At 43.6% G+C, this 72,089-nt stretch overlaps 4 pseudogenes; 2 read left to right on the top strand and 2 right to left on the bottom strand.

Moving 5' to 3' along the window:
* Positions 1-9,781: 9,781 nt before the first annotated feature.
* LOC142288265 (U2 spliceosomal RNA) lies at positions 9,782-9,988 on the bottom strand (annotated as a pseudogene).
* Positions 9,989-25,877: 15,889 nt separating this feature from the next.
* On the top strand, positions 25,878-26,085 carry LOC142288278 (U2 spliceosomal RNA; annotated as a pseudogene).
* Positions 26,086-38,416: 12,331 nt separating this feature from the next.
* LOC142288269 (U2 spliceosomal RNA) lies at positions 38,417-38,622 on the bottom strand (annotated as a pseudogene).
* A 12,289-nt stretch (positions 38,623-50,911) lies between these two features.
* Positions 50,912-51,118, top strand: LOC142288267 (U2 spliceosomal RNA; annotated as a pseudogene).
* The last annotated feature ends 20,971 nt before the right edge of the window (positions 51,119-72,089 follow it).

The following is a 72,089-nucleotide window of genomic DNA, read 5'->3' as shown; positions in this document are numbered from 1 at the left end:
TGTGCTCAACCTCGTGGTTCAGCGGTTTCTAAAGTCATACCCAGAGCTGTCTGATCTGCTGGTAAAAGTTCGCCGCCTGTCTGCACATTTTCGAAAGTCACCTACTGCTTCAGCCGGCCTTGCCGGCTTTCAGCGCAGTTTGCATCTTCCGGCTCACAGACTGGTGTGTGATGTCCCCACGCGTTGGAATTCAACTCTGCACATGTTGGTCAGGATATGTGAGCAGAAGAGGGCAGTTGTTGAGTACCTGCATCACCTAAGCCGTCGGGAAATGGGTCAAACTCCACACATAACACCTGAGGAGTGGAGATGGATGTCCGACCTATGTACCATCCTCCAAAACTTTGAGGACTCCACCAAGATGGTGAGTGGTGATGACGCCATTATTAGCGTCACCATACCGCTACTCTGCCTTCTAAAACGGTCTCTGCTCAAAACCAAACATGATGCATTGCAGGCGGAGCGCGATGAGTTGCAGCAAGAAACAGTAGTGGGTGTGGGTGATAACACACAGCCCAGCCTCGTCTCATCACAACGTGCAGTGGAGGACTATGATGAGGAGGAGGATGAAGACATGGAGCAAATCTCCGGCCAAATTGAGGATATGACATGCACACCAGTCATATCCTCGGTTCAGCGTGGCTGGCCAGAGGACAGGGTAGATGAGGAGGAGGAGGAGGAGGAGGAGGAGGACAGCATGTTCAGTCAACGTGTTGGTCAGGCTACTGAAGTCCTGGCTGTTAAGAGTCTGGCGCACATGGCTGACTTTATGGTAAGCTGCCTGTCTCGTGACCCTCGCGTTAAGAACATCTTGGCCGACAATCATTACTGGTTGGTAACACTGTTAGACCCACGCTACAAGGAGAACTTTATGTCTCTTATTCCCGAGGCGGAGAGGTCAACCAAAATGCAGCAGTTCTGGAAGGCCATAGTCACGGAAGTAGGCAAAGCATTCCCCTCACAAAACGCTAGCGGCATAGGTAAGGAATCAGTGGACAACCAAGGCGTACAGCCGAGAGAGGCACAAGTCCAATCCGCCAGAGGTAGGGGAACAGTCTTTAAGATGTGGGACAGTTTTCTCAGCCCCTCACGTACCACAGCCCCTGAGGTGCGGGGTAGTGCCACAAGAAATCCTAAGTTTGCCCAGATGCTCAAGGAGTACCTTGCAGATCGAACAACTGTACTCCGACATTCCTCTGTGCCTTACAATTATTGGGTATCCAAGGTGGACACGTGGCATGAATTGGCTCTCTACGCCTTGGAAGTCCTGGCCTGCCCTGCCGCTAGCGTTTTGTCAGAGCGTGTTTTTAGTGCCGCAGGTGGAATCATTACAGATAAACGCACCCGCCTGTCAACTGAAAATGCTGACAGGCTGACTCTGATCAAGACGAACAAGGGTTGGATTGGGCCAGACTTCACCACACCACCAGCAAATGAGAGCGGAATTTAAAGTTTGTAACGGGAATTTGCCATGTACCTCCAGTCACCCATGGGTACACACTTCTGGACTTTGGATAATCGCTGGACTGCTCCTCCTTCTCCTCATGCGCCACCATGATGACCGTTACAAGAGTTAGGCCTTTGTTTCAGGTATACCCCCAGTGGTAAATTTTTTCGCCCATTCTTTGCAGAATGGACATTACAACGACAGGAGACCCGCTCCTTTGCAATGGGAACAATGTTTTGAGGCCCTCATGCACGTCTCTATGCAGGGACAACGTGGAGCCTCCCAATTTTTGGCTGCCCTGCCAAAGGGCTATACTATAATACACCCACTTCCTGACAATGGACACTTAATGTTTTGAGGCCCTCATGCACGTCTCTATCCAGGGACAACGTGGAGCCTCCCAATTTTTGGCTGCCCTGCCAAAGGGCTATACTACAAAAGACCCACTTCCTGACAATGGACACTTAATGTTTTGAGGCCCTCATGCACGTCTCTATCCAGGGACAACGTGGAGCCTCCCAATTTTTGGCTGCCCTGCCTAAGGGCTATACTATAATACACCCACTTCCTGACAATGGACACTTAATGTTTTGAGGCCCTCATGCACGTCTCTATCCAGGGACAACGTGGAGCCTCCCAATTTTTGGCTGCCCTGCCAAAGGGCTATACTACAAAAGACCCACTTCCTGACAATGGACACTTAATGTTTTGAGGCCCTCATGCACGTCTCTATCCAGGGACAACGTGGAGCCTCCCAATTTTTGGCTGCCCTGCCTAAGGGCTATACTATAAAACACCCACTTCCTGACAATGGACACTTAATGTTTTGAGGCCCTCATGCACGTCTCTATCCAGGGACAACGTGGAGCCTCCCAATTTTTGGCTGCCCTGCCAAAGGGCTATACTATAATACACCCACTTCCTGACAATGGACACTTAATGTTTTGAGGCCCTCATGCACGTCTCTATCCAGGGACAACGTGGAGCCTCCCAATTTTTGGCTGCCCTGCCAAAGGGCTATACTACAAAAGACCCACTTCCTTCCAATGGGCACTTCAGGTTTACAGGCCCTCATGCACGTCTCTATCCAGGGACAACGTGGAGCCTCCCAATTTTTGGCTGCCCTGCCTAAGGGCTATACTATAATACACCCACTTCCTGACAATGGACACTTAATGTTTTGAGGCCCTCATGCATGTCTCTATCCAGGGACAACGTGGAGCCTCCCAATTTTTGGCTGCCCTGCCAAAGGGCTATACTACAAAAGACCCACTTCCTTCCAATGGGCACTTCAGGTTTACAGGCCCTCATGCACGTCTCTATCCAGGGACAACGTGGAGCCTCCCAATTTTTGGCTGCCCTGCCAAAGGGCTATACTACAAAAGACCCACTTCCTTCCAATGGGCACTTCAGGTTTACAGGCCCTCATGCACGTCTCTATCCAGGGACAACGTGGAGCCTCCCAATTTTTGGCTGCCCTGCCTAAGGGCTATACTATAATACACCCACTTCCTGACACTGGACACTTAATGTTTTGAGGCCCTCATGCACGTCTCTATCCAGGGACAACGTGGAGCCTCCCAATTTTTGGCTGCCCTGCCTAAGGGCTATACTACAATAGACCCACTTCCTTACAATGGGCACTTCAGGTTTACAGGCCATCATGCACGTCTGTATGCAGGGGCATTGGTGAACCTCACAATTTTGGACTGCCCTGGCAAAGGAAAATACTACAAAGACTCAGTTCCTCAAAATGGGCACATTAGACTCAGAGGCCTTTATGTACGTCTCTTCTCAGGGACATCGGAGTGCCACACAATGTTTTACGTAAAATCTTTCATGTATTGATCTCAAAAAGTAACATACATTAGCTCTATCTCACTATTGGGTATGTGCCCTTAACATTTCCGCTATGAAAAATCATTTTGGTGTCATTTTGGAAGGTTTTCTGGTGAGTCCGTAAAAATGGCGTAAAACGCGGACAAAATTATTCACAGCTGTGACTTTTGAGTGATAAATGCTTCAAGGGGTCTTCCCCATGCTGTTGCCATGTCATTTGAGCACTCTTCGGAGACTTTTGTGCCATTTTTAGGGTTTCTACATGCTGCCGGTGGTCATTTCACAAAAATACTCGTGTCTCCCATAGGATAACATTGGGCTCGGTGCTCGGGCCGAGTACACGAGTATCTTGGGAGGCTCGGCCCGAGCTTCGAGCACCCGAGCTTTTTAGTACTCGCTCATCACTACTAATAAACCTAAAAAATAAAAATAAATTGAATAAAAATCATGAATGTTGTGTTATAACAGGAAATTCGGTGTAAGAATGAATATCCGGGATGAGAGTTCAGCGAATGAGTTATAGAAATTGTTACAAAAAGGAGTGTGTACGGTTTATGCGTAAATTTTCAGAATGCGTACATGAAAATTATATGTATGTGAGAATGTCCCCCATGCTTTGTAAAAAGTTATTTATGAAAATGTAAATAAAATATATAAAAATGCCTAATTATTTATAATTTATGAGAAAGATATATATGTATGGAAGAATGTTATAAGGTGTCCAAGAACCATAAAGAAAAAGGGTGCATATATAATGTTAGAGGTCTAGAGTTCCACCAGGCTATATCACCCCTAAAGAAATAGAAAGAAGACCTTACTACCTGTGTACCCCAAAAAAAGCTATATTTCTTAGCCAGGATTATGGTGGAGATATGCACAAGTGAAATAAGAATATAAAGTAATACAATAAGATTATAAAACCAATATGTGTGCATTCATGCACCACCCGGTACGCTACCCTTGCCAAATTGCTCACTCTAGATCCCCACACGATCCATGAAGCCGTTCCCCCGGTCACACCGCCTGCTGCCGGTTCCCACTCATCCCTGGGGGAGTTAGGCGAGTGGTATCGAGAGCTACATGTCGGCACTGATGATAACCCCATACACCACAAGGAAGGGGTATACCGGGTGGTACAGGAGTATGAGCGGGTTTTTAGCAAGCACCCTCTAGATTTTGGGCAGATTAAAGGGGTTCAACACCACATCCCTACCGGTACACACTCCCCTATTAAAGAGAGATACAGGCCTATTCCCCCTGCGCACTACCAATGCGCCAAAGACATGTTGAGGAACATGAAGGAGGCAGGGGTTATTAGGGACAGCTGTAGTCCCTGGGCCGCTCCGTTGGTGCTGGTTAAGAAGAAGGATGGCACCATGCGGATGTGTGTGGATTACCGGAAGATTAACCAGATAACGCATAAGGATGCTTACCCTCTGCCCCGCATCAAAGAGTCCCTGGCCTCGCTGAGAACCGCTAACTACTTCTCCACCCTTGACCTCACCAGCGGGTACTGGCAGGTGGCCGTGGCACCGGAAGACCGAGAGAAGACTGCCTATGGAACCGTTTTGCTGTACTTGGATGATGTGATTGTGTACTCACAGACGTATGAAGCCCACCTGGAGCACCTAGCCGAGGTGTTCGCGTCCCTTGCCAAGTATGGGATGAAGTTGAAGCCCTCAAAGTGTCATCTGCTGAAACCCAGAGTGCAGTACCTAGGACATGTGGTTGGTGCGGAAGGTGTCGCCCCCAACCCCGAGAAGATCACCGCCATCCAAGACTGGCCGAGACCGACCACAGTGAGGGAAGTGAGGCAGTTTCTGGGCCTGGTGGGATATTACCGTCGCTTCATTAAGGGGTACACAAAGATGGCTGCCCCCATGCAAGACCTCCTCGTAGGACAGACCAAGGGTGGTAGATCCCTAGTAGCCCCATTGGTGTGGGAAGAAAAGCATGAGGAATCCTTCCGCCAGCTGAGAACAGCCCTGACCGGAGAGGAAATCCTAGCGTACCCTGACTACAGCCGCCCATTCATCCTCTACACCGACGCCAGCAATGTGGGCTTGGGGGCTGTTCTATCCCAGGTCCAAGACAGAAGGGAAAAGGTAATAGCTTATGCTAGCCGAAAACTCCGACCGACTGAGAGGAACCCTGAGAACTACATCTCCTTCATGCTTGAGCTCTTGGCACTGGTGTGGGCTATCACCGAGCGGTTCCGCCATTACCTGGCAGCAGCCAAGTTCACCGCGTACACAGACAATAACCTGCTGACCCATCTAGATACGGCCAAGCTGGGCGCGTTGGAGCAGCGGTGGGTGACCAGGTTAGCCAACTACGATTTCACCATCAAGTACCGGGCCGGCCGTACCAACGTCAATGCCAATGCACTCTCCCGGATGCCCCACCTGTCGGAAGAGGGGCCAGAGGATGATGACCTCGAAGAGATCGAGTTGCCTGCATTTCACCGGCCATTCACTGAGAAGGTGCACGTCTACCAACAACGGGTGAACCTGGATCCGCTGCCCCGACAGGACTGGCAGGAAGCTCAGGACCAGGCACCTGCTGTCCGCCTGGTCAAGACTCTAGTGGAACAGGGTTCTGCTGGGATAGACCCTGCTGCCCCTGCCGAAGCCCAACGTCTGTGGCAAGAACGGACCCGGCTATACCTACACCAGGGGAAGTTGTATCGCGAGCTGATTAATCCAAAGACTCACGAGAAGATCCGCCAGCTGGTGATTCCCCAGGCTAACGTGCCCACCGTCCTGCAAGCATACCATGATGGTGCAGTGCACTTCGGGTGGAAGAAGCTAGAGATGTTGTTAAGAGAGCGGTTCTATTGGAGTGGAATGCGGGAATCTGTGGAGGCCTGGTGCCGAGAATGTGGCCCTTGCGCATTGAGAAGGAAGGACGAGGCCAGCCAGAAGGCACCCCTACACCCGATCATTACACACCAACCGCTGGAGCTGGTTGCCCTTGACCATGTAAAGCTCACCCCCAGCCGAAGTGGGTACACCTACGCTCTGACCATCGTAGACCACTACTCGAGGTTCCTGGTGGTTGTCCCAGTTAAGGACTTAACCGGCCGCACCGCTGCTAAGGCTTTCCAGGCTTATTTCTGTTGACCGCATTGGTACCCGGAGAGGGTGCTTACCGACCAGGGTCCGGCCTTTGAAGCAGAGGTATTCCAGGAATTCTGCCAGTTGTACGGCTGCAAGAAAATCCGGACCACGCCTTACCACGCCCAAACCAATGGCATTTGTGAAAAGATGAACCACTTGGTCCTGGGCCTCCTCAAGACGTTACCACTGGAAGAGCGGAACCTGTGGCTGGAGAAGCTACCTGACCTGGTCGATATGTACAACAACATCCCTTCCAGCTCTACGAAATGCACTCCAGCATACCTGATGAGAGCTCGTCCCGGCCGGCTACCAGTGGATCTGGAAATGGGCTTGGAAGCTTCAGAAGCACTCCTGTCGACAGCTGAATGGGACACTCGGCGGAGGACACAGTACCGACAGGTCCAGGAGTATGTTGAAAAGAACTTGTGCCGGAGTCGGGGACAACAGGAGCAGTGCTTCAACAAGAAGGCGCCTGCCGGTTCCTTCCGACCTGGGGATGTAGTGCTGAAGCGGAAAAGAAGGGCCCACAAGCTGGATGATCAATGGGAAAAAACCCCGTATGTAGTCCAGCCCACAGGATGGGAGAATGGGAAGGCCTACCAGATCAGCCGTGACCAGGGGGGGACTTTGGCCACGGTTTCCCGAGACCACCTGAAGAAGTGCCCACCAGCATTGAGAGTAGCGGATGAGGCTCCAGTTCCCAGTCCAGTGGAGAAGGAAAAAGAGGTAATCCACACCATGATGGGTGATTTTCCAGCAGACTGGCCTACACAGAACGGTGCGGTGATCCTTCCAGTGATACTGTTCCCACAACCCGTGGATGAAGAAATGATGGAAACGGTTAACCGCGAGCCAGTGCCCAGGGATGTACCTGTACCCAGCTCCCCTACGCCTCCGCCTGCCCCACATGATAGCAGGGAGGAGGAACTGACTGTTCCCTCTGCCCCACTGCCTGTCACCACTGACACCGGACCCCGAAGGTCCACTCGCCCCAACCTAGGTAGACCCCCACTTAGGTACAGGGAAACTACTCTTTAAAAGGGGGGGGGCTTTATGTGTTGAGTGTACCAGTTTGAAAGTTTTAAATGATAAGTAAAGATGATCAACCAAAGAAGTTTACCTGATTGAACCGTGATTAAACCGGCCGTTGCCGGCAACTGTTGTCCCCGTAGGGACTGTGCAACCATTGCGTAAGGAACTGCTTACGGACAAGCCCGAGAACTTGCAGGGCAACCACAAACTTAGTGCAATGTAAATAAAAATGTTTGTTGGCTTGACACCGTTACCGCCTCCGGAGAGGCTGATTTGGGAGGATGGGCCTGGAGGAAAGGGATGGCCTAGGCCCGCCACTACCGTAACCGGTGGCGATCCTCCGGGGGTTCAGGGGTCCCCTTGGACGTGGGCCCCCTGAAAGAGACAGAACCCGCTCGGGCAACTTGGTGCTGGACTGGGGTCAAGGGGTGCTGCCCGCTTCTTAGGGGCAGCATCAGGGCCAGGTTGTTTGGGTGGGAGAAGAGCGGAAGCTGTACCGTTGTAAAATGTTTATGATGCTTTTACATGTTTTACCGTTTTATTCTTTTTCAGTTGTGAAAATAAAACCGGTGATGGACGGGCAGCCCGCGGACGGTCTGCATTTTACTATAGGGGAATGTGGCGCCCTGGACAAGCCAGGTCGTCACAGGTACTACACCAACACACTCTACACTCCGGCTAGGCACACCGAAGCTAAACACAAATCCTAGTTGCCTTCCTCCAGGGGCTGATGTCCACACCAGGGGGTGGGCCAGGCGGTTGATCCCACCCACCGAGGAGTTCACAGTCCTGGAGGCGGGAAAAGGAGTCAGATTAGAGATCAGTTTTGGAGTTAGAGAAGTGAAGAGGAGAGGAGACTGACCGTGTCCGGGTGTGTGGCCCGGGCACTCAGCAAGGTTGGCAGACGGTGGTGACCTTCTGCAGGAGAGGCTGATTGGAGTGAACTGTACGGACCGGGGATGGGCGGTGGCCCGCCGGTACCAGATCGGGGAGTGAAGAGAAGCCAGCACCATCCGGCAGGGCCTACGGACCCCGACCAGGCTAGGAGTCGCCGTAAAACCGGTCAAATCCGTTAGCGACAGGAACCTCCAGGGTTTCCCAGCAGTCAAGACCCGATTGAAGGCAACAGCTCACACCGTAGAGGGAAGCACAGTCACCGCCAAGGCTACAGTTCCCAGGGCCAGAGCCTGCGGGCAAAAGGGGCTCCCTCAGCATCCATCCAAGCTGGGGAGCGGGTTACCGGTGGGAAGCCCGCTAGATTTTGGGGGAATAAAAGGGGTCCAACACCACATCCCCACAGGTGCACACCCACCCATCAAAGAGAGCTATAAGCCAATACCACCTTCACATTGCCAGTGTACCAAGGACATGTTGAGCAACATGAAGGCGGCTGGGGTTATCCGTGACAGTTGTAGCCTTTGGGCAGCTCTGTTGATCCTGTTAAAAAAGAAGGACGGCACCACTCCCCGTATTGAGGAATCGCTAGCTGCATTGAGAACTGCAAATTATTTTTCTACCCTTGATCTCACTAGTCACTATTGGCAAGTGTCCGTTGCTGAGGCAGACCGGGAGAAGACCGCCTTCGCCACCCCTATGGGTCTCTGCGAGTTCAAAAGCATGCCCTTCGAGCTGTGCAATGCGCCAGGAACCTTCCAGAGGCTGATGGAATGCTGCTTGGGACAAGATTTTAGGGTGTATAAAAAGGGAGATTAGATCCCGTGATCCCAACGTATTGTTACACCTCTATAAATCACTTGTAAGGCTACATCTGGAATATGGGAACCAGTTTTGGGCTCCACATTTTAAAAAGGACATTCAGAAGTTAGAGTCAGTTCAAAGGTGGGCAACTAGACTACTACAAGGAATGGAAGGCCTCCCATATGATGACAAGTTGAAAAAGTTATTAAGTGATTATTGGCTGCAATGGGGCTTTCTGGCTGGTGCCAGCCTCTCTTCTTAGCACACAGGAACCACAATCCCTACACCATGCTTCAATGGATTCTCTCATCCCAGCCCAGTAAAACTACATATTTTACACAGTCATAAGCAGCCAAAAGGGATCTATTCTATTCAATTGCAAATGATCTAGATAAGACTGAGAATAAGATACTGCACGGGACATAGCAGAGTTGGTCAAGTTGAGTGGAGATGAGTTTGCTATTTGGCACAGCTTTTTGCATCAATAAAGCAAGTAAAAGGTGTGAAAGATAAAAAAAAGGGTGAAAGTGTGAAAAGTGAATTGGCCAAATTGAGGTGCATATAAAGTTTTTGCTTTCTTTCAATTCACTAATGGGGCTCATTTGAATCAGGTGAATTGAGTTCTGCTTTTGGAAACTGGGTTAAGAAGGGGTGCACCGGTCCTGGAGGTACTGCAATACCAGGTCAATGCGTGGAGTGGACAGAGCAAGATTTTTTCCATCTCCTTGTTCTAAAAATCCATTTAATATATGGTCCCCAGAGAGGGGACGTATCAGATATTAAACTGATAAGAACAGATTTAATTTTTTTTTTTTTCTGTTTATCAGTAGGACTTCAAAATAACAAAGGTGATCGCCTCCCGTTGCCTGGGAACCGTCCAGGCACAAGAGGGCTATGTGTCACCAGAAGGCGCACACACTTCCTCAAGGCCGGCAGACGTGCAATCCCAGGCATCTTCCAGTACCGACCAAGGTAGCGTCCTCCGAAACTACACTTGATCTTAGCCAAAAGGCCGAGAAGCTATAACCCGAATTGGTTACGGCCTTGAGTGGCACCCTGGCCTATACCGGACACATCTTAGGGAGAGGGAGACAAACCCACGCCTACAGAAGACATTTTGTCACCCAAGCCAACCCTTGAAAAGGCTGTTTTGCAGAGCAAAAACAAGAAGAATGGTGCTTTTTGCAGCCGCCGCCCACTGCAATGAATCTGAATAACTCCTCCTTTTGGACACAAGCACCTCCCCTCCCCCTTGCAGTCTTTCCAATTCATGATACAAAAAGACGGACGGACAGGACAGGACAGGACAGGCTGCCTGACTTTCCGTCACTGCCACCCTTTGCCATCCTTGCCCGTAGAAAGCCCTTTCATCATCCCCAAACCCTAATCTTTTCCCTTCCCTTCCCAGATGCGTCTCACTCTCTTTCATTAGGAAGTGAGCGCAGCCTTTTCTCCGTTCTGCACATGCGCGACGTTAAACACAAATGCGCAGGCGTGCGTTCCATTACCCTCACTGCATTCCACTCCCATACAGGAAGTGGGCGCAGCTATTACTACGGTCGCACATAAAAGAACCCACGGCCACCACTGCACATATCTGACTCCACCACAGGACACCCACTTCTACACCAACGCAGGTAAGACAGGATCGGCACCTCTATGCTCCCGTTACAATCAGGCTCAGTCACCATGTGATAACGCTCTCAACTCTTTAGTTGCAGGCTCCCCTTGCTTCACCTCCACTGGCTGTGCTGCCATTTCCTCTCCCACCTGGAAGGTATACTTTATTCCACTATTTTCCTGTTTCTCTCTTCCCCCTTTTCCCATAACCTACTTTTATCTGCATTTGTGGGGTATCTATATGCTATTTACATCATAGTTTTATTCATTAATATGGAAGGGAAGAGTGCCCATGAGAGTGTTGAACTGCGGAGAGCAAGAGATTAAGCTGCTCCGATTTGCCACCATTGATAAGCTGTTCTCAGTAGATACACATGCTATCCAAACAGCAGCATCCACCATTGCTTCAGCCCACCCATTCAGTGACAGCTCACCAAGTCAGCCAGAGGAGTGGTGTAAGGAATTACACGTAGGCACTGACTCCACACCTTCACATCACAAGAAGGGGGTCTACAGGCTAGTGCAAGAATACGAGCAAGTCTTCAGCAAACATCCGCTAGACTTTTGAAGAATAAAAGGGGTCAAACACTACATCCCCACAAGTGCACACCCACCCATCAAAGAGAGATATAAGCCAAAACTACCTGCACATTACCAGTGTACCAAGGACATGTTGAGCAACATGAAGGAGGCTGGGGTTATCCGTGACAGTTGTAGCCTCTGGGCAGCTCCGTTGGTCCTGTTAAAGAAGAAGGACAGCACCACTCCCCTGTATTGAGGAATAGCTAGCTGCATTGAGAACTGCAAATTATTTTTCTACCCTTGATCTCACTAGTCGCTATTGGCAAGTGTCCGTTGCTGAGGCAGACCGGGAGAAGACCGCCTTTGCCACCCCGATGGGTCTCTGCGAGTTCAAAAGCATGCCCTTCGAGCTGTGCAATTTGCCAGGAACCTTCCAGAGGCTGATGGAATGCTGCTTGGGACACCGAAACTTTGAAACGGTACTGCTATACCTTTATGATGTTATTGTTTATTCTAAAGCAAACAAGATTTTAGGGTGTATAAAAAGGGAGATTAGATCCGGTGAGCCCAACGTATTGTTACCCCTCTATAAATCACTTGTAAGGCCACATCTGGAATATGGGGTAAAGTCCTGAGCAGGTTGATAACCATTGGTTTGAGCATGGTAGGGTGTAGTGCGCATCTTCCTGCATCGGTAAAAGCTGCAGAAGTCCTTGAAGATTTCCGCTTCAAAGGCTGTGCCTTGATCTGTGAGGACTCTCTCTGAGTAGCCATGAGGTCTGCATAAGTGTGCTTGGAAGACCTTCGCTGCAGTATGGGCCATTAGATCTTTGACTTGTACCACAACCATAAATCTCGAGTAGTTGTCTACCATCGTAAGTGCATACGTGAGCTCGCCTCGATATTCTGCAACAAAACTCCCTTTTTCGATTTCAGTTTCAGCAAACACTCCTCTTCCTGTAGAAAATATTTATCATTACCTAAGACAGTCATTCTAATGCATGACAATATTAAGGCAATTTAGTTAAAACTTGTTTTAACTCACCTTTAAGGGGATTGATGTATTTCATGGTCAATCCAGGTTTGTCAGTGATGGCACTGACATAATGTATGGCGTCTTTTTCGGGCGTTATCCTTTGCCTTTTCATTGTGAAAATCCAGTTGCCTATATCAAAGCAAATTCTACTACTTGTAAAGTATGCAGAAAATGAAATGTAGAACATATAACATCAACTGCTTAGGAACGCATCATAGGTTAGTACTTAAAAGGATATTGTCATGTTCTAGTCATAATGCAAGCTGGACATTTTTCATGTTACCCTGTAATCGCCGGCCTGTTCTAATGCTCACAAGCCAAGATATAGGCTCAGCTGCTAAGGCTTCCCTCTGCCTTCTGAATGAAACTTGAATATGTCTGGGTCACTGTGTATATAGCAGGTGCTCAGAAAAAATAACAGTCAATTCAATAGAAATAGCTCTGGCACACTATAGTGATCAATAACGTAAGAAAAGAACTCTTGGAATGCTGAAAATTCTTTATTTGTGCAAAAGGATAATTCATCCAACGTTTCGACCTTGTTTTTAGGTCTTTATCAAGGATAAAGTTATCTAAGATCATAAAGGGTTACAAAACCATATAAACACGTAATTAGTACATAGTACAACATAACAGTACAATATATTGCTACTTGAGAGTACAATGGGTCAAATGACCATGATGCACATACAAAAAATTTTTCCAAAGCCATAGTGAAAACATTTGTACTGAGGAAAGAAAATTTCCACATGACCTATCTGGAGAAACATTCTGGATCAAACAACCAAAAATAGTCAAGCAGGTAAATACACACCTATATGGATAACAGGATGATATGTGTTCAATTGTATAGCGTCATTGCCATTAAGGTACAAATGGAAAACTTGCAATCCTATATAGTGAAGGAAATGAACACATATCATATCAAAGAACACAGGAACATGGGTGTGAGAAAAACCTCAATGTTTATACTTTGTTCTTTATAATGGTGTGAACATGTATATGTCTCAGTACCTTATGCACTTGAGAATTCTAGTGAGTAGATCATGAAAGCCTATTTCAGAACTGGAATCGGTAAATAATTGTAGGTGGAATCTAAATGAAAAGATGGTACAAGTGTTATCATGACACGTGGGCTATAACACAATGGACCGTGTGACAAAGAAGAAAGGAGAGAAAGAAGAGGAAGAAAATGCAACTACCTGTAACATTATGTGATAGTCACTGGTAAGTATCACTTGACAATTCAAATGAAAAAGGATTCCTTTATTAAAGGGTTCTCAGTCGCCTCAGGATCATGAAATACTAGGGTAAATGATATGAGAATGGGTAAGAAGCACCACTAAAGGAAATATGAGATGCAGGACATATATCTATAAACCCCTGAACTACATGATAGAAATAAAAAGAAGAAAAAAGAAAAAAAAGAAGAAAGAAGAAGAACACATAGAATGCGGAAAGAGAATGGGTACAACTACCTGAGTTACTGCAGGGAGGCCCCTGGTTGGTATTGTGAGGGTTAGTGGAATTCCTTCACTGAAGGGTTCTCAGTTGCCTCAGGTTCGTGAAAAATGCTATAGACAAATAATGCCCGGAGAAAAGGGGTTCATATACAGCGAATAATGGTAATACAAGGTACATGTGTCACATGTAATAGTATATATATATATATATATATTGTACTAAGCTCTACACCAGAAATAGAAAGTAGTCCCTCTGCCTTCTGTCTAGGTGCCCTGAGTTATGTCCTGTAAACTGTCACAGGGACCCAGACACACATGTGTAGTAGGGGAATATCCCTGCTGAGATGCCAGTGCTAGAGCACTCGTTTGCTGTGGAGTTGAACGCTATGTGAGCAGTTCTTACCTTCAATGAGCAGAAGTCTCTTTTTTCAGATTTCAATATCTCTGTGGGTATCTGGCAGAAATATGGAATACTCTTTACTGCTAAGACCCTGTACACCACTCCCACTAAAGGGGGCTTTACACGCTGCGACATCGCTAATGCGGAGTCGTTGGGGTCACGGAATTTGTGACGCACATCCGGCCGCATTAGCAATGTTGCTGCGTGTGACACCGATGAGCGATTTTGCATCGCTGCAAAAACGTGCAAAATCGCTCATCGGTGACATGGGTCTCCATTCTCGATTATCGTTACTGCAGCAGTAACGATGTAGTTCGTCGCTCCTGCGGCAGCACACATCGCTCCGTGTGACACCGCAGAAACGAGGAACCTCTCCTTACCTGCCTCCCAGCCGCTATGAGGAAGGAAGGAGGTGGGCGGGATGTTCCGGCCACTCATCTCCGCCCCTCCGCTGCTATTGGGCGGTCGCTCAGTGACGTCGCTGTGACGCCGCACGGACCGCCCCCTTAGAAAGGAGGCGGTTCGCCGGTCACAGCGACGTCGCCGGGCAGGTAAGTATGTGTGACGGGTCTGGTCGGTGTTGTGCAGCATGGGCAGCGATTTGCCCGTGTCGCGCAACAGATGGGGGCGGGTATCCACACTAGCGATATCGGGACCGATATCGCAGTGTGTAAAGTAGCCTTTAATAAACTGTGTAAAGGATTTTAAGTAAAAATCCACAATAAACCAGCGCTAGATGGGTTTTTATAATTTTATTAATAGACCACAAATAAAAAATTTGTTGCTATCCTTGTTTCAAGACAGAGTATTTGATAATATACAATACACTGATTATTACTAAAACCAAGGACCACATAAAACAAGGACCACATAAAATAAAAAATGAAAGTAATGAGAATAAAATTCTTTTGTATAACCAATTAACTTCGAGGTGATACAATATTCACATTGATTTAGTTTTACCAGTCTAATGTAATGCCCCGGCCGGTGGCATATATTTTGTTTGGTTAATAATTTAGACTTATACAATGAAAGATGTACTATACCACCCCTGGCTAACTTACAAGTTTTAAGTTGTACAATATTTATGTACAAGTTTGCGACGTTATATTCATATATAGGAAGGCAAACAATATTGGCAATTTAGTGGCACCCACCATACGTAATCTTACAGCACCTAATAAGGGAGGATTATTTGGCCTGAAAGGTTTTTTTTCCATGCAAAAGCTGTATAGTATGTAAGAATACAAAAAATATTTCACGGAAATCCTTCTTACAGGGGCAGTCAGAAGTCATGATTAGAGAATTTATTACATGTCAATCAAAGGGAGTAGTATATTGAATTCAATGTCCCTGTCAGAAAAAATACATTGAGAGAACTATTAGACCCCTATGGAAAAGGGTGGGTGAGCACATTAGAAGTGTTAAAAATAAATGTACTAAGCACCCCCTATCCAGACATTATGTGTTAAAACATGGAGGGTCCTTTAAAGGATCCCAAGTATGGGGCGTACAAAAAATAACTAAGGATTGGAGAGGTGGCGATTTCATTAAAAAAATGTCACGAGCAGAAAGCCAATGGATTTTTGAATTGAACACCTTAAAACCATATGGACTCAATAATGATATAGAACTGTTTCCTTTTAATTAATTTATATTTTTATAGGTAGAGGAGTAATAGGTACTGATAATAATACGGAAAGAAGGAAAAAAAAAAAAAAAAAAAAAAAGCGATTGTCATGGAGATATATGTGTATATATGCATAATATATATTAAAATTGGTGCTTCACTTGCCCAAGGTTGATGTAGATATAAGGGGCTTTTCATATTATAGCAAATTTATATTACACCTTTATGATGTCCTTTTGTTAAATTTATTGTTGAAAAAAAGCATATGCATATATACACATTGTCTTCCCAGTATATGATGATACAAGCAAGGCTATATATAGGTCTTTTTAGAAAAACCTTTAGAAAAACCTTTGCACATAATTATATTATATGGCTATTATGAACGGTCTTTCACAAATTGATATATGTAGTGGTCATTGAATGTTGGTTGAATTTAAACATTGTTTAATTTTATGCAAATTATAACCAATTAAATATATGCATAAATAGTGCTCTAGGCAACAGCTGAGTTATCCTTGAGGAAGGGGGCCGTTACACGCCCCCGAAACGCGCGTCGGATCAGGACTCTGTTTTTGCCTACCTCACCTGTGCGGTGATAACCTGCCAAGTAATCTCTCCCTCGTGTGGAATCAACCGGCTTCCACTGGACACGGTACGGATTGCCTGCTGGAGAGGTTGAGAGGTTACCGCTGACATTTCCTTTGTCTGCAACCAGGATACATTGGTACCTCCAGCGGTTCTGCATTGCTCGTTTGGAAGCGGATCGGAGCCTTGTGTGGTGCTAACCTGCCAAGCAACTTCCTCCTGTGTGGAATCAGTCAGCTGACACTGGATACGGTCTGGACTGCCCGCTGGAGAGGCTGAGTAGTTACCGCTGATCTTATTGTTGTCCGCAGCCAACATCTTGGTGCTTTCAGTGGCTTCGTACTGCTTGATTTCGAAAGTACATTTGGGAGAGTACGGGACCGGCTGGTTTGTGGCCTTGTGAAGTGTTATAAAGGCTCTGTAAAGAGGGATGTCGGTAACCATACATCTCCCCCAGAGCCAGCACTAGTCGCGGCCACTGGCCTCAAAACGTCCGCTCTGGAAGTCTAACAGGTCAATCCTGTACATAGCGGTTCCAGCCTAATCAACGGAGAAATCCGGGGTGTTTTTTGCGGTCAAGTTGTTGTGAGGTTTATTCCCCCTGGCCCTGGGGGCGAATATAACGTCGCAAACTTATATTGTACAACTTAAAACTTGTAAGTTAGCCAGGGGTGGTATAGTACATCTTTCATTGTATAAGTCTAAATTATTAACCAAACAAAATATATGCCACCGGCCGGGGCATTACATTAGACTGGTAAAACTAAATCAATGTGAATATTGTATCACCTCGAAGTTAATTGGTTATACAAAAGAATTTTATTCTCATTACTTTCATTTTTTACTTTATGTGGTCCTTGTTTTATGTGGTCCTTGGTTTTAGTAATAATCAGTGTATTGTATATTATCAAATACTCTGTCTTGAAACAAGGATAGCAAAAAATGTTTTATTTGTGGTCTATTAATAAAATTATAAAAACCCATCTAGCGCTCGTTTATTGTGGATTTTTACTTAAAATCCTTTACACAGTTTATTAAAGGCTACTTTACACACTGCGATATCGGTCCCGATATCGCTAGTGTGGATACCCGCCCCCATCTGTTGCGCGACACGGGCAAATCGCTGCCCATGCTGCACAACACCGACCAGACCCGTCACACATACTTACCTGCCCGGCGACGTCGCTGTGACCGGCGAACCGCCTCCTTTCTAAGGGGGCGGTCCGTGCGGCGTCACAGCGACGTCACTGAGCGACCCGCCCAATAGCAGCGGAGGGGCGGAGATGAGTGGCCGGAACATCCCGCCCACCTCCTTCCTTCCTCATAGCGGCTGGGAGGCAGGTAAGGAGAGGTTCCTCGTTTCTGCGGTGTCACACGGAGCGATGTGTGCTGCCGCAGGAGCGACGAACTACATCGTTACTGCTGCAGTAACGATAATCGAGAATGGAGACCCATGTCACCGATGAGCGATTTTGCACGTTTTTGCAGCGATGCAAAATCGCTCATCGGTGTCACACGCAGCAACATCGCTAATGCGGCCGGATGTGCGTCACAAATTCCGTGACCCCAACGACTCCGCATTAGCGATGTCGCAGCGTGTAAAGCCCCCTTTAGTGGGAGTGGTGTACAGGGTCTTAGCAGTAAAGAGTATTCCATATTTCTGCCAGATACCCACAGAGATATTGAAATCTGAAAAAAGAGACTTCTGCTCATTGAAGGTAAGAACTGCTCACATAGCGTTCAACTCCACAGCAAACGAGTGCTCTAGCACTGGCATCTCAGCAGGGATATTCCCCTACTACACATGTGTGTCTGGGTCCCTGTGACAGTTTACAGGACATAACTCAGGGCACCTAGACAGAAGGCAGAGGGACTACTTTCTATTTCTGGTGTAGAGCTTAGTACAATATATATATATATACTATTACATGTGACACATGTACCTTGTATTACCATTATTCGCTGTATATGAACCCCTTTTCTCCGGGCATTATTTGTCTATAGCATTTTTCACGAACCTGAGGCAACTGAGAACCCTTCAGTGAAGGAATTCCACTAACCCTCACAATACCAACCAGGGGCCTCCCTGCAGTAACTCAGGTAGTTGTACCCATTCTCTTTCCGCATTCTATGTGTTCTTCTTCTTTCTTCTTTTTTTTCTTTTTTCTTCTTTTTATTTCTATCATGTAGTTCAGGGGTTTATAGATATATGTCCTGCATCTCATATTTCCTTTAGTGGTGCTTCTTACCCATTCTCATATCATTTACCCTAGTATTTCATGATCCTGAGGCGACTGAGAACCCTTTAATAAAGGAATCCTTTTTCACTTGAATTGTCAAGTGATACTTACCAGTGACTATCACGTAATGTTACAGGTAGTTGCATTTTCTTCCTCTTCTTTCTCTCCTTTCTTCTTTGTCACACGGTCCATTGTGTTATAGCCCACGTGTCATGATAACACTTGTACCATCTTTTCATTTAGATTCCACCTACAATTATTTACCGATTCCAGTTCTGAAATAGGCTTTCATGATCTACTCACTAGAATTCTCAAGTGCATAAGGTACTGAGACATATACATGTTCACACCATTATAAAGAACAAAGTATAAACATTGAGGTTTTTCTCACACCCATGTTCCTGTGTTCTTTGATATGATATGTGTTCATTTCCTTCACTATATAGGATTGCAAGTTTTCCATTTGTACCTTAATGGCAATGACGCTATACAATTGAACACATATCATCCTGTTATCCATATAGGTGTGTATTTACCTGCTTGACTATTTTTGGTTGTTTGATCCAGAATGTTTCTCCAGATAGGTCATGTGGAAATTTTCTTTCCTCAGTACAAATGTTTTCACTATGGCTTTGGAAAAATTTTTTGTATGTGCATCATGGTCATTTGACCCATTGTACTCTCAAGTAGCAATATATTGTACTGTTATGTTGTACTATGTACTAATTACGTGTTTATATGGTTTTGTAACCCTTTATGATCTTAGATAACTTTATCCTTGATAAAGACCTAAAAACAAGGTCGAAACGTTGGATGAATTATCCTTTTGCACAAATAAAGAATTTTCAGCATTCCAAGAGTTCTTTTCTTACGTTATTGATCACTATAGTGTGCCAGAGCTATTTCTATTGAATTGACTCTTATTTTTTCTGAGCACCTGCTATATACACAGTGACCCAGACATATTCAAGTTTCATTCAGAAGGCAGAGGGAAGCCTTAGCAGCTGAGCCTATATCTTGGCTTGTGAGCATTAGAACAGGCCGGCGATTACAGGGTAACATGAAAAATGTCCAGCTTGCATTATGACTAGAACATGACAATATCCTTTTAAGTACTAACCTATGATGCGTTCCTAAGCAGTTGATGTTATATGTTCTACATTTCATTTTCTGCATACTTTACAAGTAGTAGAATTTGCTTTGATATAGGCAACTGGATTTTCACAATGAAAAGGCAAAGGATAACGCCCGAAAAAGACGCCATACATTATGTCAGTGCCATCACTGACAAACCTGGATTGACCATGAAATACATCAATCCCCTTAAAGGTGAGTTAAAACAAGTTTTAACTAAATTGCCTTAATATTGTCATGCATTAGAATGACTGTCTTAGGTATTGATAAATATTTTCTACAGGAAGAGTAGTGTTTGCTGAAACTGAAATCGAAAAAGGGAGTTTTGTTGCAGAATATCGAGGCAAGCTCACGTATGCACTTACGATGGTAGACAACTACTCGAGATTTATGGTTGTGGTACAAGTCAAAGATCTAATGGCCCATACTGCAGCGAAGGTCTTCCAAGCACACTTATGCAGACCTCATGGCTACTCAGAGAGAGTCCTCACAGATCAAGGCACAGCCTTTGAAGCGGAAATCTTCAAGGACTTCTGCAGCTTTTACCGATGCAGGAAGATGCGCACTACACCCTACCATGCTCAAACCAATGGTTATCAACCTGCTCAGGACTTTACCCCATATTCCAGATGTGGCCTTACAAGTGATTTATAGAGGGGTAACAATACGTTGGGATCACCGGATCTAATCTCGCTTTTTATACACCCTAAAATCTTGTTTGCTTTAGAATAAACAATAACATCATAAAGGTATAGCAGTACCGTTTCAAAGTTTCGGTGTCCCAAGCAGCATTCCATCAGCCTCTGGAAGGTTCCTGGCAAATTGCACAGCTCGAAGGGCATGCTTTTGAACTCGCAGAGACCCATCGGGGTGGCAAAGGCGGTCTTCTCCCGGTCTGCCTCAGCAACGGACACTTGCCAATAGCGACTAGTGAGATCAAGGGTAGAAAAATAATTTGCAGTTCTCAATGCAGCTAGCTATTCCTCAATACAGGGGAGTGGTGCTGTCCTTCTTCTTTAACAGGACCAACGGAGCTGCCCAGAGGCTACAACTGTCACGGATAACCCCAGCCTCCTTCATGTTGCTCAACATGTCCTTGGTACACTGGTAATGTGCAGGTAGTTTTGGCTTATATCTCTCTTTGATGGGTGGGTGTGCACTTGTGGGGATGTAGTGTTTGACCCCTTTTATTCTTCAAAAGTCTAGCGGATGTTTGCTGAAGACTTGCTCGTATTCTTGCACTAGCCTGTAGACCCCCTTCTTGTGATGTGAAGGTGTGGAGTCAGTGCCTACGTGTAATTCCTTACACCACTCCTCTGGCTGACTTGGTGAGCTGTCACTGAATGGGTGGGCTGAAGCAATGGTGGATGCTGCTGTTTGGATAGCATGTGTATCTACTGAGAACAGCTTATCAATGGTGGCAAATCGGAGCAGCTTAATCTCTTGCTCTCCGCAGTTCAACACTCTCATGGGCACTCTTCCCTTCCATATTAATGAATAAAACTATGATGTAAATAGCATATAGATACCCCACAAATGCAGATAAAAGTAGGTTATGGGAAAAGGGGGAAGAGAGAAACAGGAAAATAGTGGAATAAAGTATACCTTCCAGGTGGGAGAGGAAATGGCAGCACAGCCAGTGGAGGTGAAGCAAGGGGAGCCTGCAACTAAAGAGTTGAGAGCGTTATCACATGGTGACTGAGCCTGATTGTAACGGGAGCATAGAGGTGCCGATCCTGTCTTACCTGCGTTGATGTAGAAGTGGGTGTCCTGTGGTGGAGTCAGCTATGTGCAGTGGTGGCCGTGGGTTCTTTTATGTGCGACCGTAGTAATAGCTGCGCCCACTTCCTGTATGGGAGTGGAATGCAGTGAGGGTAATGGAACGCACGCCTGTGTGACGCCCCTGGACTAATCCAGGGTGTCACAGGGAACTGCACTATTCTCTATCCTTGTGCAGGGCCCACCCTCCTTGGTTCCGGGGTCCGCAACAGTGATTCTGTACTAACAGCACAAATCCTAGTCACCCAAACACTACACTTGTCAGGCACACCAGGGGCGTGGTTCCAGCTGGGAAAGGAACCGCCCACCTATGAGTCAGACAGGCTGGTGGGAGGAGTCAGTTAGACAGTTGGTAGTAACTGAAAAAGAGAGAGGACCTGGGGATTAAGAGCTCCCTGAGGAGAGCCTGGCTGGGTCGCAGACAGTGGCCTGTACTTGACGGCTCAGAGATTAGCGGCGTCAGCACAGCGGAGGGATAGGACTTCCCACACAGAGCAGTCACAGAAAATCCCACGTGCCAGCTGCTAAGAGCAGGTCCCAATTAAAAAGAGGGACGGGACCTGAAGGTTTCAAGCCAACGGGGCCAGGGACACACACAGTATACAGTGTATGGAGGAAGGCTCCAGTCCACCACAGAATCACTGAAAGGGACCACCGCACGTGCAGTCACCGAGTGCAGCAGTACCAAGAGACTTTGTTTACCTCAGAGTCTGTGTCCACTGAATGCGTCATCACACCTGAGTGAGTACCCTGGCCCCCAGCGTCCTGCCGGCCCTATATCAATATAGGCTGTTCCTACCTATTCCCTACCCTGAGTCCCGGGGCCCCTACCTGCGGAGGGAATCACCACCAGGCTGCCCCAACACCATCAGCCCCGGCACTCCCATACAGCAGCGGCAGTATTCCTTATTACCGCACACCGCAGGTGGCGTCACAAATATTCTCCCCCGTAAAAAACCTTTTTGTTTTTCATCAAAGTGTCTGCCGAGCAGTCCGACTGCTGCTAGGGCGTCACACATTGATTTTTGGCGTCACGAACAGGATTGGACTGGACCCACTAACCTGGGTGACGTGCGCCTTCTCCAAAACTGTTGAGCCCAAAGTGAATAAAAAAAAAAAAAATTCAGTTGCCGCCATCTTGCTGCTGAAAACCAAGGGGGCATAGAAAGATGTCGGCGCCGGGTGAAGCGAGCGCAGCGGCAGTTCCCCCTCAAGATCAAGGTGACATGGACGCACGAGCGACCGCGCAGATAATGCCAATGACTTTACCGTATGTGCCAGGCGCTACCTGGCTACCACAATATGATGGTTCCCCTGACACTCTGCAAGGATTCAAAAGAAAAATCCGCACACTCCTGGATATGTTTGGGATGAATGACCGGCAGCAAGCGTCTGTACTACTCGGCCAGTTATCAGGCGCCGCAGAGCTGGAGGCGGAGACCTGGACAGATCAGGACCGGGCCTCAGTAACTGCCAGTGGATCTGGAGATGGAAGTTGAGATGCCTGAAGTTTATTCCCCAAATGCAGATTGGGATACCAAGCGTAGAGCTCAATACAGGCAAATTCAAGAGTATGTCGAGGAGAATCTGGACCAAAGTAGGGAAAAGCAAGAAAGAAGCTTTAACAAGCAAGCCCAAGCCCCTCCATTTTCCCCAGGAGAAGTGGTCTTAAAAAGAAAAAGAAAGATGCATAAACTGGACGACCAGTGGGAAAGAGAGCCATATGTGGTCCAGCCTTCCAATTTCAACAACCAGAAGACCTATCTTGTCAGCAAGGACCAAGGAAGAACCACAGCTGTAATTTCCCGTGACCACTTGAAAAAGTGCCCTGAACCCCTGAACATCCAGAAGGAAGAACAGCCCCAACCTCAAGTGACTGAGAAAAAGAAGAGAGTGATCCACACCATCCTAGGTGACTTCCCGGAAGATTGGCCTATGTACAATGGAGCAGTGATTGTGCCTGTACTCACATTCCCGCAACCCGCGGAAGAACCAGAACCAAGGAGGCCTGAAATCATTGCACCTAGAGAAGTACCCATACCAGCACCACGAACACGTAGATTACCACCTACAACACCTAGCACCAGTAGTGGGGAACAGGTAGTAGCAAACACCACAGTACAAGGGTTAGAGGGAAGCCAGGAGCTGAGAAGGTCCACCCGTGTGAACTTTGGTCAGCCCCCACATAGGTTCAGAGATGAGGAATGGTAGCGGAACCCGGCTACTCTACCCTAATGTAAATAGTCTAAATATAGAGTAAATTTAAAAATGTTTAGTATTTTCCATGCTTTTAATTCTACTATTTTCCATGCTAAAGATAGTCATGTAAGACATGTTGATATAGAGTGTTGATAAGAAGAATGTTGATTTTATTTTAATTACCTGGATTCATGACCTGATTGACGACCAATGATAAGTTTTATTGAAAATGGACCTTTGGCTACAGGACTGGTGGTAGCCAGCACGAACTGGTGCTATTGTAAATGGTTATTTCCCATTCATAGCCACGGACTGCATCCCCACCTACAGGAGAAGACACAGGTGGAGGAGAGACCTGGGAGACATATGGCCCAGGTCTGGCCACCAACAGGAACGGTGGCTTGCCTCCTTTTGGAACTTTGGGGGTGGGATGAAGGACTGGGAAAGCGAAACGTTGGGTTCAAGTGCCTCCCCTGCGTGGGATGGATAGATATGTTTTTCTTATTAAAATGTTCACTTTTTGCAGATAAAAATAAACACTCTGGGTGCACTGTAGCTCGGGGACGAGCTACGTTTAACCAAGGGGGAATGTGACGCCCCTGGACTAATCCAGGGTGTCACAGGGAACTGCACTATTCTCTATCCTTGGTGCAGGGCCCACCCTCCTTGGTTCCGGGGTCCGCAACAGTGATTCTGTACTAACAGCACAAATCCTAGTCACCCAAACACTACACTTGTCAGGCACACCAGGGGCGTGGTTCCAGCTGGGAAAGGAACCGCCCACCTATGAGTCAGACAGGCTGGTGGGAGGAGTCAGTTAGACAGTTGGTAGTAACTGAAAAAGAGAGAGGACCTGGGGATTAAGAGCTCCCTGAGGAGAGCCTGGCTGGGTCGCAGACAGTGGCCTGTACTTGACGGCTCAGAGATTAGCGGCGTCAGCACAGCGGAGGGATAGGACTTCCCACACAGAGCAGTCACAGAAAATCCCACGTGCCAGCTGCTAAGAGCAGGTCCCAATTAAAAAGAGGGACGGGACCCGAAGGTTTCAAGCCAACGGGGCCAGGGACACACACAGTATACAGTGTATGGAGGAAGGCTCCAGTCCACCACAGAATCACTGAAAGGGACCACCGCACGTGCAGTCACCGAGTGCAGCAGTACCAAGAGACTTTGTTTACCTCAGAGTCTGTGTCCACTGAATGCGTCATCACACCTGAGTGAGTACCCTGGCCCCCAGCGTCCTGCCGGCCCTATATCAATATAGGCTGTTCCTACCTATTCCCTACCCTGAGTCCCGGGGCCCCTACCTGCGGAGGGAATCACCACCAGGCTGCCCCAACACCATCAGCCCCGGCACTCCCATACAGCAGCGGCGGTATTCCTTATTACCGCACACCGCAGGTGGCGTCACAAATATTCTCCCCCGTAAAAAACCTTTTTGTTTTTCATCAAAGTGTCTGCCGAGCAGTCCGACTGCTGCTAGGGCGTCACACCTGCGCATTTGTGTTTAACGTCGCGCATGTGCAGAACGGAGAAAAGGCTGCGCTCACTTCCTAATGAAAGGGAGTGAGACGCATCTGGGAAGGGAAGGGAAAAGATTAGGGTTTGGGGATGATGAAAGGGCTTTCTACGGGCAAGGATGGCAAAGGGTGGCAGTGACGGAAAGTCAGGCAGCCTGTCCTGTCCTGTCCTGTCCGTCCGTCTTTTTGTATCATGAATTGGAAAGACTGCAAGGGGGAGGGGAGGTGCTTGTGTCCAAAAGGAGGAGTTATTCAGATTCATTGCAGTGGGCGGCGGCTGCAAAAAGCACCATTCTTCTTGTTTTTGCTCTGCAAAACAGCCTTTTCAAGGGTTGGCTTGGTGACAAAATGTCTTCTGTAGGCGTGGGTTTGTCTCCCTCTCCCTAAGATGTGTCCGGTATAGGCCAGGGTGCCACTCAAGGCCGTAACCAATTCGGGTTATAGCTTCTCGGCCTTTTGGCTAAGATCAAGTGTAGTTTCGGAGGACGCTACCTTGGTCGGTACTGGAAGGTGCCTGGGATTGCACGTCTGCCGGCCTTGAGGAAGTGTGTGCGCCTTCTGGTGACACATAGCCCTCTTGTGCCTGGACGGTTCCCAGGCAACGGGAGGCGATCACCTTTGTTATTTTGAAGTCCTACTGATAAACAGAAAAAAAAAAAAATTTAAATCTGTTCTTATCAGTTTAATATCTGATACGTCCCCTCTCTGGGGACCATATATTAAATGGATTTTTAGAACAAGGAGATGGAAATAATCTTGCTCTGTCCACTGCACGCATTGACCTGGTATTGCAGTACCTCCAGGACCGGTGCACCCCTTCTTAACCCAGTTTCCAAAAGCAGAACTCAATTCACCTGATTCAAATGAGCCCCATTAGTGAATTGAAAGAAAGCAAAAACTTTATATGCACCTCAATTTGGCCAATTCACTTTTCACACTTTCACCCTTTTTTTTATCTTTCACACCTTTTACTTGCTTTATTGATGCAAAAAGCTGTGCCAAATAGCAAACTCATCTCCACTCAACTTGACCAACTCTGCTATGTCCCGTGCAGTATCTTATTCTCAGTCTTATCTAGATCATTTGCAATTGAATAGAATAGATCCCTTTTGGCTACTTATGACTGTGTAAAATATGTAGTTTTACTGGGCTGGGATGAGAGAATCCATTGAAGCATGGTGTAGGGATTGTGGTTCCTGTGTGCTAAGAAGAGAGGCTGGCACCAGCCAGAAAGCCCCATTGCAGCCAATAATCACTTAATAACTTTTTCAACTTGTCATCATATGGGAGGCCCCGTTGTTGGTAGACTTGCACCTTCTCAGTGAATGGCCGGTGAAATGCAGGCAACTCGATCTCTTCGAGGTCATCATCCTCTGGCCCCTCTTCCGACAGGTGGGGCATCCGGGAGAGTGCATTGGCATTGACGTTGGTACGGCCGGCCCAGTACTTGATGGTGAAATCGTAGTTGGCTAACCTGGTCACCCACCGCTGCTCCAACGCGCCCAGCTTGGCCGTATCTAGATGGGTCAGCAGGTTATTGTCTGTGTACGCGGTGAACTTGGCTGCTGCCAGGTAATGGCGGAACCGCTCGGTGATAGCCCACACCAGTGCCAAGAGCTCAAGCTTGAAGGAGATGTAGTTCTCAGGGTTCCTCTCAGTCGGTCGGAGTTTTCGGCTAGCATAAGCTATTACCTTTTCCCTTCTGTCTTGGACCTGGGATAGAACAGCCCCCAAGCCCACATTGCTGGCGTCGGTGTAGAGGATGAATGGGCGGCTGTAGTCAGGGTACGCTAGGATTTCCTCTCCGGTCAGGGCTGTTCTCAGTTGGCGGAAGGATTCCTCATGCTTTTCTTCCCACTCCAATGGGGCTACTAGGGATCTACCACCCTTGGTCTGTCCTACGAGGAGGTCTTGCATGGGGGCAGCAATCTTTGTGTACCCCTTAATGAAGCGACGGTAATATCCCACCAGGCCCAGAAACTGCCTCACTTCCCTCACTGTGGTCGGTCTCGGCCAGTCTTGGATGGCGGTGATCTTCTCGGGGTTGGGGGCGACACCTTCCGCACCAACCACATGTCCTAGGTACTGCACTCTGGGTTTCAGCAGATGACACTTTGAGGGCTTCAACTTCATCCCATACTTGGCAAGGGACGCGAACACCTCGGCTAGGTGCTCCAGGTGGGCTTCATACGTCTGTGAGTACACAATCACATCATCCAAGTACAGCAAAACGGTCCCATAGGCAGTCTTCTCTCGGTCTTCCGGTGCCACGGCCACCTGCCAGTACCCGCTGGTGAGGTCAAGGGTGGAGAAGTAGTTAGCGGTTCTCAGCGAGGCCAGGGACTCTTTGATGCGGGGCAGAGGGTAAGCATCCTTATGCGTTATCTGGTTAATCTTCCGGTAATCCACACACATCCGCATGGTGCCATCCTTCTTCTTAACCAGCACCAACGGAGCGGCCCAGGGACTACAGCTGTCCCTAATAACCCCTGCCTCCTTCATGTTCCTCAACATGTCTTTGGCGCATTGGTAGTGCGCAGGGGGAATAGGCCTGTATCTCTCTTTAATAGGGGAGTGTGTACCGGTAGGGATGTGGTGTTGAACCCCTTTAATCTGCCCAAAATCTAGAGGGTGCTTGCTAAAAACCCGCTCATACTCCTGTACCACCCGGTATACCCCTTCCTTGTGGTGTATGGGGGTATCATCAGTGCCGACATGTAGCTCTCGATACCACTCGCCTAACTCCCCCAGGGATGAGTGGGAACCGGCAGCAGGCGGTGTGACCGGGGGAACGGCTTCATGGATCGTGTGGGGATCTAGAGTGAGCAATTTGGCAAGGGTAGCGTACCGGGTGGTGCATGAATGCACACATATTGGTTTTATAATCTTATTGTATTACTTTATATTCTTATTTCACTTGTGCATATCTCCACCATAATCCTGGCTAAGAAATATAGCTTTTTTTGGGGTACACAGGTAGTAAGGTCTTCTTTCTATTTCTTTAGGGGTGATATAGCCTGGTGGAACTCTAGACCTCTAACATTATATATGCACCCTTTTTCTTTATGGTTCTTGGACACCTTATAACATTCTTCCATACATATATATCTTTCTCATAAATTATAAATAATTAGGCATTTTTATATATTTTATTTACATTTTCATAAATAACTTTTTACAAAGCATGGGGGACATTCTCACATACATATAATTTTCATGTACGCATTCTGAAAATTTACGCATAAACCGTACACACTCCTTTTTGTAACAATTTCTATAACTCATTCGCTGAACTCTCATCCCGGATATTCATTCTTACACCGAATTTCCTGTTATAACACAACATTCATGATTTTTATTCAATTTATTTTTATTTTTTAGGTTTATTAGTAGTGATGAGCGAGTACTAAAAAGCTCGGGTGCTCGAAGCTCGGGCCGAGCCTCCCAAGATACTCGTGTACTCGGCCCGAGCACCGAGCCCAATGTTATCCTATGGGAGACCCGAGTATTTTTGTGAAATGACCACCGGCAGCATGTAGAAACCCTAAAAATGGCACAAAAGTCTCCGAAGAGTGCTCAAATGACATGGCAACAGCATGGGGAAGACCCCTTGAAGCATTTATCACTCAAAAGTCACAGCTGTGAATAATTTTGTCCGCGTTTTACGCCATTTTTACGGACTCACCAGAAAACCTTCCAAAATGACACCAAAATGATTTTTCATAGCGGAAATGTTAAGGGCACATACCCAATAGTGAGATAAAGCTAATGTATGTTACTTTTTGAGATCAATACATGAAAGATTTTACGTAAAACATTGTGTGGCACTCCGATGTCCCTGAGAAGAGACGTACATAAAGGCCTCTGAGTCTAATGTGCCCATTTTGAGGAACTGAGTCTTTGTAGTATTTTCCTTTGCCAGGGCAGTCCAAAATTGTGAGGTTCACCAATGCCCCTGCATACAGACGTGCATGATGGCCTGTAAACCTGAAGTGCCCATTGTAAGGAAGTGGGTCTATTGTAGTATAACCCTTAGGCAGGGCAGCCAAAAATTGGGAGGCTCCACGTTGTCCCTGGATAGAGACGTGCATGAGGGCCTCAAAACATTAAGTGTCCAGTGTCAGGAAGTGGGTGTATTATAGTATAGCCCTTAGGCAGGGCAGCCAAAAATTGGGAGGCTCCACGTTGTCCCTGGATAGAGATGTGCATGAGGGCCTGTAAACCTGAAGTGCCCATTGGAAGGAAGTGGGTCTTTTGTAGCATAGCCCTTTGGCAGGGCAGCCAAAAATTGGGAGGCTCCACGTTGTCCCTGGATAGAGACGTGCATGAGGGCCTGTAAACCTGAAGTGCCCATTGGAAGGAAGTGGGTCTTTTGTAGTATAGCCCTTTGGCAGGGCAGCCAATAATTGGGAGGCTCCACGTTGTCCCTGGATAGAGACATGCATGAGGGCCTCAAAACATTAAGTGTCCATTGTCAGGAAGTGGGTGTATTATAGTATAGCCCTTAGGCAGGGCAGCCAAAAATTGGGAGGCTCCACGTTGTCCCTGGATAGAGACGTGCATGAGGGCCTGTAAACCTGAAGTGCCCATTGGAAGGAAGTGGGTCTTTTGTAGTATAGCCCTTTGGCAGGGCAGCCAAAAATTGGGAGGCTCCACGTTGTCCCTGGATAGAGACGTGCATGAGGGCCTCAAAACATTAAGTGTCCATTGTCAGGAAGTGGGTGTATTATAGTATAGCCCTTTGGCAGGGCAGCCAAAAATTGGGAGGCTCCACGTTGTCCCTGGATAGAGACGTGCATGAGGGCCTCAAAACATTAAGTGTCCATTGTCAGGAAGTGGGTGTATTATAGTATAGCCCTTAGGCAGGGCAGCCAAAAATTGGGAGGCTCCACGTTGTCCCTGGATAGAGACGTGCATGAGGGCCTCAAAACATTAAGTGTCCATTGTCAGGAAGTGGGTCTTTTGTAGTATAGCCCTTTGGCAGGGCAGCCAAAAATTGGGAGGCTCCACGTTACAACGACAGGAGACCCGCTCCTTTGCAATGGGAACAATGTTTTGAGGCCCTCATGCACGTCTCTATGCAGGGACAACGTGGAGCCTCCCAATTTTTGGCTGCCCTGCCAAAGGGCTATACTATAATACACCCACTTCCTGACAATGGACACTTAATGTTTTGAGGCCCTCATGCACGTCTCTATCCAGGGACAACGTGGAGCCTCCCAATTTTTGGCTGCCCTGCCAAAGGGCTATACTACAAAAGACCCACTTCCTGACAATGGACACTTAATGTTTTGAGGCCCTCATGCACGTCTCTATCCAGGGACAACGTGGGGCCTCCCAATTTTTGGCTGCCCTGCCTAAGGGCTATACTATAATACACCCACTTCCTGACAATGGACACTTAATGTTTTGAGGCCCTCATGCACGTCTCTATCCAGGGACAACGTGGAGCCTCCCAATTTTTGGCTGCCCTGCCAAAGGGCTATACTACAAATGACCCACTTCCTGACAATGGACACTTAATGTTTTGAGGCCCTCATGCACGTCTCTATCCAGGGACAACGTGGAGCCTCCCAATTTTTGGCTGCACTGCCTAAGGGCTATACTATAATACACCCACTTCCTGACAATGGACACTTAATGTTTTGAGGCCCTCATGCACGTCTCTATCCAGGGACAACGTGGAGCCTCCCAATTTTTGGCTGCCCTGCCAAAGGGCTATACTACAAAAGACCCACTTCCTTCCCATGGGCACTTCAGGTTTACAGGCCCTCATGCACGTCTCTATCCAGGGACAACGTGGAGCCTCCCAATTTTTGGCTGCCCTGCCAAAGGGCTATACTACAAAAGACCCACTTCCTTCCAATGGGCACTTCAGGTTTACAGGCCCTCATGCACGTCTCTATCCAGGGACAACGTGGAGCCTCCCAATTTTTGGCTGCCCTGCCTAAGGGCTATACTATAATACACCCACTTCCTGACAATGGACACTTAATGTTTTGAGGCCCTCATGCATGTCTCTATCCAGGGACAACGTGGAGCCTCCCAATTTTTGGCTGCCCTGCCAAAGGGCTATACTACAAAAGACCCACTTCCTTCCAATGGGCACTTCAGGTTTACAGGCCCTCATGCACGTCTCTATCCAGGGACAACGTGGAGCCTCCCAATTTTTGGCTGCCCTGCCAAAGGGCTATACTACAAAAGACCCACTTCCTTCCAATGGGCACTTCAGGTTTACAGGCCCTCATGCACGTCTCTATCCAGGGACAACGTGGAGCCTCCCAATTTTTGGCTGCCCTGCCTAAGGGCTATACTATAATACACCCACTTCCTGACACTGGACACTTAATGTTTTGAGGCCCTCATGCACGTCTCTATCCAGGGACAACGTGGAGCCTCCCAATTTTTGGCTGCCCTGCCTAAGGGCTATACTACAATAGACCCACTTCCTTACAATGGGCACTTCAGGTTTACAGGCCTTCATGCACGTCTGTATGCAGGGGCATTGGTGAACCTCACAATTTTGGACTGCCCTGGCAAAGGAAAATACTACAAAGACTCAGTTCCTCAAAATGGGCACATTAGACTCAGAGGCCTTTATGTACGTCTCTTCTCAGGGACATCGGAGTGCCACACAATGTTTTACGTAAAATCTTTCATGTATTGATCTCAAAAAGTAACATACATTAGCTCTATCTCACTATTGGGTATGTGCCCTTAACATTTCCGCTATGAAAAATCATTTTGGTGTCATTTTGGAAGGTTTTCTGGTGAGTCCGTAAAAATGGCGTAAAACGCGGACAAAATTATTCACAGCTGTGACTTTTGAGTGATAAATGCTTCAAGGGGTCTTCCCCATGCTGTTGCCATGTCATTTGAGCACTCTTCGGAGACTTTTGTGCCATTTTTAGGGTTTCTACATGCTGCCGGTGGTCATTTCACAAAAATACTCGGGTCTCCCATAGGATAACATTGGGCTCGGTGCTCGGGCCGAGTACACGAGTATCTTGGGAGGCTCGGCCCGAGCTTCGAGCACCCGAGCTTTTTAGTACTCGCTCATCACTACTAATAAACCTAAAAAATAAAAATAAATTGAATAAAAATCATGAATGTTGTGTTATAACAGGAAATTCGGTGTAAGAATGAATATCCGGGATGAGAGTTCAGCGAATGAGTTATAGAAATTGTTACAAAAAGGAGTGTGTACGGTTTATGCGTAAATTTTCAGAATGCGTACATGAAAATTATATGTATGTGAGAATGTCCCCCATGCTTTGTAAAAAGTTATTTATGAAAATGTAAATAAAATATATAAAAATGCCTAATTATTTATAATTTATGAGAAAGATATATATGTATGGAAGAATGTTATAAGGTGTCCAAGAACCATAAAGAAAAAGGGTGCATATATAATGTTAGAGGTCTAGAGTTCCACCAGGCTATATCACCCCTAAAGAAATAGAAAGAAGACCTTACTACCTGTGTACCCCAAAAAAAGCTATATTTCTTAGCCAGGATTATGGTGGAGATATGCACAAGTGAAATAAGAATATAAAGTAATACAATAAGATTATAAAACCAATATGTGTGCATTCATGCACCACCCGGTACGCTACCCTTGCCAAATTGCTCACTCTAGATCCCCACACGATCCATGAAGCCGTTCCCCCGGTCACACCGCCTGCTGCCGGTTCCCACTCATCCCTGGGGGAGTTAGGCGAGTGGTATCGAGAGCTACATGTCGGCACTGATGATACCCCCATACACCACAAGGAAGGGGTATACCGGGTGGTACAGGAGTATGAGCGGGTTTTTAGCAAGCACCCTCTAGATTTTGGGCAGATTAAAGGGGTTCAACACCACATCCCTACCGGTACACACTCCCCTATTAAAGAGAGATACAGGCCTATTCCCCCTGCGCACTACCAATGCGCCAAAGACATGTTGAGGAACATGAAGGAGGCAGGGGTTATTAGGGACAGCTGTAGTCCCTGGGCCGCTCCGTTGGTGCTGGTTAAGAAGAAGGATGGCACCATGCGGATGTGTGTGGATTACCGGAAGATTAACCAGATAACGCATAAGGATGCTTACCCTCTGCCCCGCATCAAAGAGTCCCTGGCCTCGCTGAGAACCGCTAACTACTTCTCCACCCTTGACCTCACCAGCGGGTACTGGCAGGTGGCCGTGGCACCGGAAGACCGAGAGAAGACTGCCTATGGGACCGTTTTGCTGTACTTGGATGATGTGATTGTGTACTCACAGACGTATGAAGCCCACCTGGAGTACCTAGCCGAGGTGTTCGCGTCCCTTGCCAAGTATGGGATGAAGTTGAAGCCCTCAAAGTGTCATCTGCTGAAACCCAGAGTGCAGTACCTAGGACATGTGGTTGGTGCGGAAGGTGTCGCCCCCAACCCCGAGAAGATCACCGCCATCCAAGACTGGCCGAGACCGACCACAGTGAGGGAAGTGAGGCAGTTTCTGGGCCTGGTGGGATATTACCGTCGCTTCATTAAGGGGTACACAAAGATGGCTGCCCCCATGCAAGACCTCCTCGTAGGACAGACCAAGGGTGGTAGATCCCTAGTAGCCCCATTGGTGTGGGAAGAAAAGCATGAGGAATCCTTCCGCCAGCTGAGAACAGCCCTGACCGGAGAGGAAATCCTAGCGTACCCTGACTACAGCCGCCCATTCATCCTCTACACCGACGCCAGCAATGTGGGCTTGGGGGCTGTTCTATCCCAGGTCCAAGACAGAAGGGAAAAGGTAATAGCTTATGCTAGCCGAAAACTCCGACCGACTGAGAGGAACCCTGAGAACTACATCTCCTTCAAGCTTGAGCTCTTGGCACTGGTGTGGGCTATCACCGAGCGGTTCCGCCATTACCTGGCAGCAGCCAAGTTCACCGCGTACACAGACAATAACCTGCTGACCCATCTAGATACGGCCAAGCTGGGCGCGTTGGAGCAGCGGTGGGTGACCAGGTTAGCCAACTACGATTTCACCATCAAGTACCGGGCCGGCCGTACCAACGTCAATGCCAATGCACTCTCCCGGATGCCCCACCTGTCGGAAGAGGGGCCAGAGGATGATGACCTCGAAGAGATCGAGTTGCCTGCATTTCACCGGCCATTCACTGAGAAGGTGCATGTCTACCAACAACGGGTGAACCTGGATCCGCTGCCCCGACAGGACTGGCAGGAAGCTCAGGACCAGGCACCTGCTGTCCGCCTGGTCAAGACTCTAGTGGAACAGGGTTCTGCTGGGATAGACCCTGCTGCCCCTGCCGAAGCCCACGTCTGTGGCAAGAACGGACCCGGCTATACCTACACCAGGGGAAGTTGTATCGCGAGCTGATTAATCCAAAGACTCACGAGAAGATCCGCCAGCTGGTGATTCCCCAGGCTAACGTGCCCACCGTCCTGCAAGCATACCATGATGGTGCAGTGCACTTCGGGTGGAAGAAGCTAGAGATGTTGTTAAGAGAGCGGTTCTATTGGAGTGGAATGCGGGAATCTGTGGAGGCCTGGTGCCGAGAATGTGGCCCTTGCGCATTGAGAAGGAAGGACGAGGCCAGCCAGAAGGCACCCCTACACCCGATCATTACACACCAACCGCTGGAGCTGGTTGCCCTTGACCATGTAAAGCTCACCCCCAGCCGAAGTGGGTACACCTACGCTCTGACCATCGTAGACCACTACTCGAGGTTCCTGGTGGTTGTCCCAGTTAAGGACTTAACCGGCCGCACCGCTGCTAAGGCTTTCCAGGCTTATTTCTGTTGACCGCATTGGTACCCGGAGAGGGTGCTTACCGACCAGGGTCCGGCCTTTGAAGCAGAGGTATTCCAGGAATTCTGCCAGTTGTACGGCTGCAAGAAAATCCGGACCACGCCTTACCACGCCCAAACCAATGGCATTTGTGAAAAGATGAACCACTTGGTCCTGGGCCTCCTCAAGACGTTACCACTGGAAGAGCGGAACCTGTGGCTGGAGAAGCTACCTGACCTGGTCGATATGTACAACAACATCCCTTCCAGCTCTACGAAATGCACTCCAGCATACCTGATGAGAGCTCGTCCCGGCCGGCTACCAGTGGATCTGGAAATGGGCTTGGAAGCTTCAGAAGCACTCCTGTCGACAGCTGAATGGGACACTCGGCGGAGGACACAGTACCGACAGGTCCAGGAGTATGTTGAAAAGAACTTGTGCCGGAGTCGGGGACAACAGGAGCAGTGCTTCAACAAGAAGGCGCCTGCCGGTTCCTTCCAACCTGGGGATGTAGTGCTGAAGCGGAAAAGAAGGGCCCACAAGCTGGATGATCAATGGGAAAAAACCCCGTATGTAGTCCAGCCCACAGGATGGGAGAATGGGAAGGCCTACCAGATCAGCCGTGACCAGGGGGGGACTTTGGCCACGGTTTCCCGAGACCACCTGAAGAAGTGCCCACCAGCATTGAGAGTAGCGGATGAGGCTCCAGTTCCCAGTCCAGTGGAGAAGGAAAAAGAGGTAATCCACACCATGATGGGTGATTTTCCAGCAGACTGGCCTACACAGAACGGTGCGGTGATCCTTCCAGTGATACTGTTCCCACAACCCGTGGATGAAGAAATGATGGAAACGGTTAACCGCGAGCCAGTGCCCAGGGATGTACCTGTACCCAGCTCCCCTACGCCTCCGCCTGCCCCACATGATAGCAGGGAGGAGGAACTGACTGTTCCCTCTGCCCCACTGCCTGTCACCACTGACACCGGACCCCGAAGGTCCACTCGCCCCAACCTAGGTAGACCCCCACTTAGGTACAGGGAAACTACTCTTTAAAAGGGGGGGCTTTATGTGTTGAGTGTACCAGTTTGAAAGTTTTAAATGATAAGTAAAGATGATCAACCAAAGAAGTTTACCTGATTGAACCGTGATTAAACCGGCCGTTGCCGGCAACTGTTGTCCCCGTAGGGACTGTGCAACCATTGCGTAAGGAACTGCTTACGGACAAGCCCGAGAACTTGCAGGGCAACCACAAACTTAGTGCAATGTAAATAAAAATGTTTGTTGGCTTGACACCGTTACCGCCTCCGGAGAGGCTGATTTGGGAGGATGGGCCTGGAGGAAAGGGATGGCCTAGGCCCGCCACTACCGTAACCGGTGGCGATCCTCCGGGGGTTCAGGGGTCCCCTTGGACGTGGGCCCCCTGAAAGAGACAGAACCCGCTCGGGCAACTTGGTGCTGGACTGGGGTCAAGGGGTGCTGCCCGCTTCTTAGGGGCAGCATCAGGGCCAGGTTGTTTGGGTGGGAGAAGAGCGGAAGCTGTACCGTTGTAAAATGTTTATGATGCTTTTACATGTTTTACCGTTTTATTCTTTTTCAGTTGTGAAAATAAAACCGGTGATGGACGGGCAGCCCGCGGACGGTCTGCATTTTACTATAGGGGAATGTGGCGCCCTGGACAAGCCAGGTCGTCACAGGTACTACACCAACACACTCTACACTCCGGCTAGGCACACCGAAGCTAAACACAAATCCTAGTTGCCTTCCTCCAGGGGCTGATGTCCACACCAGGGGGTGGGCCAGGCGGTTGATCCCACCCACCGAGGAGTTCACAGTCCTGGAGGCGGGAAAAGGAGTCAGATTAGAGATCAGTTTTGGAGTTAGAGAAGTGAAGAGGAGAGGAGACTGACCGTGTCCGGGTGTGTGGCCCGGGCACTCAGCAAGGTTGGCAGACGGTGGTGACCTTCTGCAGGAGAGGCTGATTGGAGTGAACCGTACGGACCGGGGATGGGCGGTGGCCCGCCGGTACCAGATCGGGGAGTGAAGAGAAGCCAGCACCATCCGGCAGGGCCTACGGACCCCGACCAGGCTAGGAGTCGCCGTAAAACCGGTCAAATCCGTTAGCGACAGGAACCTCCAGGGTTTCCCAGCAGTCAAGACCCGATTGAAGGCAACAGCTCACACCGTAGAGGGAAGCACAGTCACCGCCAAGGCTACAGTTCCCAGGGCCAGAGCCTGCGGGCAAAAGGGGCTCCCTTAGCATCCATCCAAGCTGGGGAGCGGGTTACCGGTGGGAAGCCCGCTAGATTTTGGGGGAATAAAAGGGGTCCAACACCACATCCCCACAGGTGCACACCCACCCATCAAAGAGAGCTATAAGCCAATACCACCTTCACATTGCCAGTGTACCAAGGACATGTTGAGCAACATGAAGGCGGCTGGGGTTATCCGTGACAGTTGTAGCCTTTGGGCAGCTCTGTTGATCCTGTTAAAAAAGAAGGACGGCACCACTCCCCGTATTGAGGAATCGCTAGCTGCATTGAGAACTGCAAATTATTTTTCTACCCTTGATCTCACTAGTCCCTATTGGCAAGTGTCCGTTGCTGAGGCAGACCGGGAGAAGACCGCCTTCGCCACCCCTATGGGTCTCTGCGAGTTCAAAAGCATGCCCTTCGAGCTGTGCAATGCGCCAGGAACCTTCCAGAGGCTGATGGAATGCTGCTTGGGACAAGATTTTAGGGTGTATAAAAAGGGAGATTAGATCCCGTGATCCCAACGTATTGTTACACCTCTATAAATCACTTGTAAGGCTACATCTGGAATATGGGAACCAGTTTTGGGCTCCACATTTTAATAAGGACATTCAGAAGTTAGAGTCAGTTCAAAGGTGGGCAACTGGACTACTACAAGGAATGGAAGGCCTCCCATATGATGACAAGTTGAAAAAGTTATTAAGTGATTATTGGCTGCAATGGGGCTTTCTGGCTGGTGCCAGCCTCTCTTCTTAGCACACAGGAACCACAATCCCTACACCATGCTTCAATGGATTCTCTCATCCCAGCCCAGTAAAACTACATATTTTACACAGTCATAAGCAGCCAAAAGGGATCTATTCTATTCAATTGCAAATGATCTAGATAAGACTGAGAATAAGATACTGCACGGGACATAGCAGAGTTGGTCAAGTTGAGTGGAGATGAGTTTGCTATTTGGCACAGCTTTTTGCATCAATAAAGCAAGTAAAAGGTGTGAAAGATAAAAAAAAGGGTGAAAGTGTGAAAAGTGAATTGGCCAAATTGAGGTGCATATAAAGTTTTTGCTTTCTTTCAATTCACTAATGGGGCTCATTTGAATCAGGTGAATTGAGTTCTGCTTTTGGAAACTGGGTTAAGAAGGGGTGCACCGGTCCTGGAGGTACTGCAATACCAGGTCAATGCGTGCAGTGGACAGAGCAAGATTTTTTCCATCTCCTTGTTCTAAAAATCCATTTAATATATGGTCCCCAGAGAGGGGACGTATCAGATATTAAACTGATAAGAACAGATTTAATTTTTTTTTTTTCTGTTTATCAGTAGGACTTCAAAATAACAAAGGTGATCGCCTCCCGTTGCCTGGGAACCGTCCAGGCACAAGAGGGCTATGTGTCACCAGAAGGCGCACACACTTCCTCAAGGCCGGCAGACGTGCAATCCCAGGCACCTTCCAGTACCGACCAAGGTAGCGTCCTCCGAAACTACACTTGATCTTAGCCAAAAGGCCGAGAAGCTATAACCCGAATTGGTTACGGCCTTGAGTGGCACCCTGGCCTATACCGGACACATCTTAGGGAGAGGGAGACAAACCCACGCCTACAGAAGACATTTTGTCACCCAAGCCAACCCTTGAAAAGGCTGTTTTGCAGAGCAAAAACAAGAAGAATGGTGCTTTTTGCACCCACTGCAATGAATCTGAATAACTCCTCCTTTTGGACACAAGCACCTCCCCTCCCCCTTGCAGTCTTTCCAATTCATGATACAAAAAGACGGACGGACAGGACAGGACAGGACAGGCTGCCTGACTTTCCGTCACTGCCACCCTTTGCCATCCTTGCCCGTAGAAAGCCCTTTCATCATCCCCAAACCCTAATCTTTTCCCTTCCCTTCCCAGATGCGTCTCACTCCCTTTCATTAGGAAGTGAGCGCAGCCTTTTCTCCGTTCTGCACATGCGCGACGTTAAACACAAATGCGCAGGCGTGCGTTCCATTACCCTCACTGCATTCCACTCCCATACAGGAAGTGGGCGCAGCTATTACTACGGTCGCACATAAAAGAACCCACGGCCACCACTGCACATAGCTGACTCCACCACAGGACACCCACTTCTACACCAACGCAGGTAAGACAGGATCGGCACCTCTATGCTCCCGTTACAATCAGGCTCAGTCACCATGTGATAACGCTCTCAACTCTTTAGTTGCAGGCTCCCCTTGCTTCACCTCCACTGGCTGTGCTGCCATTTCCTCTCCCACCTGGAAGGTATACTTTATTCCACTATTTTCCTGTTTCTCTCTTCCCCCGTTTCCCATAACCTACTTTTATCTGCATTTGTGGGGTATCTATATGCTATTTACATCATAGTTTTATTCATTAATATGGAAGGGAAGAGTGCCCATGAGAGTGTTGAACTGCGGAGAGCAAGAGATTAAGCTGCTCCGATTTGCCACCATTGATAAGCTGTTCTCAGTAGATACACATGCTATCCAAACAGCAGCATCCACCATTGCTTCAGCCCACCCATTCAGTGACAGCTCACCAAGTCAGCCAGAGGAGTGGTGTAAGGAATTACACGTAGGCACTGACTCCACACCTTCACATCACAAGAAGGGGGTCTACAGGCTAGTGCAAGAATACGAGCAAGTCTTCAGCAAACATCCGCTAGACTTTTGAAGAATAAAAGGGGTCAAACACTACATCCCCACAAGTGCACACCCACCCATCAAAGAGAGATATAAGCCAAAACTACCTGCACATTACCAGTGTACCAAGGACATGTTGAGCAACATGAAGGAGGCTGGGGTTATCCGTGACAGTTGTAGCCTCTGGGCAGCTCCGTTGGTCCTGTTAAAGAAGAAGGACAGCACCACTCCCCTGTATTGAGGAATAGCTAGCTGCATTGAGAACTGCAAATTATTTTTCTACCCTTGATCTCACTAGTCGCTATTGGCAAGTGTCCGTTGCTGAGGCAGACCGGGAGAAGACCGCCTTTGCCACCCCGATGGGTCTCTGCGAGTTCAAAAGCATGCCCTTCGAGCTGTGCAATTTGCCAGGAACCTTCCAGAGGCTGATGGAATGCTGCTTGGGACACCGAAACTTTGAAACGGTACTGCTATACCTTTATGATGTTATTGTTTATTCTAAAGCAAACAAGATTTTAGGGTGTATAAAAAGGGAGATTAGATCCGGTGATCCCAACGTATTGTTACCCCTCTATAAATCACTTGTAAGGCCACATCTGGAATATGGGGTAAAGTCCTGAGCAGGTTGATAACCATTGGTTTGAGCATGGTAGGGTGTAGTGCGCATCTTCCTGCATCGGTAAAAGCTGCAGAAGTCCTTGAAGATTTCCGCTTCAAAGGCTGTGCCTTGATCTGTGAGGACTCTCTCTGAGTAGCCATGAGGTCTGCATAAGTGTGCTTGGAAGACCTTCGCTGCAGTATGGGCCATTAGATCTTTGACTTGTACCACAACCATAAATCTCGAGTAGTTGTCTACCATCGTAAGTGCATACGTGAGCTCGCCTCGATATTCTGCAACAAAACTCCCTTTTTCGATTTCAGTTTCAGCAAACACTCCTCTTCCTGTAGAAAATATTTATCATTACCTAAGACAGTCATTCTAATGCATGACAATATTAAGGCAATTTAGTTAAAACTTGTTTTAACTCACCTTTAAGGGGATTGATGTATTTCATGGTCAATCCAGGTTTGTCAGTGATGGCACTGACATAATGTATGGCGTCTTTTTCGGGCGTTATCCTTTGCCTTTTCATTGTGAAAATCCAGTTGCCTATATCAAAGCAAATTCTACTACTTGTAAAGTATGCAGAAAATGAAATGTAGAACATATAACATCAACTGCTTAGGAACGCATCATAGGTTAGTACTTAAAAGGATATTGTCATGTTCTAGTCATAATGCAAGCTGGACATTTTTCATGTTACCCTGTAATCGCCGGCCTGTTCTAATGCTCACAAGCCAAGATATAGGCTCAGCTGCTAAGGCTTCCCTCTGCCTTCTGAATGAAACTTGAATATGTCTGGGTCACTGTGTATATAGCAGGTGCTCAGAAAAAATAAGAGTCAATTCAATAGAAATAGCTCTGGCACACTATAGTGATCAATAACGTAAGAAAAGAACTCTTGGAATGCTGAAAATTCTTTATTTGTGCAAAAGGATAATTCATCCAACGTTTCGACCTTGTTTTTAGGTCTTTATCAAGGATAAAGTTATCTAAGATCATAAAGGGTTACAAAACCATATAAACACGTAATTAGTACATAGTACAACATAACAGTACAATATATTGCTACTTGAGAGTACAATGGGTCAAATGACCATGATGCACATACAAAAAATTTTTCCAAAGCCATAGTGAAAACATTTGTACTGAGGAAAGAAAATTTCCACATGACCTATCTGGAGAAACATTCTGGATCAAACAACCAAAAATAGTCAAGCAGGTAAATACACACCTATATGGATAACAGGATGATATGTGTTCAATTGTATAGCGTCATTGCCATTAAGGTACAAATGGAAAACTTGCAATCCTATATAGTGAAGGAAATGAACACATATCATATCAAAGAACACAGGAACATGGGTGTGAGAAAAACCTCAATGTTTATACTTTGTTCTTTATAATGGTGTGAACATGTATATGTCTCAGTACCTTATGCACTTGAGAATTCTAGTGAGTAGATCATGAAAGCCTATTTCAGAACTGGAATCGGTAAATAATTGTAGGTGGAATCTAAATGAAAAGATGGTACAAGTGTTATCATGACACGTGGGCTATAACACAATGGACCGTGTGACAAAGAAGAAAGGAGAGAAAGAAGAGGAAGAAAATGCAACTACCTGTAACATTACGTGATAGTCACTGGTAAGTATCACTTGACAATTCAAGTGAAAAAGGATTCCTTTATTAAAGGGTTCTCAGTCGCCTCAGGATCATGAAATACTAGGGTAAATGATATGAGAATGGGTAAGAAGCACCACTAAAGGAAATATGAGATGCAGGACATATATCTATAAACCCCTGAACTACATGATAGAAATAAAAAGAAGAAAAAAGAAAAAAAAGAAGAAAGAAGAAGAACACATAGAATGCGGAAAGAGAATGGGTACAACTACCTGAGTTACTGCAGGGAGGCCCCTGGTTGGTATTGTGAGGGTTAGTGGAATTCCTTCACTGAAGGGTTCTCAGTTGCCTCAGGTTCGTGAAAAATGCTATAGACAAATAATGCCCGGAGAAAAGGGGTTCATATACAGCGAATAATGGTAATACAAGGTACATGTGTCACATGTAATAGTATATATATATATATTGTACTAAGCTCTACACCAGAAATAGAAAGTAGTCCCTCTGCCTTCTGTCTAGGTGCCCTGAGTTATGTCCTGTAAACTGTCACAGGGACCCAGACACACATGTGTAGTAGGGGAATATCCCTGCTGAGATGCCAGTGCTAGAGCACTCGTTTGCTGTGGAGTTGAACGCTATGTGAGCAGTTCTTACCTTCAATGAGCAGAAGTCTCTTTTTTCAGATTTCAATATCTCTGTGGGTATCTGGCAGAAATATGGAATACTCTTTACTGCTAAGACCCTGTACACCACTCCCACTAAAGGGGGCTTTACACGCTGCGACATCGCTAATGCGGAGTCGTTGGGGTCACGGAATTTGTGACGCACATCCGGCCGCATTAGCGATGTTGCTGCGTGTGACACCGATGAGCGATTTTGCATCGCTGCAAAAACGTGCAAAATCGCTCATCGGTGACATGGGTCTCCATTCTCGATTATCGTTACTGCAGCAGTAACGATGTAGTTCGTCGCTCCTGCGGCAGCACACATCGCTCCGTGTGACACCGCAGAAACGAGGAACCTCTCCTTACCTGCCTCCCAGCCGCTATGAGGAAGGAAGGAGGTGGGCGGGATGTTCCGGCCACTCATCTCCGCCCCTCCGCTGCTATTGGGCGGTCGCTCAGTGACGTCGCTGTGACGCCGCACGGACCACCTCCTTAGAAAGGAGGCGGTTCGCCGGTCACAGCGACGTCGCCGGGCAGGTAAGTATGTGTGACGGGTCTGGTCGGTGTTGTGCAGCATGGGCAGCGATTTGCCCGTGTCGCGCAACAGATGGGGGCGGGTATCCACACTAGCGATATCGGGACCGATATCGCAGTGTGTAAAGTAGCCTTTAATAAACTGTGTAAAGGATTTTAAGTAAAAATCCACAATAAACCAGCGCTAGATGGGTTTTTATAATTTTATTAATAGACCACAAATAAAAATTTTTTTGCTATCCTTGTTTCAAGACAGAGTATTTGATAATATACAATACACTGATTATTACTAAAACCAAGGACCACATAAAACAAGGACCACATAAAATAAAAAATGAAAGTAATGAGAATAAAATTCTTTTGTATAACCAATTAACTTCGAGGTGATACAATATTCACATTGATTTAGTTTTACCAGTCTAATGTAATGCCCCGGCCGGTGGCATATATTTTGTTTGGTTAATAATTTAGACTTATACAATGAAAGATGTACTATACCACCCCTGGCTAACTTACAAGTTTTAAGTTGTACAATATAAGTTTGCGACGTTATATTCGCCCCCAGGGCCTGGGGGAATAAACCTCACAACAACTTGACCGCAAAAAACACCCCGGATTTCTCCGTTGATTAGGCTGGAACCGCTATGTACAGGATTGACCTGTTAGACTTCCAGAGCGGACGTTTTGAGGCCAGTGGCCGCGACTAGTGCTGGCTCTGGGGGAGATGTATGGTTACCGACATCCCTCTTTACAGAGCCTTTATAACACTTCACAAGGCCACAAACCAGCCGGTCCCGTATTCTCCCAAATGTACTTTCGAAATCAAGCAGTACGAAGCCACTGAAAGCACCAAGATGTTGGCTGCGGACAACAATAAGATCAGCGGTAACTACTCAGCCTCTCCAGCGGGCAGTCCAGACCGTATCCAGTGTCAGCTGACTGATTCCACACAGGAGGAAGTTGCTTGGCAGGTTAGCACCACACAAGGCTCCGATCCGCTTCCAAACGAGCAATGCAGAACCGCTGGAGGTACCAATGTATCCTGGTTGCAGACAAAGGAAATGTCAGCGGTAACCTCTCAACCTCTCCAGCAGGCAATCCGTACCGTGTCCAGTGGAAGCCGGTTGATTCCACACGAGGGAGAGATTACTTGGCAGGTTATCACCGCACAGGTGAGGTAGGCAAAAACAGAGTCCTGATCCGACGCGCGTTTCGGGGGCGTGTAACGGCCCCCTTCCTCAAGGATAACTCAGCTGTTGCCTAGAGCACTATTTATGCATATATTTAATTGGTTATAATTTGCATAAAATTAAACAATGTTTAAATTCAACCAACATTCAATGACCACTACATATATCAATTTGTGAAAGACCGTTCATAATAGCCATATAATATAATTATGTGCAAAGGTTTTTCTAAAGGTTTTTCTAAAAAGACCTATATATAGCCTTGCTTGTATCATCATATACTGGGAAGACAATGTGTATATATGCATATGCTTTTTTTCAACAATAAATTTAACAAAAGGACATCATAAAGGTGTAATATAAATTTGCTATAATATGAAAAGCCCCTTATATCTACATCAACCTTGGGCAAGTGAAGCACCAATTTTAATATATATTATGCATATATACACATATATCTCCATGACAATCGCTTTTTTTTTTTTTTTTTTTTTTCCTTCTCTCCGTATTATTATCAGTACCTATTACTCCTCTACCTATAAAAATATAAATTAATTAAAAGCAAACAGTTTTATATCATTATTGAGTCCATATGGTTTCAAGGTGTTCAATTCAAAAATCCATTGGCTTTCTGCTCGTGACATTTTTTTAATGAAATCGCCACCTCTCCAATCCTTAGTTATTTTTTGTACGCCCCATACTTGGGATCCTTTAAAGGACCCTCCATGTTTTAACACATAATGTCTGGATAGGGGGTGCTTAGTACATTTATTTTTAACACTTCTAATGTGCTCACCCACCCTTTTCCATAGGGGTCTAATAGTTCTCCCAATGTATTTTTTCTGACAGGGACATTGAATGCAATATACTACTCCCTTTGATTGACATGTAATAAATTCTCTAATCATGACTTCTGACTGCCCCTGTAAGAAGGATTTCCGTGAAATATTTTTTGTATTCTTACATACTATACAGCTTTTGCATGGAAAAAAACCTTTCAGGCCAAATAATCCTCCCTTATTAGGTGCTGTAAGATTACGTATGGTGGGTGCCACTAAATTGCCAATATTGTTTGCCTTCCTATATATGAATATAACGTCGCAAACTTATATTGTACAACTTAAAACTTGTAAGTTAGCAAGGGGTGGTATAGCACATCTTTCATTGTATAAGTCTAAATTATTAACCAAACAAAATATATGCCACCGGCCGGGGCATTACATTAGACTGGTAAAACTAAATCAATGTGAATATTGTATCACCTCGAAGTTAATTGGTTATACAAAAGAATTTTATTCTCATTACTTTCATTTTTTATTTTATGTGGTCCTTGTTTTATGTGGTCCTTGGTTTTAGTAATAATCAGTGTATTGTATATTATCAAATACTCTGTCTTGAAACAAGGATAGCAAAAAATTTTTTATTTGTGGTCTATTAATAAAATTATAAAAACCCATCTAGCGCTGGTTTATTGTGGATTTTTACTTAAAATCCTTTACACAGTTTATTAAAGGCTACTTTACACACTGCGATATCGGTCCCGATATCGCTAGTGTGGATACCCGCCCCCATCTGTTGCGCGACACGGGCAAATCGCTGCCCATGCTGCACAACACCGACCAGACCCGTCACACATACTTACCTGCCCGGCGACGTCGCTGTGACCGGCGAACCGCCTCCTTTCTAAGGGGGCGGTCCGTGCGGCGTCACAGCGACGTCACTGAGCGACCGCCCAATAGCAGCGGAGGGGCGGAGATGAGTGGCCGGAACATCCCGCCCACCTCCTTCCTTCCTCATAGCGGCTGGGAGGCAGGTAAGGAGAGGTTCCTCGTTTCTGCGGTGTCACACGGAGCGATGTGTGCTGCCGCAGGAGCGACGAACTACATCGTTACTGCTGCAGTAACGATAATCGAGAATGGAGACCCATGTCACCGATGAGCGATTTTGCACGTTTTTGCAGCGATGCAAAATCGCTCATCGGTGTCACACGCAGCAACATCGCTAATGCGGCCGGATGTGCGTCACAAATTCCGTGACCCCAACGACTCCGCATTAGCGATGTCGCAGCGTGTAAAGCCCCCTTTAGTGGGAGTGGTGTACAGGGTCTTAGCAGTAAAGAGTATTCCATATTTCTGCCAGATACCCACAGAGATATTGAAATCTGAAAAAAGAGACTTCTGCTCATTGAAGGTAAGAACTGCTCACATAGCGTTCAACTCCACAGCAAACGAGTGCTCTAGCACTGGCATCTCAGCAGGGATATTCCCCTACTACACATGTGTGTCTGGGTCCCTGTGACAGTTTACAGGACATAACTCAGGGCACCTAGACAGAAGGCAGAGGGACTACTTTCTATTTCTGGTGTAGAGCTTAGTACAATATATATATATATATACTATTACATGTGACACATGTACCTTGTATTACCATTATTCGCTGTATATGAACCCCTTTTCTCCGGGCATTATTTGTCTATAGCATTTTTCACGAACCTGAGGCAACTGAGAACCCTTCAGTGAAGGAATTCCACTAACCCTCACAATACCAACCAGGGGCCTCCCTGCAGTAACTCAGGTAGTTGTACCCATTCTCTTTCCGCATTCTATGTGTTCTTCTTCTTTCTTCTTTTTTTTCTTTTTTCTTCTTTTTATTTCTATCATGTAGTTCAGGGGTTTATAGATATATGTCCTGCATCTCATATTTCCTTTAGTGGTGCTTCTTACCCATTCTCATATCATTTACCCTAGTATTTCATGATCCTGAGGCGACTGAGAACCCTTTAATAAAGGAATCCTTTTTCACTTGAATTGTCAAGTGATACTTACCAGTGACTATCACGTAATGTTACAGGTAGTTGCATTTTCTTCCTCTTCTTTCTCTCCTTTCTTCTTTGTCACACGGTCCATTGTGTTATAGCCCACGTGTCATGATAACACTTGTACCATCTTTTCATTTAGATTCCACCTACAATTATTTACCGATTCCAGTTCTGAAATAGGCTTTCATGATCTACTCACTAGAATTCTCAAGTGCATAAGGTACTGAGACATATACATGTTCACACCATTATAAAGAACAAAGTATAAACATTGAGGTTTTTCTCACACCCATGTTCCTGTGTTCTTTGATATGATATGTGTTCATTTCCTTCACTATATAGGATTGCAAGTTTTCCATTTGTACCTTAATGGCAATGACGCTATACAATTGAACACATATCATCCTGTTATCCATATAGGTGTGTATTTACCTGCTTGACTATTTTTGGTTGTTTGATCCAGAATGTTTCTCCAGATAGGTCATGTGGAAATTTTCTTTCCTCAGTACAAATGTTTTCACTATGGCTTTGGAAAAATTTTTTGTATGTGCATCATGGTCATTTGACCCATTGTACTCTCAAGTAGCAATATATTGTACTGTTATGTTGTACTATGTACTAATTACGTGTTTATATGGTTTTGTAACCCTTTATGATCTTAGATAACAGATAACTTTATCCTTGATAAAGACCTAAAAACAAGGTCGAAACGTTGGATGAATTATCCTTTTGCACAAATAAAGAATTTTCAGCATTCCAAGAGTTCTTTTCTTACGTTATTGATCACTATAGTGTGCCAGAGCTATTTCTATTGAATTGACTCTTATTTTTTCTGAGCACCTGCTATATACACAGTGACCCAGACATATTCAAGTTTCATTCAGAAGGCAGAGGGAAGCCTTAGCAGCTGAGCCTATATCTTGGCTTGTGAGCATTAGAACAGGCCGGCGATTACAGGGTAACATGAAAAATGTCCAGCTTGCATTATGACTAGAACATGACAATATCCTTTTAAGTACTAACCTATGATGCGTTCCTAAGCAGTTGATGTTATATGTTCTACATTTCATTTTCTGCATACTTTACAAGTAGTAGAATTTGCTTTGATATAGGCAACTGGATTTTCACAATGAAAAGGCAAAGGATAACGCCCGAAAAAGACGCCATACATTATGTCAGTGCCATCACTGACAAACCTGGATTGACCATGAAATACATCAATCCCCTTAAAGGTGAGTTAAAACAAGTTTTAACTAAATTGCCTTAATATTGTCATGCATTAGAATGACTGTCTTAGGTAATGATAAATATTTTCTACAGGAAGAGGAGTGTTTGCTGAAACTGAAATCGAAAAAGGGAGTTTTGTTGCAGAATATCGAGGCGAGCTCACGTATGCACTTACGATGGTAGACAACTACTCGAGATTTATGGTTGTGGTACAAGTCAAAGATCTAATGGCCCATACTGCAGCGAAGGTCTTCCAAGCACACTTATGCAGACCTCATGGCTACTCAGAGAGAGTCCTCACAGATCAAGGCACAGCCTTTGAAGCGGAAATCTTCAAGGACTTCTGCAGCTTTTACCGATGCAGGAAGATGCGCACTACACCCTACCATGCTCAAACCAATGGTTATCAACCTGCTCAGGACTTTACCCCATATTCCAGATGTGGCCTTACAAGTGATTTATAGAGGGGTAACAATACGTTGGGATCACCGGATCTAATCTCCCTTTTTATACACCCTAAAATCTTGTTTGCTTTAGAATAAACAATAACATCATAAAGGTATAGCAGTACCGTTTCAAAGTTTCGGTGTCCCAAGCAGCATTCCATCAGCCTCTGGAAGGTTCCTGGCAAATTGCACAGCTCGAAGGGCATGCTTTTGAACTCGCAGAGACCCATCAGGGTGGCAAAGGCGGTCTTCTCCCGGTCTGCCTCAGCAACGGACACTTGCCAATAGCGACTAGTGAGATCAAGGGTAGAAAAATAATTTGCAGTTCTCAATGCAGCTAGCTATTCCTCAATACAGGGGAGTGGTGCTGTCCTTCTTCTTTAACAGGACCAACGGAGCTGCCCAGAGGCTACAACTGTCACGGATAACCCCAGCCTCCTTCATGTTGCTCAACATGTCCTTGGTACACTGGTAATGTGCAGGTAGTTTTGGCTTATATCTCTCTTTGATGGGTGGGTGTGCACTTGTGGGGATGTAGTGTTTGACCCCTTTTATTCTTCAAAAGTCTAGCGGATGTTTGCTGAAGACTTGCTCGTATTCTTGCACTAGCCTGTAGACCCCCTTCTTGTGATGTGAAGGTGTGGAGTCAGTGCCTACGTGTAATTCCTTACACCACTCCTCTGGCTGACTTGGTGAGCTGTCACTGAATGGGTGGGCTGAAGCAATGGTGGATGCTGCTGTTTGGATAGCATGTGTATCTACTGAGAACAGCTTATCAATGGTGGCAAATCGGAGCAGCTTAATCTCTTGCTCTCCGCAGTTCAACACTCTCATGGGCACTCTTCCCTTCCATATTAATGAATAAAACTATGATGTAAATAGCATATAGATACCCCACAAATGCAGATAAAAGTAGGTTATGGGAAAAGGGGGAATAGAGAAACAGGAAAATAATGGAATAAAGTATACCTTCCAGGTGGGAGAGGAAATGGCAGCACAGCCAGTGGAGGTGAAGCAAGGGGAGCCTGCAACTAAAGAGTTGAGAGCGTTATCACATGGTGACTGAGCCTGATTGTAACGGGAGCATAGAGGTGCCGATCCTGTCTTACCTGCGTTGGTGTAGAAGTGGGTGTCCTGTGGTGGAGTCAGCTATGTGCAGTGGTGGCCGTGGGTTCTTTTATGTGCGACCGTAGTAATAGCTGCGCCCACTTCCTGTATGGGAGTGGAATGCAGTGAGGGTAATGGAACGCACGCCTGCGCATTTGTGTTTAACGTCGCGCATGTGCAGAACGGAGAAAAGGCTGCGCTCACTTCCTAATAAAAGGGAGTGAGACGCATCTGGGAAGGGAAGGGAAAAGATTAGGGTTTGGGGATGATGAAAGGGCTTTCTACGGGCAAGGATGGCAAAGGGTGGCAGTGACGGAAAGTCAGGCAGCCTGTCCTGTCCTGTCCGTCCGTCTTTTTGTATCATGAATTGGAAAGACTGCAAGGGGGAGGGGAGGTGCTTGTGTCCAAAAGGAGGAGTTATTCAGATTCATTGCAGTGGGCGGCGGCTGCAAAAAGCACCATTCTTCTTGTTTTTGCTCTGCAAAACAGCTTTTTCAAGGGTTGGCTTGGGTGACAAAATGTCTTCTGTAGGCGTGGGTTTGTCTCCCTCTCCCTAAGATGTGTCCGGTATAGGCCAGGGTGCCACTCAAGGCCGTAACCAATTCGGGTTATAGCTTCTCGGCCTTTTGGCTAAGATCAAGTGTAGTTTCGGAGGACGCTACCTTGGTCGGTACTGGAAGGTGCCTGGGATTGCACGTCTGCCGGCCTTGAGGAAGTGTGTGCGCCTTCTGGTGACACATAGCCCTCTCGTGCCTGGACGGTTCCCAGGCAACGGGAGGCGATCACCTTTGTTATTTTGAAGTCCTACTGATAAACAGAAAAAAAAAAAAATTAAATCTGTTCTTATCAGTTTAATATCTGATACGTCCCCTCTCTGGGGACCATATATTAAATGGATTTTTAGAACAAGGAGATGGAAAAAATCGTGCTCTGTCCACTCCACGCATTGACCTGGTATTGCAGTACCTCCAGGACCGGTGCACCCCTTCTTAACCCAGTTTCCAAAAGCAGAGCTCAATTCACCTGATTCAAATGAGCCCCATTAGTGAATTGAAAGAAAGCAAAAACTTTATATGCACCTCAATTTGGCCAATTCACTTTTCACACTTTCACCCTTTTTTTTATCTTTCACACCTTTTACTTGCTTTATTGATGCAAAAAGCTGTGCCAAATAGCAAACTCATCTCCACTCAACTTGACCAACTCTGCTATGTCCCGTGCAGTATCTTATTCTCAGTCTTATCTAGATCATTTGCAATTGAATAGAATAGATCCCTTTTGGCTGCTTATGACTGTGTAAAATATGTAGTTTTACTGGGCTGGGATGAGAGAATCCATTGAAGCATGGTGTAGGGATTGTGGTTCCTGTGTGCTAAGAAGAGAGGCTGGCACCAGCCAGAAAGCCCCATTGCAGCCAATAATCACTTAATAACTTTTTCAACTTGTCATCATATGGGAGGCCTTCCATTCCTTGTAGTAGTCTAGTTGCCCACCTTTGAACTGACTCTAACTTCTGAATGTCCTTTTTAAAATGTGGAGCCCAAAACTGGTTCCCATATTCCAGATGTAGCCTTACAAGTGATTTATAGAGGTGTAACAATACGTTGGGATCACGGGATCTAATCTCCCTTTTTATACACCCTAAAATCTTGTCCCAAGCAGCATTCCATCAGCCTCTGGAAGGTTCCTGGCGCATTGCACAGCTCGAAGGGCATGCTTTTGAACTCGCAGAGACCCATAGGGGTGGCGAAGGCGGTCTTCTCCCGGTCTGCCTCAGCAACGGACACTTGCCAATAGTGACTAGTGAGATCAAGGGTAGAAAAATAATTTGCAGTTCTCAATGCAGCTAGCGATTCCTCAATACGGGGAGTGGTGCCGTCCTTCTTTTTTAATAGGATCAACAGAGCTGCCCAAAGGCTACAACTGTCACGGATAACCCCAGCCGCCTTCATGTTGCTCAACATGTCCTTGGTACACTGGCAATGTGAAGGTGGTATTGGCTTATAGCTCTCTTTGATGGGTGGGTGTGCACCTGTGGGGATGTGGTGTTGGACCCCTTTTATTCCCCCAAAATCTAGCGGGCTTCCCACCGGTAACCCGCTCCCCAGCTTGGATGGATTCTGAGGGAGCCCCTTTTGCCCGCAGGCTCTGGCCCTGGGAACTGTAGCCTTGGCGGTGACTGTGCTTCCCTCTACGGTGTGAGCTGTTGCCTTCAATCGGGTCTTGACTGCTGGGAAACCCTGGAGGTTCCTGTCGCTAACGGATTTGACCGGTTTTACGGCGACTCCTAGCCTGGTCGGGGTCCGTAGGCCCTGCCGGATGGTGCTGGCTTCTCTTCACTCCCCGATCTGGTACCGGCGGGCCACCGCCCATCCCCGGTCCGTACGGTTCACTCCAATCAGCCTCTCCTGCAGAAGGTCACCACCATCTGCCAACCTTGCTGAGTGCCCGGGCCACACACCCGGACACGGTCAGTCTCCTCTCCTCTTCACTTCTCTAACTCCAAAACTGATCTCTAATCTGACTCCTTTTCCCGCCTCCAGGACTGTGAACTCCTCGGTGGGTGGGATCAACCGCCTGGCCCACCCCCTGGTGTGGACATCAGCCCCTGGAGGAAGGCAACTAGGATTTGTGTTTAGCTTCGGTGTGCCTAGCCGGAGTGTAGAGTGTGTTGGTGTAGTACCTGTGACGACCTGGCTTGTCCAGGGCGCCACATTCCCCTATAGTAAAATGCAGACCGTCCGCGGGCTGCCCGTCCATCACCGGTTTTATTTTCACAACTGAAAAAGAATAAAACGGTAAAACATGTAAAAGCATCATAAACATTTTACAACGGTACAGCTTCCGCTCTTCTCCCACCCAAACAGCCTTTATGTACGTCTCTTCTCAGGGACATCGGAGTGCCACACAATGTTTTACGTAAAATCTTTCATGTATTGATCTCAAAAAGTAACATACATTAGCTCTATCTCACTATTGGGTATGTGCCCTTAACATTTCCGCTATGAAAAATCATTTTGGTGTCATTTTGGAAGGTTTTCTGGTGAGTCCGTAAAAATGGCGTAAAACGCGGACAAAATTATTCACAGCTGTGACTTTTGAGTGATAAATGCTTCAAGGGGTCTTCCCCATGCTGTTGCAATGTCATTTGAGCACTCTTCGGAGACTGCATATGTTATAGTTTTGGAGAAAAATGTGTTCATTTCATGTATGCGCGAAATGCCTTAAAAATGGCTTTAAAATGGATTTGGAGCATGGAGACGATTATCTCGGGATTGCAAGATAACCAAACAAAACTTTTAGTGGATTTCTACTTATTTTATTAAATATCATCTCCACCAAACAGGACAAGCTTGCATCTGTTATAGTTTTGGAGAAAAATGTGTTCATTTCATGTATGCGCGAAATGCCTTAAAAATGGCTTTAAAATGGATTTGGAGCATGGAGACGATTATCTCGGGATTGCAAGATAACCAAACAAAACTTTTAGTGGATTTCTACTTATTTTATTAAATATCATCTCCACCAAATAGGACAAGCTTGCATGTGTTATAGTTTTGGAGAAAAATGTGTTCATTTCATGTATGCGCAAAATGCCTTTGAAATGGCTTTAAAATGGATTTGGAGCATGGAGACGATTATCTCAGGATGGCAATATAAAAAAACGAAACTTTTAGTAGATTTCTACTTATTTTATTAAATATTATCTCCACCAAACAGGACAAGCTTGCATCTGTTATAGTTTTGGAGAAAAATGTGTTCATTTCATGTATGCGCGAAATGCCTTAAAAATGGCTTTAAAATGGATTTGGAGCATGGAGACGATTATCTCGGGATTGCAAGATAACCAAACAAAACTTTTAGTGGATTTCTACTTATTTTATTAAATATCATCTCCACCAAACAGGACAAGCTTGCATCTGTTATAGTTTTGGAGAAAAATGTGTTCATTTCATGTATGCGCGAAATGCCTTAAAAATGGCTTTAAAATGGATTTGGAGCATGGAGACGATTATCTCGGGATTGCAAGATAACCAAACAAAACTTTTAGTGGATTTCTACTTATTTTATTAAATATCATCTCCACCAAACAGGACAAGCTTGCATCTGTTATAGTTTTGGAGAAAAATGTGTTCATTTCATGTATGCGCGAAATGCCTTAAAAATGGCTTTAAAATGGATTTGGAGCATGGAGACGATTATCTCGGGATTGCAAGATAACCAAACAAAACTTTTAGTGGATTTCTACTTATTTTATTAAATATCATCTCCACCAAACAGGACAAGCTTGCATCTGGTATAGTTTTGGAGAAAAATGTGTTCATTTCATGTATGCGCGAAATGCCTTAAAAATGGCTTTAAAATGGATTTGGAGCATGGAGACGATTATCTCCGGATTGCAAGATAACCAAACAAAACTTTTAGTGGATTTCTACTTATTTTATTAAATATCATCTCCACCAAACAGGACAAGCTTGCATCTGTTATAGTTTTGGAGAAAAATGTGTTCATTTCATGTATGCGCGAAATGCCTTAAAAATGGCTTTAAAATGGATTTGGAGCATGGAGACGATTATCTCGGGATTGCAATATAACCAAACAAAACTTTTAGTGGATTTCTACTTATTTTATTAAATATCATCTCCACCAAACAGGACAAGCTTGCATCTGTTATAGTTTTGGAGAAAAATGTGTTCATTTCATGTATGCGCGAAATGCCTTAAAAATGGCTTTAAAATGGATTTGGAGCATGGAGACGATTATCTCGGGATTGCAAGATAACCAAACAAAACGTTTAGTGGATTTCTACTTATTTTATTAAATATCATCTCCACCAAACAGGACAAGCTTGCATCTGTTATAGTTTTGGAGAAAAATGTGTTCATTTCATGTATGCGCGAAATGCCTTAAAAATGGCTTTAAAATGGATTTGGAGCATGGAGACGATTATCTCGGGATTGCAAGATAACCAAACAAAACTTTTAGTGGATTTCTACTTATTTTATTAAATATCATCTCCACCAAACAGGACAAGCTTGCATCTGTTATAGTTTTGGAGAAAAATGTGTTCATTTCATGTATGCGCGAAATGCCTTAAAAATGGCTTTAAAATGGATTTGGAGCATGGAGACGATTATCTCGGGATTGCAAGATAACCAAACAAAACTTTTAGTGGATTTCTACTTATTTTATTAAATATCATCTCCACCAAACAGGACAAGCTTGCATGTGTTATAGTTTTGGAGAAAAATGTGTTCATTTCATGTATGCGCAAAATGCCTTTGAAATGGCTTTAAAATGGATTTGGAGCATGGAGACGATTATCTCGGGATTGCAAGATAACCAAACAAAACTTTTAGTGGATTTCTACTTATTTTATTAAATATCATCTCCACCAAACAGGACAAGCTTGCATCTGTTATAGTTTTGGAGAAAAATGTGTTCATTTCATGTATGCGCGAAATGCCTTAAAAATGGCTTTAAAATGGATTTGGAGCATGGAGACGATTATCTCGGGATTGCAAGATAACCAAACAAAACTTTTAGTGGATTTCTACTTATTTTATTAAATATCATCTCCACCAAACAGGACAAGCTTGCATCTGTTATAGTTTTGGAGAAAAATGTGTTCATTTCATGTATGCGCGAAATGCCTTAAAAATGGCTTTAAAATGGATTTGGAGCATGGAGACGATTATCTCGGGATTGCAAGATAACCAAACAAAACTTTTAGTGGATTTCTACTTATTTTATTAAATATCATCTCCACCAAACAGGACAAGCTTGCATCTGTTATAGTTTTGGAGAAAAATGTGTTCATTTCATGTATGCGCGAAATGCCTTAAAAATGGCTTTAAAATGGATTTGGAGCATGGAGACGATTATCTCGGGATTGCAAGATAACCAAACAAAACTTTTAGTGGATTTCTACTTATTTTATTAAATATCATCTCCACCAAACAGGACAAGCTTGCATGTGTTATAGTTTTGGAGAAAAATGTGTTCATTTCATGTATGCGCAAAATGCCTTTGAAATGGCTTTAAAATGGATTTGGAGCATGGAGACGATTATCTCAGGATGGCAATATAAACAAACGAAACTTTTAGTAGATTTCTACTTATTTTATTAAATATTATCTCCACCAAACAGGACAAGCTTGCACCTGTTATAGTTTTGGAGAAAAATGTGTTCATTTCATGTATGCGCGAAATGCCTTAAAAATGGCTTTAAAATGGATTTGGAGCATGGAGACGATTATCTCGGGATTGCAAGATAACCAAACAAAACTTTTAGTGGATTTCTACTTATTTTATTAAATATCATCTCCACCAAACAGGACAAGCTTGCATCTGTTATAGTTTTGGAGAAAAATGTGTTCATTTCATGTATGCGCGAAATGCCTTAAAAATGGCTTTAAAATGGATTTGGAGCATGGAGACGATTATCTCGGGATTGCAAGATAACCAAACAAAACTTTTAGTGGATTTCTACTTATTTTATTAAATATCATCTCCACCAAACAGGACAAGCTTGCATCTGGTATAGTTTTGGAGAAAAATGTGTTCATTTCATGTATGCGCGAAATGCCTTAAAAATGGCTTTAAAATGGATTTGGAGCATGGAGACGATTATCTCCGGATTGCAAGATAACCAAACAAAACTTTTAGTGGATTTCTACTTATTTTATTAAATATCATCTCCACCAAACAGGACAAGCTTGCATCTGTTATAGTTTTGGAGAAAAATGTGTTCATTTCATGTATGCGCGAAATGCCTTAAAAATGGCTTTAAAATGGATTTGGAGCATGGAGACGATTATCTCGGGATTGCAATATAACCAAACAAAACTTTTAGTGGATTTCTACTTATTTTATTAAATATCATCTCCACCAAACAGGACAAGCTTGCATCTGTTATAGTTTTGGAGAAAAATGTGTTCATTTCATGTATGCGCGAAATGCCTTAAAAATGGCTTTAAAATGGATTTGGAGCATGGAGACGATTATCTCGGGATTGCAAGATAACCAAACAAAACGTTTAGTGGATTTCTACTTATTTTATTAAATATCATCTCCACCAAACAGGACAAGCTTGCATCTGTTATAGTTTTGGAGAAAAATGTGTTCATTTCATGTATGCGCGAAATGCCTTAAAAATGGCTTTAAAATGGATTTGGAGCATGGAGACGATTATCTCGGGATTGCAAGATAACCAAACAAAACTTTTAGTGGATTTCTACTTATTTTATTAAATATCATCTCCACCAAACAGGACAAGCTTGCATCTGTTATAGTTTTGGAGAAAAATGTGTTCATTTCATGTATGCGCGAAATGCCTTAAAATGGCTTTAAAATGGATTTGGAGCATGGAGACGATTATCTCGGGATTGCAAGATAACCAAACAAAACTTTTAGTGGATTTCTACTTATTTTATTAAATATCATCTCCACCAAACAGGACAAGCTTGCATGTGTTATAGTTTTGGAGAAAAATGTGTTCATTTCATGTATGCGCAAAATGCCTTTGAAATGGCTTTAAAATGGATTTGGAGCATGGAGACGATTATCTCGGGATTCCAAGATAACCAAACAAAACTTTTAGTGGATTTCTACTTATTTTATTAAATATCATCTCCACCAAACAGGACAAGCTTGCATCTGTTATAGTTTTGGAGAAAAATGTGTTCATTTCATGTATGCGCGAAATGCCTTAAAAATGGCTTTAAAATGGATTTGGAGCATGGAGACGATTATCTCGGGATTGCAAGATAACCAAACAAAACTTTTAGTGGATTTCTACTTATTTTATTAAATATCATCTCCACCAAACAGGACAAGCTTGCATCTGTTATAGTTTTGGAGAAAAATGTGTTCATTTCATGTATGCGCGAAATGCCTTAAAAATGGCTTTAAAATGGATTTGGAGCATGGAGACGATTATCTCGGGATTGCAAGATAACCAAACAAAACTTTTAGTGGATTTCTACTTATTTTATTAAATATCATCTCCACCAAACAGGACAAGCTTGCATCTGTTATAGTTTTGGAGAAAAATGTGTTCATTTCATGTATGCGCGAAATGCCTTAAAAATGGCTTTAAAATGGATTTGGAGCATGGAGACGATTATCTCGGGATTGCAAGATAACCAAACAAAACTTTTAGTGGATTTCTACTTATTTTATTAAATATCATCTCCACCAAACAGGACAAGCTTGCATGTGTTATAGTTTTGGAGAAAAATGTGTTCATTTCATGTATGCGCAAAATGCCTTTGAAATGGCTTTAAAATGGATTTGGAGCATGGAGACGATTATCTCAGGATGGCAATATAAACAAACGAAACTTTTAGTAGATTTCTACTTATTTTATTAAATATTATCTCCACCAAACAGGACAAGCTTGCATCTGTTATAGTTTTGGAGAAAAATGTGTTCATTTCATGTATGCGCGAAATGCCTTAAAAATGGCTTTAAAATGGATTTGGAGCATGGAGACGATTATCTCGGGATTGCAAGATAACCAAACAAAACTTTTAGTGGATTTCTACTTATTTTATTAAATATCATCTCCACCAAACAGGACAAGCTTGCATCTGTTATAGTTTTGGAGAAAAATGTGTTCATTTCATGTATGCGCGAAATGCCTTAAAAATGGCTTTAAAATGGATTTGGAGCATGGAGACGATTATCTCGGGATTGCAAGATAACCAAACAAAACTTTTAGTGGATTTCTACTTATTTTATTAAATATCATCTCCACCAAACAAGACAAGCTTGCATGTGTTATAGTTTTGGAGAAAAATGTGTTCATTTCATGTATGCGCAAAATGCCTTTGAAATGGCTTTAAAATGGATTTGGAGCATAGAGACGATTATCTCAGGATGGCAATATAAACAAACGAAACTTTTAGTAGATTTCTACTTATTTTATTAAATATTATCTCCACCAAACAGGACAAGCTTGCATCTGTTATAGTTTTGGAGAAAAATGTGTTCATTTCATGTATGCGCGAAATGCCTTAAAAATGGCTTTAAAATGGATTTGGAGCATGGAGACGATTATCTCGGGATTGCAAGATAACGAAACAAAACTTTTAGTGGATTTCTACTTATTTTATTAAATATCATCTCCACCAAACAGGACAAGCTTGCATCTGTTATAGTTTTGGAGAAAAATGTGTTCATTTCATGTATGCGCGAAATGCCTTAAAAATGGCTTTAAAATGGATTTGGAGCATGGAGACGATTATCTCGGGATTGCAAGATAACCAAACAAAACTTTTAGTGGATTTCTACTTATTTTATTAAATATCATCTCCACCAAACAGGACAAGCTTGCATCTGTTATAGTTTTGGAGAAAAATGTGTTCATTTCATGTATGCGCGAAATGCCTTAAAAATGGCTTTAAAATGGATTTGGAGCATGGAGACGATTATCTCGGGATTGCAATATAACCAAACAAAACTTTTAGTGGATTTCTACTTATTTTATTAAATATCATCTCCACCAAACAGGACAAGCTTGCATCTGTTATAGTTTTGGAGAAAAATGTGTTCATTTCATGTATGCGCGAAATGCCTTAAAAATGGCTTTAAAATGGATTTGGAGCATGGAGACGATTATCTCGGGATTGCAAGATAACCAAACAAAACTTTTAGTGGATTTCTACTTATTTTATTAAATATCATCTCCACCAAACAGGACAAGCTTGCATCTGTTATAGTTTTGGAGAAAAATTTGTTCATTTCATGTATGCGCGAAATGCCTTAAAAATGGCTTTAAAATGGATTTGGAGCATGGAGACGATTATCTCGGGATTGCAAGATAACCAAACAAAACTTTTAGTGGATTTCTACTTATTTTATTAAATATCATCTCCACCAAACAGGACAAGCTTGCATCTGTTATAGTTTTGGAGAAAAATGTGTTCATTTCATGTATGCGCGAAATGCCTTAAAAATGGCTTTAAAATGGATTTGGAGCATGGAGACGATTATCTCGGGATTGCAAGATAACCAAACAAAACTTTTAGTGGATTTCTACTTATTTTATTAAATATCATCTCCACCAAACAGGACAAGCTTGCATGTGTTATAGTTTTGGAGAAAAATGTGTTCATTTCATGTATGCGCAAAATGCTTTTGAATGGCTTCAAAATGGATTTGGAGCATGGAGACGATTATCTCGGGATTGCAAGATAACCAAACAAAACTTTTAGTGGATTTCTACTTATTTTATTAAATATCATCTCCACCAAACAGGACAAGCTTGCATCTGTTATAGTTTTGGAGAAAAATGTGTTCATTTCATGTATGCGCGAAATGCCTTAAAAATGACTTTAAAATGGATTTGGAGCATGGAGACGATTATCTCGGGATTGCAAGATAACCAAACAAAACTTTTAGTGGATTTCTACTTATTTTATTAAATAGCATCTCCACCAAACAGGACAAGCTTGCATCTGTTATAGTTTTGGAGAAAAATGTGTTCATTTCATGTATGCGCGAAATGCCTTAAAAATGGCTTTAAAATGGATTTGGAGCATGGAGACGATTATCTCGGGATTGCAAGATAACCAAACAAAACTTTTAGTGGATTTCTACTTATTTTATTAAATATCATCTCCACCAAACAGGACAAGCTTGCATGTGTTATAGTTTTGGAGAAAAATGTGTTCATTTCATGTATGCGCGAAATGCCTTAAAAATGGCTTTAAAATGGATTTGGAGCATGGAGACGATTATCTCGGGATTGCAAGATAACCAAACAAAACTTTTAGTGGATTTCTACTTATTTTATTAAATATCATCTCCACCAAACAGGACAAGCTTGCATGTGTTATAGTTTTGGAGAAAAATGTGTTCATTTCATGTATGCGCAAAATGCCTTTGAAATGGCTTTAAAATGGATTTGGAGCATGGAGACGATTATCTCGGGATTGCAAGATAACCAAACAAAACTTTTAGTGGATTTCTACTTATTTTATTAAATATCATCTCCACCAAACAGGACAAGCTTGCATCTGTTATAGTTTTGGAGAAAAATGTGTTCATTTCATGTATGCGCGAAATGCCTTAAAATGGCTTTAAAATGGATTTGGAGCATGGAGACGATTATCTCGGGATTGCAAGATAACCAAACAAAACTTTTAGTGGATTTCTACTTATTTTATTAAATATCATCTCCACCGAACAGGACAAGCTTGCATCTGTTATAGTTTTGGAGAAAAATGTGTTCATTTCATGTATGCGCGAAATGCCTTAAAAATGGCTTTAAAATGGATTTGGAGCATGGAGACGATTATCTCGGGATTGCAAGATAACCAACAAAACTTTTAGTGGATTTCTACTTATTTTATTAAATATCATCTCCACCAAACAGGACAAGCTTGCATCTGTTATAGTTTTGGAGAAAAATGTGTTCATTTCATGTATGCGCGAAATGCCTTAAAAATGGCTTTTAAAATGGATTTGGAGCATAGAGACGATTATTTTGGGATTGCAAGATAACCAAACAAAACTTTTAGTGGATTTCTACTTATTTTATTAAATATCATCTCCACCAAACAGGACAAGCTTGCATCTGTTATAGTTTTGGAGAAAAATGTGTTCATTTCATGTATGCGCGAAATGCCTTAAAAATGGCTTTAAAATGGATTTGGAGCATGGAGACGATTATCTCGGGATTGCAAGATAACCAAACAAAACTTTTAGTGGATTTCTACTTATTTTATTAAATATCATCTCCACCAAACAGGACAAGCTTGCATCTGTTATAGTTTTGGAGAAAAATGTGTTCATTTCATGTATGCGCGAAATGCCTTAAAAATGGCTTTAAAATGGATTTGGAGCATGGAGACGATTATCTCGGGATTGCAAGATAACCAAACAAAACTTTTAGTGGATTTCTACTTATTTTATTAAATATCATCTCCACCAAACAGGACAAGCTTGCATCTGTTATAGTTTTGGAGAAAAATGTGTTCATTTCATGTATGCGCGAAATGCCTTAAAAATGGCTTTAAAATGGATTTGGAGCATGGAGACGATTATCTCGGGATTGCAATATAACCAAACAAAACTTTTAGTGGATTTCTACTTATTTTATTAAATATCATCTCCACCAAACAGGACAAGCTTGCATCTGTTATAGTTTTGGAGCAAAATGTGTTCATTTCATGTATGCGCGAAATGCCTTAAAAATGGCTTTAAAATGGATTTGGAGCATGGAGACGATTATCTCGGGATTGCAAGATAACCAAACAAAACTTTTAGTGGATTTCTACTTATTTTATTAAATATCATCTCCACCAAACAGGACAAGCTTGCATCTGTTATAGTTTTGGAGAAAAATGTGTTCATTTCATGTATGCGCGAAATGCCTTAAAAATGGCTTTAAAATGGATTTTGGAGCATGGAGACGATTATCTCGGGATTGCAAGATAACCAAACAAAACTTTAGTGGATTTCTACTTATTTTATTAATATCATCTCCACCAAACAGGACAAGCTTGCATCTGTTATAGTTTTGGAGAAAAATGTGTTCATTTCATGTATGCGCGAAATGCCTTTAAAATGGCTTTAAAATGGATTTGGAGCATGGAGACGATTATCTCGGGATTGCAAGATAACCAAACAAAACTTTTAGTGGATTTCTACTTATTTTATTAAATATCATCTCCACCAACAGGACAAGCTTGCATGTGTTATAGTTTTGGAGAAAAATGTGTTCATTTCATGTATGCGCAAAATGCCTTTGAAATGGCTTTAAAATGGATTTGGAGCATGGAGACGATTATCTCGGGATTGCAAGATAACCAAACAAAAACTTTTTAGTGGATTTCTACTTATTTTATTAAATATCATCTCCACCAAACAGGACAAGCTTGCATCTGTTATAGTTTTGGAGAAAAATGTGTTCATTTCATGTATGCGCGAAATGCCTTAAAAATGGCTTTAAAATGGATTTGGAGCATGGAGACGATTATCTCGGGATTGCAAGATAACCAAACAAAACTTTTAGTGGATTTCTACTTATTTTATTAAATATCATCTCCACCAAACAGGACAAGCTTGCATCTGTTATAGTTTTGGAGAAAAATGTGTTCATTTCATGTATGCGCGAAATGCCTTAAAAATGGCTTTAAAATGGATTTGGAGCATGGAGACGATTATCTCGGGATTGCAAGATAACCAAACAAAACTTTTAGTGGATTTCTACTTATTTTATTAAATATCATCTCCACCAAACAGGACAAGCTTGCATCTGTTATAGTTTTGGAGAAAAATGTGTTCATTCATGTATGCGCGAAATGCCTTAAAAATGGCTTTAAAATGGATTTGGAGCATGGAGACGATTATCTCGGGATTGCAAGATAACCAAACAAAACTTTTAGTGGATTTCTACTTATTTTATTAAATATCATCTCCACCAAACAGGACAAGCTTGCATCTGTTATAGTTTTGGAGAAAAATGTGTTCATTTCATGTATGCGCGAAATGCCTTAAAAATGGCTTTAAAATGGATTTGGAGCATGGAGACGATTATCTCGGGATTGCAAGATAACCAAACAAAACTTTTAGTGGATTTCTACTTATTTTATTAAATATCATCTCCACCAAACAGGACAAGCTTGCATCTGTTATAGTTTTGGAGAAAAATGTGTTCATTTCATGTATGCGCGAAATGCCTTAAAAATGGCTTTAAAATGGATTTGGAGCATGGAGACGATTATCTCGGGATTGCAAGATAACCAAACAAAACTTTTAGTGGATTTCTACTTATTTTATTAAATATCATCTCCACCAAACAGGACAAGCTTGCATCTGTTATAGTTTTGGAGAAAAATGTGTTCATTTCATGTATGCGCGAAATGCCTTAAAAATGGCTTTAAAATGGATTTGGAGCATGGAGACGATTATCTCGGGATTGCAAGATAACCAAACAAAACTTTTAGTGGATTTCTACTTATTTTATTAAATATCATCTCCACCAAACAGGACAAGCTTGCATCTGTTATAGTTTTGGAGAAAAATGTGTTCATTTCATGTATGCGCGAAATGCCTTAAAAATGGCTTTAAAATGGATTTGGAGCATGGAGACGATTATCTCGGGATTGCAAGATAACCAAACAAAACTTTTAGTGGATTTCTACTTATTTTATTAAATATCATCTCCACCAAACAGGACAAGCTTGCATCTGTTATAGTTTTGGAGAAAAATGTGTTCATTTCATGTATGCGCGAAATGCCTTAAAAATGGCTTTAAAATGGATTTGGAGCATGGAGACGATTATCTCGGGATTGCAAGATAACCAAACAAAACTTTTAGTGGATTTCTACTTATTTTATTAAATATCATCTCCACCAAACAGGACAAGCTTGCATCTGTTATAGTTTTGGAGAAAAATGTGTTCATTTCATGTATGCGCGAAATGCCTTAAAAATGGCTTTAAAATGGATTTGGAGCATGGAGACGATTATCTCGGGATTGCAAGATAACCAAACAAAACTTTTAGTGGATTTCTACTTATTTTATTAAATATCATCTCCACCAAACAGGACAAGCTTGCATCTGTTATAGTTTTGGAGAAAAATGTGTTCATTTCATGTATGCGCGAAATGCCTTAAAAATGGCTTTAAAATGGATTTGGAGCATGGAGACGATTATCTCGGGATTGCAAGATAACCAAACAAAACTTTTAGTGGATTTCTACTTATTTTATTAAATATCATCTCCACCAAACAGGACAAGCTTGCATCTGTTATAGTTTTGGAGAAAAATGTGTTCATTTCATGTATGCGCGAAATGCCTTAAAAATGGCTTTAAAATGGATTTGGAGCATGGAGACGATTATCTCGGGATTGCAAGATAACCAAACAAAACTTTTAGTGGATTTCTACTTATTTTATTAAATATCATCTCCACCAAACAGGACAAGCTTGCATCTGTTATAGTTTTGGAGAAAAATGTGTTCATTTCATGTATGCGCGAAATGCCTTAAAAATGGCTTTAAAATGGATTTGGAGCATGGAGACGATTATCTCGGGATTGCAAGATAACCAAACAAAACTTTTAGTGGATTTCTACTTATTTTATTAAATATCATCTCCACCAAACAGGACAAGCTTGCATCTGTTATAGTTTTGGAGAAAAATGTGTTCATTTCATGTATGCGCGAAATGCCTTAAAAATGGCTTTAAAATGGATTTGGAGCATGGAGACGATTATCTCGGGATTGCAAGATAACCAAACAAAACTTTTAGTGGATTTCTACTTATTTTATTAAATATCATCTCCACCAAACAGGACAAGCTTGCATCTGTTATAGTTTTGGAGAAAAATGTGTTCATTTCATGTATGCGCGAAATGCCTTAAAAATGGCTTTAAAATGGATTTGGAGCATGGAGACGATTATCTCGGGATTGCAAGATAACCAAACAAAACTTTTAGTGGATTTCTACTTATTTTATTAAATATCATCTCCACCAAACAGGACAAGCTTGCATCTGTTATAGTTTTGGAGAAAAATGTGTTCATTTCATGTATGCGCGAAATGCCTTAAAAATGGCTTTAAAATGGATTTGGAGCATGGAGACGATTATCTCGGGATTGCAAGATAACCAAACAAAACTTTTAGTGGATTTCTACTTATTTTATTAAATATCATCTCCACCAAACAGGACAAGCTTGCATCTGTTATAGTTTTGGAGAAAAATGTGTTCATTTCATGTATGCGCGAAATGCCTTAAAAATGGCTTTAAAATGGATTTGGAGCATGGAGACGATTATCTCGGGATTGCAAGATAACCAAACAAAACTTTTAGTGGATTTCTACTTATTTTATTAAATATCATCTCCACCAAACAGGACAAGCTTGCATCTGTTATAGTTTTGGAGAAAAATGTGTTCATTTCATGTATGCGCGAAATGCCTTAAAAATGGCTTTAAAATGGATTTGGAGCATGGAGACGATTATCTCGGGATTGCAAGATAACCAAACAAAACTTTTAGTGGATTTCTACTTATTTTATTAAATATCATCTCCACCAAACAGGACAAGCTTGCATCTGTTATAGTTTTGGAGAAAAATGTGTTCATTTCATGTATGCGCGAAATGCCTTAAAAATGGCTTTAAAATGGATTTGGAGCATGGAGACGATTATCTCGGGATTGCAAGATAACCAAACAAAACTTTTAGTGGATTTCTACTTATTTTATTAAATATCATCTCCACCAAACAGGACAAGCTTGCATCTGTTATAGTTTTGGAGAAAAATGTGTTCATTTCATGTATGCGCGAAATGCCTTAAAAATGGCTTTAAAATGGATTTGGAGCATGGAGACGATTATCTCGGGATTGCAAGATAACCAAACAAAACTTTTAGTGGATTTCTACTTATTTTATTAAATATCATCTCCACCAAACAGGACAAGCTTGCATCTGTTATAGTTTTGGAGAAAAATGTGTTCATTTCATGTATGCGCGAAATGCCTTAAAAATGGCTTTAAAATGGATTTGGAGCATGGAGACGATTATCTCGGGATTGCAAGATAACCAAACAAAACTTTTAGTGGATTTCTACTTATTTTATTAAATATCATCTCCACCAAACAGGACAAGCTTGCATCTGTTATAGTTTTGGAGAAAAATGTGTTCATTTCATGTATGCGCGAAATGCCTTAAAAATGGCTTTAAAATGGATTTGGAGCATGGAGACGATTATCTCGGGATTGCAAGATAACCAAACAAAACTTTTAGTGGATTTCTACTTATTTTATTAAATATCATCTCCACCAAACAGGACAAGCTTGCATCTGTTATAGTTTTGGAGAAAAATGTGTTCATTTCATGTATGCGCGAAATGCCTTAAAAATGGCTTTAAAATGGATTTGGAGCATGGAGACGATTATCTCGGGATTGCAAGATAACCAAACAAAACTTTTAGTGGATTTCTACTTATTTTATTAAATATCATCTCCACCAAACAGGACAAGCTTGCATCTGTTATAGTTTTGGAGAAAAATGTGTTCATTTCATGTATGCGCGAAATGCCTTAAAAATGGCTTTAAAATGGATTTGGAGCATGGAGACGATTATCTCGGGATTGCAAGATAACCAAACAAAACTTTTAGTGGATTTCTACTTATTTTATTAAATATCATCTCCACCAAACAGGACAAGCTTGCATCTGTTATAGTTTTGGAGAAAAATGTGTTCATTTCATGTATGCGCGAAATGCCTTAAAAATGGCTTTAAAATGGATTTGGAGCATGGAGACGATTATCTCGGGATTGCAAGATAACCAAACAAAACTTTTAGTGGATTTCTACTTATTTTATTAAATATCATCTCCACCAAACAGGACAAGCTTGCATCTGTTATAGTTTTGGAGAAAAATGTGTTCATTTCATGTATGCGCGAAATGCCTTAAAAATGGCTTTAAAATGGATTTGGAGCATGGAGACGATTATCTCGGGATTGCAAGATAACCAAACAAAACTTTTAGTGGATTTCTACTTATTTTATTAAATATCATCTCCACCAAACAGGACAAGCTTGCATCTGTTATAGTTTTGGAGAAAAATGTGTTCATTTCATGTATGCGCGAAATGCCTTAAAAATGGCTTTAAAATGGATTTGGAGCATGGAGACGATTACTCTCGGGATTGCAAGATAACCAAACAAAACTTTTAGTGGATTTCTACTTATTTTATTAAATATCATCTCCACCAAACAGGACAAGCTTGCATCTGTTATAGTTTTGGAGAAAAATGTGTTCATTTCATGTATGCGCGAAATGCCTTAAAAATGGCTTTAAAATGGATTTGGAGCATGGAGACGATTATCTCGGGATTGCAAGATAACCAAACAAAACTTTTAGTGGATTTCTACTTATTTTATTAAATATCATCTCCACCAAACAGGACAAGCTTGCATCTGTTATAGTTTTGGAGAAAAATGTGTTCATTTCATGTATGCGCGAAATGCCTTAAAAATGGCTTTAAAATGGATTTGGAGCATGGAGACGATTATCTCGGGATTGCAAGATAACCAAACAAAACTTTTAGTGGATTTCTACTTATTTTATTAAATATCATCTCCACCAAACAGGACAAGCTTGCATCTGTTATAGTTTTGGAGAAAAATGTGTTCATTTCATGTATGCGCGAAATGCCTTAAAAATGGCTTTAAAATGGATTTGGAGCATGGAGACGATTATCTCGGGATTGCAAGATAACCAAACAAAACTTTTAGTGGATTTCTACTTATTTTATTAAATATCATCTCCACCAAACAGGACAAGCTTGCATCTGTTATAGTTTTGGAGAAAAATGTGTTCATTTCATGTATGCGCGAAATGCCTTAAAAATGGCTTTAAAATGGATTTGGAGCATGGAGACGATTATCTCGGGATTGCAAGATAACCAAACAAAACTTTTAGTGGATTTCTACTTATTTTATTAAATATCATCTCCACCAAACAGGACAAGCTTGCATCTGTTATAGTTTTGGAGAAAAATGTGTTCATTTCATGTATGCGCGAAATGCCTTAAAAATGGCTTTAAAATGGATTTGGAGCATGGAGACGATTATCTCGGGATTGCAAGATAACCAAACAAAACTTTTAGTGGATTTCTACTTATTTTATTAAATATCATCTCCACCAAACAGGACAAGCTTGCATCTGTTATAGTTTTGGAGAAAAATGTGTTCATTTCATGTATGCGCGAAATGCCTTAAAAATGGCTTTAAAATGGATTTGGAGCATGGAGACGATTATCTCGGGATTGCAAGATAACCAAACAAAACTTTTAGTGGATTTCTACTTATTTTATTAAATATCATCTCCACCAAACAGGACAAGCTTGCATCTGTTATAGTTTTGGAGAAAAATGTGTTCATTTCATGTATGCGCGAAATGCCTTAAAAATGGCTTTAAAATGGATTTGGAGCATGGAGACGATTATCTCGGGATTGCAAGATAACCAAACAAAACTTTTAGTGGATTTCTACTTATTTTATTAAATATCATCTCCACCAAACAGGACAAGCTTGCATCTGTTATAGTTTTGGAGAAAAATGTGTTCATTTCATGTATGCGCGAAATGCCTTAAAAATGGCTTTAAAATGGATTTGGAGCATGGAGACGATTATCTCGGGATTGCAAGATAACCAAACAAAACTTTTAGTGGATTTCTACTTATTTTATTAAATATCATCTCCACCAAACAGGACAAGCTTGCATCTGTTATAGTTTTGGAGAAAAATGTGTTCATTTCATGTATGCGCGAAATGCCTTAAAAATGGCTTTAAAATGGATTTGGAGCATGGAGACGATTATCTCGGGATTGCAAGATAACCAAACAAAACTTTTAGTGGATTTCTACTTATTTTATTAAATATCATCTCCACCAAACAGGACAAGCTTGCATCTGTTATAGTTTTGGAGAAAAATGTGTTCATTTCATGTATGCGCGAAATGCCTTAAAAATGGCTTTAAAATGGATTTGGAGCATGGAGACGATTATCTCGGGATTGCAAGATAACCAAACAAAACTTTTAGTGGATTTCTACTTATTTTATTAAATATCATCTCCACCAAACAGGACAAGCTTGCATCTGTTATAGTTTTGGAGAAAAATGTGTTCATTTCATGTATGCGCGAAATGCCTTAAAAATGGCTTTAAAATGGATTTGGAGCATGGAGACGATTATCTCGGGATTGCAAGATAACCAAACAAAACTTTTAGTGGATTTCTACTTATTTTATTAAATATCATCTCCACCAAACAGGACAAGCTTGCATCTGTTATAGTTTTGGAGAAAAATGTGTTCATTTCATGTATGCGCGAAATGCCTTAAAAATGGCTTTAAAATGGATTTGGAGCATGGAGACGATTATCTCGGGATTGCAAGATAACCAAACAAAACTTTTAGTGGATTTCTACTTATTTTATTAAATATCATCTCCACCAAACAGGACAAGCTTGCATCTGTTATAGTTTTGGAGAAAAATGTGTTCATTTCATGTATGCGCGAAATGCCTTAAAAATGGCTTTAAAATGGATTTGGAGCATGGAGACGATTATCTCGGGATTGCAAGATAACCAAACAAAACTTTTAGTGGATTTCTACTTATTTTATTAAATATCATCTCCACCAAACAGGACAAGCTTGCATCTGTTATAGTTTTGGAGAAAAATGTGTTCATTTCATGTATGCGCGAAATGCCTTAAAAATGGCTTTAAAATGGATTTGGAGCATGGAGACGATTATCTCGGGATTGCAAGATAACCAAACAAAACTTTTAGTGGATTTCTACTTATTTTATTAAATATCATCTCCACCAAACAGGACAAGCTTGCATCTGTTATAGTTTTGGAGAAAAATGTGTTCATTTCATGTATGCGCGAAATGCCTTAAAAATGGCTTTAAAATGGATTTGGAGCATGGAGACGATTATCTCGGGATTGCAAGATAACCAAACAAAACTTTTAGTGGATTTCTACTTATTTTATTAAATATCATCTCCACCAAACAGGACAAGCTTGCATCTGTTATAGTTTTGGAGAAAAATGTGTTCATTTCATGTATGCGCGAAATGCCTTAAAAATGGCTTTAAAATGGATTTGGAGCATGGAGACGATTATCTCGGGATTGCAAGATAACCAAACAAAACTTTTAGTGGATTTCTACTTATTTTATTAAATATCATCTCCACCAAACAGGACAAGCTTGCATCTGTTATAGTTTTGGAGAAAAATGTGTTCATTTCATGTATGCGCGAAATGCCTTAAAAATGGCTTTAAAATGGATTTGGAGCATGGAGACGATTATCTCGGGATTGCAAGATAACCAAACAAAACTTTTAGTGGATTTCTACTTATTTTATTAAATATCATCTCCACCAAACAGGACAAGCTTGCATCTGTTATAGTTTTGGAGAAAAATGTGTTCATTTCATGTATGCGCGAAATGCCTTAAAAATGGCTTTAAAATGGATTTGGAGCATGGAGACGATTATCTCGGGATTGCAAGATAACCAAACAAAACTTTTAGTGGATTTCTACTTATTTTATTAAATATCATCTCCACCAAACAGGACAAGCTTGCATCTGTTATAGTTTTGGAGAAAAATGTGTTCATTTCATGTATGCGCGAAATGCCTTAAAAATGGCTTTAAAATGGATTTGGAGCATGGAGACGATTATCTCGGGATTGCAAGATAACCAAACAAAACTTTTAGTGGATTTCTACTTATTTTATTAAATATCATCTCCACCAAACAGGACAAGCTTGCATCTGTTATAGTTTTGGAGAAAAATGTGTTCATTTCATGTATGCGCGAAATGCCTTAAAAATGGCTTTAAAATGGATTTGGAGCATGGAGACGATTATCTCGGGATTGCAAGATAACCAAACAAAACTTTTAGTGGATTTCTACTTATTTTATTAAATATCATCTCCACCAAACAGGACAAGCTTGCATCTGTTATAGTTTTGGAGAAAAATGTGTTCATTTCATGTATGCGCGAAATGCCTTAAAAATGGCTTTAAAATGGATTTGGAGCATGGAGACGATTATCTCGGGATTGCAAGATAACCAAACAAAACTTTTAGTGGATTTCTACTTATTTTATTAAATATCATCTCCACCAAACAGGACAAGCTTGCATCTGTTATAGTTTTGGAGAAAAATGTGTTCATTTCATGTATGCGCGAAATGCCTTAAAAATGGCTTTAAAATGGATTTGGAGCATGGAGACGATTATCTCGGGATTGCAAGATAACCAAACAAAACTTTTAGTGGATTTCTACTTATTTTATTAAATATCATCTCCACCAAACAGGACAAGCTTGCATCTGTTATAGTTTTGGAGAAAAATGTGTTCATTTCATGTATGCGCGAAATGCCTTAAAAATGGCTTTAAAATGGATTTGGAGCATGGAGAC

This window comes from Anomaloglossus baeobatrachus, unplaced genomic scaffold (genome assembly GCF_048569485.1).
Source record: "Anomaloglossus baeobatrachus isolate aAnoBae1 unplaced genomic scaffold, aAnoBae1.hap1 Scaffold_81, whole genome shotgun sequence".
NCBI classification, from domain to species: domain Eukaryota; kingdom Metazoa; phylum Chordata; class Amphibia; order Anura; family Aromobatidae; genus Anomaloglossus; species Anomaloglossus baeobatrachus.
The sequence above is the reverse complement of the archived record's forward strand: the minus strand, read 5'-3'. Positions and strand labels throughout refer to the sequence as shown.